The sequence below is a fragment of the Nicotiana sylvestris genome, chromosome 8, assembly GCF_000393655.2.
Source record: "Nicotiana sylvestris chromosome 8, ASM39365v2, whole genome shotgun sequence".
Taxonomy (NCBI): domain Eukaryota; kingdom Viridiplantae; phylum Streptophyta; class Magnoliopsida; order Solanales; family Solanaceae; genus Nicotiana; species Nicotiana sylvestris.
The window spans coordinates 146,923,742-146,995,830 of record NC_091064.1 but is presented as its reverse complement, the minus strand read 5'-3'; the positions used below and the strand labels follow the sequence as shown (position 1 = coordinate 146,995,830).

Here is a 72,089-nt window from a genome sequence, read left to right as displayed (position 1 = left end):
GGTTAGACCAGGCACTTACCAGCACATAGAGTTGGTTGTGCTGATACTACACTCTGCACTGTGTGTAGATCCCGGAGCAACTTTTGGACAGTAGTTGGAGGGCTTCCTTAAGTCCACTCGGAGACCCAAGGTAGACCTGTAGGCGTCCGTAGGCCCTGGCATCTCCCTCTATCTCTATTTCCTGTTTCATTTCCTTTGCTCAGAAACAGTGTATTGCATTTCTTCAGACCTTATATGTAGAAACTCTTAGACAGTCTGTGACACTGTTACACCAGGTTTTGGGGTATTTGAGGTTTTAAAAGTTGTAATAAATGTATCCTTCAGATATTTCATGGTTATCTTCTGCTTAATTATTTAAAGTTCTGCTATTTTTATGTTATTGCTCGTAATTGTTAAAAAGGAAGTAATTTGGTAAGGAATTAGATAGTTAAGGGTTGGCTTGACTAGCTCTCATTAGTAGGCTCTATCACGACTCCCGAGGGTGGGAAATCCAGGTCGTGATATATCAATATATAAATAAGGCACAGAAATACCATTCGTGCACACTCACTCTTCCTCACAAGCGCGACAATACCCTTTGTGTATTTCACTCTTCCTTACAAGCACGACAATACCCTTCATGTATTTCATTCTTCCTCACCAATAGGGATGGAAAATGGGGCGGGGCAGGGCGGGGCGGGTCAAAACACATTTTCTAAAAATAGTTAATGGGGCAGGGCAGGGATAGGGCAATAAGCAGTGTATTAGAGGACAAGTTGTATTAGAAGGAGATTTTTTATGGTACAGAAAAGGCCCTTGCACTTTTGAAGTGTTTGTAAATTTACCTCTCAAAACTATTTATTACTATCAATTAACCTTCTTCTATATTTTCTGAACTTGTGCCCCGCCCTGCCCCGCCCCATTTGCCATCCCTACTCACCAAGCATCACATACAACACAATACCAAACAAGGTGAATAGAAAATTCAACATCAACAATAGTATTTGAATACAACTCGTCATATGAGAATATTCCAACAATTAGAACCAACAACCAAATAGCATTTCAATGATCTCAACACCTAATATCTCAATGATCTCGACATAGAAAATAACATGAATGCGAGAAATTAAAGAATTATACAATCTATCTAAAGCATAAAAGACATAATACACAAATAACATGACATAAATAAAGGTATTTCTACCTGCATGCTTATTATACAGCCAACACATATACACCTGTTACCTTTCATATATGCCTCCCCCAACACATAGTTCACATAGCAAATAGACTCAATTAAACCCTATTTTCCTCAATTCAAGGTTAACCAAGATACTTACCTCTTTTCGGAACACAATCAACAATCCAACGCTGGTATTCCTTTTGAATAAGCCTCCAAACCGCTCATATCTAGTCAATTATCGTTCAAACAAGTCAAACAAGCTTTAAAAGCTACCAATGAATAAAAAAGGATCAATCTTTAACATAATTGAAAAAGTTAATAAAAATTCAACCTGAGCCCATGTGGTCGATATTCAAAATTAAGATTAAATTCTGAGTACTCATTCACCCTTTAGCCCGAATATGTGATTTGTTTCGAAATTCGACCTCGATCTAAGGCCTAAATCGCAATTTTATAAAATTCTCAAATTCTTCAAAAAGCCCCCAATTTCTACTTTAAAATTCTTACATTTGATGATGAAATTCATGAAAAAGTAATGGAAATTGAACAAAAAATAGGTTAAGATAACTAACCTATGAATTTGGGAAAGAAATTGCTCTCCAAATATTGCCTCTATGGAGTCTAGGTTTCAAAAATGGTGCAAAATGAGCTAAGTCTTGAAATTTTCAACTTTTACCCAACTATAAATATTGCAATTGCGAACTCTTGTTTCCAATTGCAGTGTAACATGGGCAGTCCGCAAATGCGAATAAAGCATCGCAATTGCGAAGCTTCCCTAAATCCTCAAAGTCGCAAATGTGATTGCCTAACAGCAAATGCGAAACCCCCCAGTCCAGATATGCGACACAACTTTGCAAATGTGAAGTTCCCAGCCCAGTCCATCTTCACAAATGTGAGTCATCCCTTACAAAAGCAATGCTCGCATTTGTGAGCAGAATCTCGCAAATGCGAGATCTGCAGACTATCAATATCGGCACTTCATCAGCTATGTTGAGACCATCTGAAACTCACCCCAGCCCCTCGAGCTCCGATTCGGACATCCACATAAGTTTAATAACATCATACGAACTTGTTTGCAAGCTCAAATCATTAAAATGATATCAAAATTCAAGATCGATCATTAAAATTCAAGATTTTCAAGTTTAAAACTTATTTTTTCCAACTTTTCATATAACACGTCGAAATAGCCTCTGGTCACTCGGGACCCCAACCAACCATGCGCACAAGTCAAGCATCAACCTACCAAAATCGTCAATACACTGATCCGAGGTCTTTACAAAAAACGTTAACCCTAGTCATTCTATCCGGACATTCCCTGCAGAGAATAAGAAATACTCCCTCCGTTCCAATTTATGTGAACCTGTTTGATTGGGCACGGCGTTTAAGAAAAAATGAAGACTTTTAGAATTTGTGGTCATAAACAAATCAAAAAGGGGCCCAAAATATTTGTGTGGTTATAAAAGCTTCTCATTAAGGGTAGAATTGTATGTTTAAGCTAAATTGTTACCAAATTTAGAAATGGGTCATTCTTTTTGGAGCGGACCAAAAAGAAAATAGATTCACATAAACTGGAACAGAGAGAGTACTCTTTTTGGTGCAGTAATTACGCTGCGCATCAACACAAACATATATATATATATATATATATATATATATATATATATATATATATATATATATATATATATATACTAGTCTTAGGATATGCGTGGTGCGCGTGAATCCTGTCTTAATGAGTATAAATTATTTAAAAGATAATTTTGAGTTATAAAATAAAAGTATAAGTTTCTAAAGATGATCATGAATATTGGTTATAACTAACTCAATAATTAAAAAAAACTATCTCACAAGTCCTCAATCATCAATAATTCAACTTAAGATTTGTTTCAAGTTTGTAATTTCATAATTTCGGTTTCGCAGCCAAGAACCTTGGAAATATAAATAATCTTGAAGGATACAACTTATAACATATAAGTGGACAACTAATAATCTACGAACTTTGAATAACACAAAATCAAAGTACAATAATAAATAAAAAAAGATATTAAAAATAAATAAATAATTCAAGCTAATAAGAGAATCTACAATTGAAAGCCGGCAGATAAACCGGCTCATATTTAGCTAAATATATCATGTATTAATAATTAAGAAATCTCATAAATTATCTTGTTATTTTGTGCATTTAAAACTTTTGAAAGTATAAAGTAAAATATTTGAATAAAATTATTGGTAGTCTTGTATATTTTTATAAAGTAAAACTATCTACGTTATTGTCCAAGAAGTCGTATTTCTTCTTTCTTAAATCTTTTTATTCTTCTTTTATCTATTATTTTTAATTATTTATATCTAATTTACGTGCAAGACCTATACGAAGTGATATTTTAATAATCTCTAAATATTATAACTTTCTACATGGTTCGAATAAGAAAATAAATTAATAAGAAAATTTTTAATTAATTTTATGCTCTTAAATATTAAAATAATAATTAAATAACTATTAAATCATCAAAAGTAAGTTGTAGAAAATTTTCAACAAACGTAACCCATAAGCACGTTTTCTTATTTAATTAACATGTTATGGTGAAAGGTAAAAATTAAGATTTTCTTACTTAGTTCAATAAGGAAATATTTAATAACCAAAATTTTAGGTGATTTAAATGTCCTAAATATTAGGAAAGTAACTTAAATTACAATTGTGTCCCATGTGAAATTTATTTTTAGATGCTAAAAAAGGCGAACGACATTTCGCTAAGGGCCTTCGTGCTTTTAATATAGTATAGATATAGTCCGGAACCGAAATGTTGTCTTTTTGAACTCAAAATACTTTTTTAGGTGGAAAAAACATTTAGTTACCAAAATATGTAAAACGCGATTTTGAACCACGTTTTACCTTAACGTTCCAAAAACCCAGTTTGAAACCACGTTTTACCTTAAGGGTGTGTTTGGTATGAAGGAAAATATTTTTCGGAAAATGTTTTCCAATTTTCCATGTTTGGTTGGCTTAAATGTTTTGGAAAAATATTTTCCTTATGAACTCATTTTTCTCCAATTGGAGGAAAATGTTTTCCTTATAAAGAGAAGGGAAAATATTTTCCAAAACTCCTTCTCAATCTTCCCCACCCTCACCAACCCACCCCACCCCCTCTCCAAAAAAGGTAATGTTTTTTTCAAATTTCAGTTTTTCCGTTACCATCCACCCTACTACCCCTCCATCCTCCTCCCCCCCTCCACCCTGCAAAATACATTTATTTTTTTTACCTTAATTTTTTTTTTCAATTTCAAATATCTATTTTTTCGTTTTTCTGCACCACCCACCCCCTCCCCCACCTGCACAAAAATAAATTTACTTTTCTTTTTGTAATTTAAATTTTTATTTTTTTTCGTTTTACTGCCCCCCCCCAACCCCGCTCTCTTCCCTGCCCCCTGCCCCTTCCCGAAAAAAAATTTAAAATATATTTTTCAGTTTTAGTTTTATTATTTATCGGTTTAAAGGATCAAAATTTTACAAGTTCCAAAATTATGAGTTCGAATGTTTATGTGTTTGGAAGTTTACGAGTTCGAAATTCCGCGGTTTTGAAAGTTTAATGGTTCGAAAGTTTATGAAATTTGTGGGTCTGGAAGGTTGTTGGTTTAAAAGTTTATGGCTTCATGTTTATTATATCTAAATTATTTATGAATACTCTTAAGAAGTCATTTTCATAAATTTGCATACCAAACACCGAAAAAATGAATAAAATTACTACATATTTTCCAAAAAAATATTTTCTACGAAAAATATTTCTCGTTGTACCAAACACACCCTAAGTCTCCTTTTCACTGGAAATCAACTACAGCAAAGAGGAATTGGCAGTAAGAAAGGACGAGTAGCATAGCGAATGATCTAAACTTGTAACGCTTAGTTGAATGCCACGTTATCCCTATTTTGGACTATTTAACTTAACTCCCATCTCCTATTTTCCATTTTCTTTTTGTAAAATCTTTTACCCTTGTTTTGTCGTTTTGTGTAGTATTTCCCAAATTATTTTCATGTATTTATAATTTTGGGGAATTTTAGAGGATCTACTCCGAAACGTTTCATAACAAAGGACGGACGAAATTTGGAACGTTAAGTAAATTTAGATTGTAATTTATTAGGTTTTTAAAATAAAAAATTTTATATTTAAAAGCTCTATAAACATACTATAAAACATAAATTTTATGGTAAAAAATATTTTAAGATAATTGTCAAAGAGAAGTTATTCAATTCCTCAAATAATAATAGTGTCAGTTACCCTTAAACCGGATAACAAATAAATTTGTGCGTGGTTTAAAGGATATGAGGTTTAATTTAACACAAAAAATTAAAGAACAATAAATAATTAAATCGAAATGAGAATAAATGATCAAACCAATATGTCGAAGTAATTAACACAGGGCTTAATTGTGTTAAATTAAATTGAATTGTGATGACCCAAAAAGTCATCTTTTGTTTTAGAATCCGTTTTTGTGTTCCGAGGCCTTGAAACCCTCTTTTTATCTCTTCTCGATTTGCGTGCGCAGTTCGGGCGCGATACCGGAAAACTTTTGTGTGAAAATTTTAAGAAATAATAATTTTTGGCTTAAAAAGATGAATTTGGTTGATTTTGGTCAACATTTTGGGTAAACGGACCCCGACCCGTGTTTCGACGGTCCCAGGAGGTCCGTAGTAAAATATGGGACTTGGGCGTACGCCCGGAATCGAATTTCGAGGTCCCTAGCCTGAGAAATGAATTTTCGAAGAAAATTATTTGCTAGAAAATATAAGAATTTTAGAAACGGAAATAGTGTGTGACCTCGTTGGTATTGAGCCCGTATTTTTGGTTTCAGAGTCCGGTACAGGTTTGATATAATATTTAAGTCGTGTCTATGAAAATTGGTAAAAAACAGAGGTGATTTGATGTAATTTGGATCCTTGGTTGAAAAGTTAGAAATTTTGAACTACCTTGAGAATTTTATGAGTTTTAGTGTTAAATTCGTTATTTAAGATGTTATTTTGGCGATTTGATCGAACGAGTAAGTCCGTATGATGTTTTTAGACTTGTGTGCATGTTTGGTTTGGAGCCCCGAGGGCTCGGGTGAATTTTGGATAGGTCACGGGGTGTTTTGGACTTACGAAAAATGTTGCTGGTATGCTTCAACTGTTGCAGGCCTCTGATCTCGTAATTGTGAGATCAGGCTTCGCAATTGCGATCTTCACAGGCTTGGCAATTGCGAGCCTTACATCGCAAATGCGATCCAAAGGCTGGGCCAGCATGTTAGCATTTGCGAACATTCCTTCGTATTTGCAAAGTCAATAGGGAGCGTCAACATTCGCAATTGCGGCAAATTGTTCGCAATTGCGACGGTAGCAGACATGCAGCAGGTTCGCATTTGCGAAGCATGTCTCGCGATTGCGAAGCTCCTGTCGGAAATGCGACATCTGCAACTGATCAAAACATCACTTAGGATTTTGAACTCATTCCTTAAATTTTCAAACCCTAAACCTCCCTAGGCAATTTTTCAAAGACCCAAACTTCTCCAAATCATATGTAAGTGATTTCTAACTCAACTTTTTCAATCTATTTCATCTTTTTGCAAGATTTCATCACAAAATTTAGGGATTTTCATGGGGAATTGGGTATTTTTGGGTGAAATTTGGGGAATTAAACCTCAAATTAAGGTCGGATTCCAAAACCAATTGCATATCCAAGTCCAGGGGTGAATGGATAATCGGGTTTTGGTTTGAACTTCAAATTTTGACCAAGCGGGTTCGGGATCGATTTTTGACTTTTTGGGGAAAATGTTGGGAAATCTTTGATTATGTATTGGAATTGGTTTCTGTAGCATTTATTGGTGTTATTAGGTTAATTATGGCTAGTATAAGTGAATTGGTGGTGGAATCGAGAGGTAAAGCGGTGATTGAGCTTTGAAATACCTGTTGGCTTGAGGTAAGTTTTTGGTCTAACCTTGACTTGAGGGATTAGGGATCCCAGACTTGCTTGCTATGTGAAATTCCATGTGTGTGGTGTATAGGTGTGGTGATGGGTACCTATGCGCCACCAAATTATCATTTTAACTTGTTTCCTTTCCTGTTTCCCTATATATTGCTCTCTTGTCTTAATTATTACTTGTAATAATTGTTTCCCTACCTTAATTCCTACTTGCTCATAAATGTTTCTATGTCTAATTGCTTCATATTAACTGTTGATCTCTTTATTGAATTATTTAATTATTTCATGGTTTTGTTCTATTACACTGTTGGCTTATATTGGCTTGTTGGTGCCTTATGGTACATCTTGGTTGGTCTCGCTAAGTAGTTTACACTGGTGAAGTTTCATAATCGTAGTGATATGTCATTGTGTGGATTGCGGTATAAGTATATTGGAGGATTTGAATTAACCTGTGAAACACTTGTCTTTATTCATTTGTGATTGGTGCTGATATATATATTGGGATCGGGTTGCACGCCACGACAGAAGGAATAAGGGTGAAATGTGATTGTCTGGTGGGATCGGGTTGCACGCCGCAACAAGGAGTAATAAGGGTAGACATGTGGGATCGGGTTACGCACCGCAACATGAGGAATAAGGGTAATATGTGTTGAGGAGTAATAAGGGTAGCCAGGTGGGATCGGGTTGCACGCGCGCAACAAGGAGGAATACAAGTGGATATTGATACCATTGTTGTTTATATGATGGGATCGGGATGCGCACCGCATCAGTTGTTGTTATGTGTTCATATTTGTTGCGGTCCATTATTGTGATGTTGAAACACTCTTAAGGATTGGTTATAGTTGAATACTAGTAGAACAGTTGGGTTTCAGATTTATTTAATGCCAGTTATTGCTTTATTACATTCTGTATTTCATTTCTGTTTAGTATAAACTGTTGCATGTTGTATGCCCCGCCGTAGCATCGTCACTACTTCGTCGAGGTAAGGCTTGGCACTTACTAGTACATAGGGTCGGTTGTACTGATATTGCACTCCGCACTTCTTGTGCAGATTTCGGAGCTAGTGGCTGATCGAGAGGTTGGTTGCTGTTGGTGCATTCCGGAGACCAAAGGTAATCCTGCAGACGTCCGCAGGCCATGGCACTATTTCATTTATGTTTTATCTACCTTCGAGACAGATGTAAACTTTTGTTCATACTATTATTTGTAGTACTCGTAGACTGGTCGTGAGTTGTGACACCAGTTTTGGGTGAATTTTATTTCGGCTTTCGTTATTAGCTTAAAGATAATCTTTTAAGCCGTGTTCTTCCGCATTTATTTTCGGTGATTTACTTTTGTAAAATTTGAATTATTTAAAGATAAAGGAAAAAGTGAAATATTTTGTAATGTTGGCTTGCCTAGCGAGTTCTATGTTAGGCGCCATCACGGTCCCGACGGTGGAAAATTTCGGTCGTGACAAGTTGGTATCAGAGCTCTAGGTTGCTTAGGTCTCACAATTCACGTACAAACTTGGTAGAGTCTGAGGGATCGGTACGGAGACGTCTGTGCTTATACCCTAGAGGATACAGAGTTAGGAACAGTTTCACTACTATTCATCTCTATTATGCGGTTTGATCTCTCAATGCTAATTGAACTCTCTACTCTGTTCTTTTGCAGATGGTGAGAACACGTACCACTTCATCAGCTGATCAGCAGCCCGAGCCCCTAATGGCAACTCCTGCGAGGGGTAGAGGACGAGGCCGAGGCCGTGCTAGAGGCCGAGGTAGGGGCAGGGCTCAACCTAGAGCTCGAGCAGCAACACCAGCGGAGGAGCCTCAGGTAGAGTTTGATGAGGAGGTTTTGGCCCAGACCATTCCAGCAGGGCCATCTTAGGTTCCAGAGGGGTTTATAGCCACCCCGGTACTTCAGAATGCTTTGGTCAGTCTAGTGGGCCTTATGGAGAGTGTTACTCAGGCTAGCATACTTTCTGTAGCACCAGCCGTCTCTCGGTCTGGGGGAGGAGAACAGACTCCCGCTACTCACACTTCGGAGTAGATGGCTCCCCAGTTTCAGACTCCAGCAGCTCAGCCAGTTGGGGTAGTTCTGTCGGGTGTCGTAGCACAAACCAGTGATAGATCAGTTATGTCTTCGGAGGCCTTGTGGAGGTTGGACAGGTTAACCAAGCTTTTCATTACTACCTATGGCGGTACACCTTCAGAGGATCCCCAGGACTATTTGGATAGTTTCCATGAGGTTTTACGGAACATGGGGATAGTGGAGATCAATGGGGTTGACTTTGCTGATTTTCGCTTATCAGGTTCCGCCAAGAAATGGTGGAGGGATTTTTGTTAGGCTAAACTAGCTGGGTCGCCTGCTTTGACTTGGGATCAGTTTTCTCAGCTATTTCTAGAGAAGTTTCTCCATATCACTCAGAGAGAGGACCATCGGAGGTAGTTTGAGCACCTTCAGTAGGATTCTATGATTGTCACTCAGTACGAGACCAGATTTATTGACTTCTCCTGTCATGCTCTTCTTACACTTCCCACCGAGAGAGAGAGAGGGTGAGAAGGTTTATTGAGGGACTCGCTCAGCCTATCAGATTGCAGATGGCTAAGGACAGAGGGAGCGAGATTTATTTCTAGGATACGGCCAATGTGGCCCGGCGAGTTCAGGCAGTTCTATCTTAGGGGAGTGGTAAGGGGTATGACAAAAGGCCTCGTCATTCTAGTAGGTTTAGTGGTGCCTCGTCTGGAGGCAGGGATTCTTTTGGTAGGGGCCATCATCCCAGGCCGCTTCATTCAGCACTTCAGGCATCTCATAGAGCTTTAAGGGGTCGTGGTCCTTATGTACCTCCTTCAGGACAGCCAGCTCATAATGCACCGCCAGCTCCTATTAGAGCACCTTTTCTTCAGAGCTATTATCGTGGTCAGCCGACCCACCTGGGTCAGTCTCAGTTTCCTCAACTGTAGTATTCAGATGGATGTTTTGAGTATGGTCATATCCGGAGGTCTTGTCCGAGATTAGTGGGTGTTCAGTCGCAACAGCAGAGTTCTCGTGCCATAATTCTGGAATCGCCTACCCAGCCAGCTAGAGGTAGGGATCAGGGAGCTAGAGGTTGGGGTCAGTCCGCTAGAGGTGGAGGCCAGCCAGCAGGAGGTTGTCCTAGAGATATAGTTTAGAGTGGTGGGGCCTAGCCCCGATGTTATGCTTTCCCAGCCAAGCCTGAGGCTGAGTCCTTTGATGTTGTTATCACATGTACTATTTTGGTTTGTAGTAGAGATGCTTCTTATTTTGCTTTGTATTGGGTTATGCCTCGTGATTCTTTGAGTGCTCTTGTATATGTGTCCACGCCGGTGGGTGATTCTATTGTAGTAGATTGTGTATAGAGTTCGTGTGTGGTTGTTATGGGGGGCCTTGAGACTAGTGTAGACCTCCTACTTCTTGATATGGTGGATTTCGATGTCATTTTGGGGATGTATTGGTTGTCCCCTTATCATTCTATATTGGACTGTCATGCTAAGACTGTGACCTTAGCATTTTCGGGTTTGCCCCGATTGGAGTGGAGAGGGACTCCTAGGCATTCTACTGTAAGGTTATCTCTTATATGAAGGCTCGGCGTATGGTCGAGAAGGGTGTTTGGCTTATTTGGCTTATGTTCGTGATTTTGGTACTGAGGTTCCTTCTATGGATTCTATGCTAGTTGTTCGGGAGTTTCCAGAGGTGCTTCTTGCAGACCTGCCGGGGATGCCACCCGACAGGGATATTGACATTTGCATTGATTTGGCTCCGGGCACTCAGCCCATTTCTATTCCGCTATACTATATGGCCCCGCCTGAGTTGAAAGCGTTGAAGGAGCAATTGCAAGATCTACTTGATAAGGGCTTTATTAGACCCAGTATCTCGCCTTGGGGTGCGTCGATGGTGTTTGTTAAGAAGAAGGATGGATCGATGAGGATATGCATAGATTATCGGTAGTTGAACAAAGTCACCATCAAGAACAAGTATCAATTGCTGAGGATTGATGATTTAATTGATCAACTTTAGGGTGCCAAAGTGTTTTCGAAGATTGATTTGAGATATGGCTGCCATCAGTTGAGGATTAGGGCATCTGATGTCCCTAATACAGCTTTTCGCACTCGGTACGGGCAATATGAGCTTCTAGTGATATTATTTGGGTTGACAAATGTCCCAGTAGCATTCATGGATTTGATGAACCGAGTGTTCAAGCCCTATCTGGATTACTTTGTGATTGTTTTCATTGATGATATCTTGATCTACTCCCGCAGCCGAGAGAAGCATGAGTAGCACCTTCGAGTCATTCTTCAGACTCTAAGAGACAATCAGTTGTATGCTAAGTTTTCGAAATGTGAGTTTTGGTTGAGTTCAGTTGCATTCTTGGGTCATGTTACAGTGACAGAGGGTATTCAGGTGGATCCTAAGAAGATTGAGGTAGTCGAGGATTGGCCTAGCCCATATTAGCTACGGAGATCCAGAATTTCTTGGGTTTGGCGGGTTATTACCGTTGCTTCATAGAGGGCTTTGCATCTATAGCAGCCCCGATGACCAGGACCCAAAAGGGTTCCCAGTTCAGGTGGTCGGACGAGTGTGAGGCGAGCTTTCAGAAGCTCGAGACAGCTTTGACTACGGCGCCGATGTTGGTGTTGCCCATAGGTTCAGGGCCATATACAATTTACTGTTACGCATCTCGCATAGGACTTGGTGCAGTGTTGATGCAGAATGGCAAAGTTATTAGATATGCTTCGCGGAAGTTGAAGATTCACGAGAAGAATTATCCAGTTCATGATTTGGAGCTAGCAGCCATTGTTCACGGGATGAAGATTTGGAGGCATTATCTATATGGAGTTTCGTGTGAGGTATTTGATCGGGTCCAACCCTACACCACTACAGAGTGGCAAGAGTGGTCGATGCAGCTTTTACCCGAGAAGGTCAGGATCGAATCCACAGGGAGCTAATACAATGTTTAGAGTTGGATTCCTATCTAATCTAGCAGTGTGGTGCTCTTGATTACACTTCCAATCATTCTTGTTTGTTTGTTTGTTACTTCTAATTTTTATAATACTGATGCACAAAATTAAGCTAAGTAGATATATTTATAAGGTTTTTTATATGGGTAAAGAGGCACTAAGGAAGTGACTTACAACCTAGGTGAGTATATAACGGGATCTAGAATTTGGGGCAATAATGTTATAGTTGGGATCGTGATATAGCCAATACACGAAGTTACTCACTCTACACCTCTTGGTAGTAAGAGTTACTTTGCCCTAATTGGCTTTCTCAATCCCAATTGGGTGTTCAGTTTGTGAAAGTAATGTTGGCTCAAGTCGGGTATTACTATCTCTAGGTTTAATCCTTTAATTGGGGCTATCAATCTCATGAAAACACCCCAATTCCTTGTTGGCCTGAAATTCCTAGACTTAGTCTCTCTTTCTCAAGAAGAACCTAAGTCAAAAAGGCACAAATTAGTGTTTGCAACCACTAATTCAATATAGAAAGCATAAATCAGGCTAAATAACAATCACCCATAAACATCTAAGCCCTAAAAGAAAAGACCCATTAAATACACACACTAGGGCTGACAGCAAAAAATGTTTTTTCCTAGGAAAAGTTTCATAACATACTCATTGTAAGATTCACTTTCATGATATATCTAGGTTTTAAAACTATATTAAATATTCCAAAAGTATTATACATTATATACCTCTGAATCTTCCCACATATTCTTAAATATACCACAATATTCTAATTTAGAATACAGTCCAAATTGAACTTACCACAATATTCTAATATAAAAGTAGAATATCTAAACCAAACATAACACATTATTCTAAAAGAAATATACTATTCAAATCAAACATATCATAATATCCAAATTTAAAATTGTATTCAAACTAAACATACCATGATATTTTAATTTGAAATAATATTCAAACTAAACATAGACCATCTGGTACTTTAAATCTTCTACAAATCTCGCATTCACTCTCGTAATAGTTAGACACACTCTCTTAGGCGACCCAAATTTAAATTGCAACACATATATTTCCCTGGTAATAGAGATCTTCCAATAAATGACACAAAGGATTACGCAAACATCAGAACAATCCGCATTGGATAACTCACCTGCTTCGCCCCAACTAACATCTCTTTATACCTTTCCACCGTCATAGATATTACGTGAAATCCACTTCACTCCCCCAATTACAAAACATGAAAAGATTCTCCACACACCCATAACTGGGGGCTATACCTCAATTCAAGATGGAAATCAAGCACCTAATAGTTCTTCTATCCTCCAGCAGACCCTTCTCGTCAATTCCCAATCAAATGAATACATCTCGCTGTCATATCATGCACATCACAAAGCTACCCAGTCATCACTCCCACTAATAGGGACACTACTAGACATACAAATCCACAAGTATGTACTCACATAATCAACGCCTCAATGCTCAAGCTGTAGGCAAAAACCCAGCCTCAAGACCTCCAGACTAGCCCAACATCCACACACAGAGATCATGTATCACCCCTCGATCAGGGGATCACAAGCCATCGATGCATATGAGGCTACCATGGCCACGGTAAATCAACCGTGGACCGAGGTCTTCAGCTTTAGCTCAGACTCCGGGATCTCTAAATCTCTTCTCCGCGGACCGCGGTAAAAGGACCGCTGTCGCGGTAGGGGTACCGCGATCGCATAAAATCACCGCGGACCGCAGTAACTTACAATGCCTCAAATTGTATCTCTCTGAACCTTGCCATCGGGGACCGCAATAAAAGGACCGCAGTCGCGGTGGATCTTCTGCGGCTGCGGTGGATTTTCTGCTGTAGTGCTGCTTTGACTTAGCTTTCAACTTGTGTATCTTTCACTCCTTTTTGAGTTGGTTATGACATCCTTGTCTCCTTTTGACCAAACACTACAAACAAGCACAACAAGTTAGCTTTTGGGAATATTTATGCATATTTTAGTCCAAAACTCAAGCAAAAAGGAGCATAAAATAGACTAGAATCCCTAGTTATCAACTCTCCCAAACTTAAGCTTTTGCTTGTCCTCAATCAAATAAAGTAATTCCCACATCCTCAAGATAAAAGAAAGGAAAATTTCAACTTTCCTAAAGTAACTTCATCAAGAATCAATTGGGACCAACAATTATGTGAGTCACCACTAATGTAAGCTCACCCAACTCAAGATCATATAGGGCTTTTGTGGGAATGTAATGAAGGCTTTTGGTTCAAGGTAGGATATATTGGTCTAAGAAGGTTTCATCTTCCCTTAAGCACTTCATTTGCTTCATTTTGGACCACATTTTTCTTGACTCTTTGAGTCATTTACTTCTTCTTTAGGGGATAGAGAGACACACTGTCACTCTTTCTTCTTCATTTCAATTATGTTTCTCCTTTCCATGCTTTTCATCTTTTGCTTTTATTAAATCCCTTCATTTCCTCTACATATTTTTTTCTTTTTGCCTTTCCTTTTCTTCATTTTGTACCTTTTATCACTTTTGCACTCCTTGTCCCCCACCCCCCAAACTTATGTTTTTGCCTTGTGCTAAGGAAAGATAGGGTGCCAAGAAAGGGTCATTTCAGAACGGATAAAAGCTTGTCCCATGGTTATTGAAAGAATAAGGGTTATAGCTCAATGGGGTTGACTAGAGATATTATCATTGGTAGGCTATGGATGTTTTCAAGTCTCAGTTAGGATCACGGAGAGCCTATAATCACTTCTCAAGTCGAGCTTCACTTAGGATTTCGCCTAGACAAACATTCAGGGCAAGTTCTAGACTCATTGGTACAGGACTTGGACTTGTAAATCAATACCTCACCACACAAGCTATAGGATTGCTAAAGAAATAGAGTCGGGGGCCCACAACAACCTTAGCTAAGATTTGAGCAACACAAATGGTTTCAAGAAACTGTTCGATGATTGTTTAGCCAACACAAGAGTCTCATGGTCACAACTATCACCATCCTATACATAACAATTTATTCTTAACCATAAGGTCAAAGGTAAATGTGTTAGGCCCAAGTGAAGCTTTGCCTGAGGCACCATTGCTTCTAACTACTATTTACATAAAAACAAAAAGAAAAACAGACTCAAACCCTTAAGAAGGTTGTCATGTCATCCATCATCGGGAAGAGCCACCCGGTTAATACAAACTCCACCTTTGGAAAGAACCGTGGCATTAAGAAAGACAAAGGCTTATTGATCATTGAAACTTGAAAAATAAAAAGCTACGAACCGAAAAACAAGCTATTAAATGAAATAAGAAGCTATACTATTAAGGAAATTGCACAAGAATCTATGAAGTAAAGTGCGGAAAGTAAACTGAATATGTACAAATGGGGGTTTAAATGAATATACATAAGAAGGAATGAATATATACATGAGAGTAACTTTATATACATACCAAGATAGAACAATAACGAAAAGTAAAATAAAAGGTAAAGTTATATACATACCAAAAGTAAAAAATAATCATAAAGAAAGAAATTGGTGTCATAATTACAATCACATTACCAAATCGAAGTAGGGACACCCCCTCAAATGAAAGCTAGCATTGTCCTAAATGCTAACTAACCAAAAATAAGCTCAAAAAGAAAGATAGAGAGTGAAGAAAACTCCCTATGGATCCTCCGTTTGCATGGGGTCCTGTGGTAGCATGGGATCTTGTGATTGGGTGGGTCCTTTAGTAGCACGGGATCCTGTGGCTGGGCACTTGGATTATCTGTCCCAGGGGTCTATGGCTGGCCAGAAGCAGCACCCTCTGTCTCCTCCAACTCAATCTCAACATCATCAACTATGGGGATCATCCTTCTCCTCTTTGGAGCTCTCTCAATCTCCTGCTCTGGAACCTGATCTGTCTAAGCTGCTGGAGGCTGATCATGCAATAGTAGCTCCAAAGGCAAATGGTCAGATGCCTTCATCTTCTCCACTTCTCCCCTCAATTCCTTAACTAACTTCTTCGAGGATCGCGTTTTCTTCAGCTTCTTTATGCTCTTGCTCAGCTCCTTAAGTGTTTTCCCTTGTTCAGAAAGAGCATCCATTATCAAATTTTGGTTATCAAGGAGCTTCTTTTGGTTGTCAAGAAACTCCTTGAGAGTCTCCTCTATCGAAGGTGGCACTTGTGGTTGTGGGGGCACTAACTGAGCGGCCACTGAACTAGAGAGTACAACCAGCTTAAAAGTTGCTAAAAAGTGATCGGGTCCAACCCTACACCACTACAGAGTGGCAAGAGCGGTCGATGCAGCTTTTACCCGAGAAGGTCGGGATCGAATCCACGGGGATCTAATACAATGTTTGGAGTTGGATTCCTATCTAATCTAGCAGTGTGTAATGCTCTTGATTACACTTCCAATCATTCTTGTTTGTTTGTTACTTCTAATTTTTATACTACTCAAAATCAAGGTAAGTAGATATTTTTGTAAGGTTATCTAGATAGGTAAAGAGGCAATAGGAAAGTGACTTACAACCTAGCTGAGTATCCAACGAGATCTAGAACTTAGGGCAATAAAGTTATAGTTGGGATCGTGATATAACCAATGCACGAAGCTACCCACTCTACACCTCTCGGTAGTAAGAGTGACTTTGCCCTAATTAGCTTTCTCAAGACCAATTGGGTGTTCAATTTGTGCAAGCAATGTTGGCGTAAGTCGGGTATTACTATCTGTAGGTTTAACCCTTTAATTGGGGCTATCAATCTCTTGAAAATACCCCAATTCCTTGTTGGCCTGAAATTCCTAGACTTAGTCTCTCTTTCTCAAGAAGAGCCTAAGTCAAAATGGCACAAATTAGTATTTGCAACTACTAATTCAACATAAAAAACATAAATCAGGCCAAATAACAGTCACCCATAAACATCTAAGCCCTAAAATAAAATACCCATTAAATACCCATACTAGGGTTGAGCCACAACCCTAGCTAATGAGTTTAGCTACTCATAATTGAAGAAGAAATCATAGATTGAGATGAAGAATAATCCATAAACTGTAATTACAAGATAAGAGACTAAGATTAATTGTTAAACTAGCTACAAAAGTACTCAAAATAGGTAAAGGTCGTCGTTCACATGCTCACTATTGTAAGATGACCTAAAAATCTGAAAAAGTAGTATTTATACACAGCTAAATTTTCCAGACAAAAATGCCCCTGACGAAGGTATCGCTGACAACAAAAAATGGACCGCTACAGCGGTGAGGCTACCGTGGACGCGGTAAATCAACCGCGGACCACAGTCTTCAGCTTTAGCTCAAACTCCAGGCTCTCTGAATCTCTTCTCCGCGGACTGCGGTAAAAGGACCGCTATCGCGGTTGGGGTACCGTGGTCACATAAAATCACCGTGGGACACGGTAAATTGCAATGCCTCAAATTGTATCTCTCTGAACCTTGCCACCATGGACTGCGATAAAAGGACCGCTATCGCAATGGGTCTTCTGCGGCCACGGTGGATTTTCTGTTGTAGCGCTGCTTTGACTTGGCTTTGAACTTGTGCAGGTTTCACACCTTTTTGAGCTGGTTATGACATCTTTGTCTCCTTTTGACAAAACACTACAAATAAGCACAACAAGTTAGCTTTTGGGAATACTTATACACATTTTAGTCCAAAACTCAAGCAAAAAGAAACATAAAATAGACTAGAATCCCTAGTTATCAGTGTCCACGAATCATAAGAGTATACAATATTTGTTCAAGCAGAAAGATCTCAATTTGAGGCAGAGAAAGTGGTTGGAGTTATTGAAAGACTATAATATCACCATCTTGTATCATCCCGGAAAGGCCAATGTGGTGGCCGGTGCTTTGAGTAGAAAGTCAGCCAGTATGGGCAGCCTTGCGTATATTCCAGTCGGTGAGAGACCACTTGCTATGGATGTTCAGGCTTTAGCTAATCAGTTCGTGAGATTGGATGTATCTGAGCCCAGTCATGTTTTAGCTTGAACAGTCGCTCGGCCTTCATTATTTGAGGGTATCAGAGATGAACAGTATGATGATCGTCATTTGCTTGTCCTTAGGGACACAATGCGGGCACGGTGGTGCCAAGCAGGTTATAGCTGGAGATGATGGAGTTTTAAGGATCAGGGTCGTGCTTGTGTGCCTAATGTGGATGAAAATCGTGAGTTGATTCTAGAGGAGGCCCATAGCTCCTAGTATTCAATTCATCCGGGAACCGCTAAGATGTATTAGGATTTACGACAGCATTATTGGTGGAGGAGGATGAAGAAGGATATTGTTGCATATGTAGCTCGGTGTTTGAATTGTCAACAGGTAAAATACGAGCATCAAAGACCTGGTGGTTTACTTCAGCAGATTGAGATTCCTGAGTGGAAGTGGGAGCGTATCACTATGGACTTCGTTGTTGGCATCCCACGGACTCAGAGGGAGTTCGTTGCAGTATGGCTTATTGTTGATAGGCTGACTAAGTCAGCGCATTTCATTCCTTTATCATTTTCCTATTCCTCGCAGAGGTTAGCTGAGATCTATATCTGGGAGATTGTTCGCCTTCATAGTGTACCCGTGTCTATCATTTCGGACCAAGGTACACAGTTTACCTTGCTTTTTTGGAGGACAGTATAGCATGAGTTGGGTACGCAGTCCGTACTATTCAGATTTTGGAGGTTATGCTTCGCGCATATGTTATTGACTTTGGAGGTTCTTGAGATCAGTTCTTGCCATTAACGGAGTTTGCCTACAACAACAGTTACAAGTCGAGCATCAAGATGACTCCTTATGAGGCATTATATGGTAGACGGTATTGATCGCCAGTCGGGTGGTTTGAGCCAGGGGAGGCTCGGTTGTTGGGCACAGATTTAGTACAAGATGCCTTGGACAAGGTTACGATCATTCAGGATAAGCTTCGTACAGCTCAACCAGGCAAAAAAGTTATGCCGATCGTAAGGTTCGTGATGTGCCATTCATGGTCGGAGAGCGAGTGTTGCTTCGAGTGTCGCCTATGAAGGGCGAGATGAGATTTGGGAAGAAGGGCAAGCTAAGCCCTAGGTTCATCGGACCTTTTGAGATCCTTGATCGTGTGGGAGAGGTGTCTTACAGACTTGCATTGCCGCCTGGTTTATCAGCCGTGCATCTAGTGTTTCATGTGTCCATGCTTCAAAAGTATCATGGCAATCCATCTCACGTGTTAGACTTCAGCACTGTCCAGTTGGACAGAGATTTGACCTGTGAGGAGGAGTCGGTAGCTATTCTAGACCAGCAGGTTCATTAGTTGAGATCGAAGAGTTATCTGTCGGTTCGTGTGTAGTAGAGAGTTCAACGTGTTGAGGCAGCTACCTGGGAGTCCGAGTCCAATATACAGAGCCCATATCCCCATCTTTTCATCGACTCAGGTACTTTTCTATGTCCGTTCGAGGACGAACGGTTGTTTTAAAGGTGAAGAATGTGATGACCCCAAAGGTCATCTTTTGTTTTAGAATCCGATTCCGTGTTCCGAGGCCTTAAAACCTCCTTTTATCTCTCCACAATTTGCGTGCACAGCCCAGGAGCGATACCGAAAACATTTTGGGTCAAAATTTTCAGAAATAATGATTTTTCGCTTAAAAGATGATTTTAGTTGACTTCGATCCTCATTGTGGGTAAACGGACCCGTACCTGTGTTCTGATGGTCTTGGGAGGTCCGTAGTAAAATATGAGACTTGAACGTATGCCCGAAATAGAACTATGATGTCCCTAGCCCGAGAAATAAATTTTCGAAGAAAATTATTTGCTGGAAAATATAAGTATTTTAGAAATGGAAATAGTGCATGACTTCGTTGGTATCGGGCTCGTATTTTTTTTTCCGGAGCTAGGTTAAGGTTTGATATAATATTTAAGTTGTGTCTGTGAAATTTGGTAAAAATGCGGAGGTGATTTGATGTAATTCGGATCCTTGGTTGAAAAGTTAAAATTTTTGAACTGCCTTGAGAATTTCATGAGTTTTAGTATTAAATTCGTTGTTTAAGATATTATTTTGGCGATTTGATTGCACGAGTAAGTCCGTATAATATTTTTAGACTTGTATTCATGTTTGGTTTGGAGCCCGAGGGCTCGGGTGAGTTTTGAATAGGCCACGGGGTGTTTTGGACTTAGGAAAAATATTGCTGGTATGCTTCAGCTGTTGCAAGCCTATGATCTCGCAATTGCGAGATCAGGCTTCGCAATGGCGAGCTTCACATGCATAGCAATTGCGAGCCTTACATCGCAAATGCGATCCAAAGGCTTGGCCAGCATGTTCGCATTCGCGAACATTCCTTCGCATTTGCAAAGTCAATAGGGAGGGTCAACATTCACAATTGCGACAAATTGTTCGCAATTGCGATAGTAGCAGACATGCAGCAGGTTCGCATTTGCGAAGCCTGTCTCGCATTTGTGATTGCGAAGCTCCTGTCACAAATGCGACATCTGCAACTGATCAAGACATCACTCAGACGGGATTTTGAACTCATTTCAAATTTTCAAACCCTAAACCTCCCTAGGCGATTTTCCAAACACCCAAACTTCTCCAAATCATAGGTAAGTGATTTTTAACTCAACTCTTTCAATTTATTTCATCTTTTTGCAAGATTTTATCAATAAATCTAGGGATTTTCATGGGATATTGGGTGTTTTTGGGTGAAATTTAGGAATTTCGAAATTTGGGGAATTAGACCTCAAATTGAGGTCGGATTCCAAAACCAATTGCATATCCGGGCTCGGAGGTGAATGGGTAATCAGGTTTTGGTACGAACTTCGGGTTTCGACCAAGCGGGACCGGGGTCGATTTTTGACTTTTTGGGAAAAATATTGGGAAATATTTGATTATGAATTGGAATTGGTTTCCTTAGCGTTTATTGATGTTATTAGGTTAATTATGGCTAGATACTAGTGAATTTGTGGTGGAATCGAGAGGTAAAGCGGTGATTGAGCTTTGAAATACCCATTTGCTTGAGGTAAGTGTTTGGTCTAACCTTGACTCGAGGGATTAGGGATCCCCGACTTGCTTGCTATGTGAAATTTCATGTGTGTGGTGTATAGGTGTGGTGACGAGTACCTATGCACCACCAAATTAACATTTTAACTTGTTCCCTTCCCTGTTTCACTATATATTGCTCTCCTGTCTTAATTGTTACTTGCTCATAATTGTTTCCCTATCTTAAATTGCTACTTGCTCTTAAATGTTTCCATGTCTAATTATTTCATACTGACTGTTGATCTCTTTATTGAAGTATTTAATTGTTTCATGGTTTCGTTTTATTACACTGTTGGCTTATATTGGCTTGTTGGTGCCTTATGGTACACCTTAGTTAGTCTCGATGAGTAGTTTACACTAGTGAACTTTCATAATCATAGTGATATTTCATTGTGTGCATTGCGGTATAAGTATATTGGAGGATTTGAATTAACTTGTGAAACACTTGTCTTTATTCATTTGTGATTGGTGCTGATATATATATATTGGGATCGGGTTGCACGCCGCGACAGGAGAAATAAGGGTGAAATGTGATTGTCTGCTGGGATCGGGTTGCACGCCGCAAGAAAGAGTAATAAGGGTGGACAAGTGGGATCGGGTTACGCGCCGCAACAGGAGGAATAAGGGTGATATGTGGTGAGGAGTAATAAGGGTGGACATGTGGGATCGGGTTGCACGCGCGGAAGAAGGAGGAATACGGGTGGATATTGATACCGTTTTTGTTTATATGATGGGATCGGGATGCGCGCTGTATCAGTTGTTGTTATGTGTTCATATCTATTGAGGTCCATTATTGTGATGTTGAAACACCCTTAAGGATTGGTTATAGCTGAATACTAGTAGAACAGTTGGGTTCAGAATTTATTTAATGCCAGTTATTGCTTTATTACATTTTGTATTTCCTTTCTGTTTAGTATAAACTGTTGCATGTTGTATATGTTGTATACCCCGCCGTAGCCTCGTCACTACTTCGTCGAGGTTAGGATCAGCACTTACCAGTACATAAGGCCGGTTGTACCGATACTGCGATCTGCACTTCTTGTGCAGATTTCGGAGCTAGTGGCTGATCGAGAGGTTGGTTGCTGTTACTGCGTTCCAGATACCCAAGGCAGCCCTGCAGGCATCCGCAGGCCCTAGTGTCTCCTTCTATCCAATTTCTGTTTTATCTATCTTCGAGACAGATGTAAACTTTTTGTTCAGATTATTATTTGTAGTACTCGTAGACTGTTTGTGAGTTGTGACATCTGTTCTAGGTGGATTTTATTTCGGCTTTCTTTATTAGCTTAAAGATAATCTTTTAAATTGTGTTCTTCCGCATTTATTTCCGCTGATTTACTTTTATAAAATTTGAAATATTTAAAGATAAAGGAAAAAGTGAAATATTCTGTAACGTTGGCTTGAATAGCGAGTTCAATATTAGGCGTCATCACGGTCCCGACGGTGGAAAATTCGGATCGTGACAAAAATGAGAATAAACGGTCAAACCAATATGTCGAAATAATTAATCATTTTTCTTGCAATATTATAGAAAACCAATACTCCAGCTTGACACCTCCGGTATTAGAGAAAATAAATATAGTAAATTAGTATTCAGCTCAGTGTATGTTGATGCATAAGGCAATTAAAACAATGGCTTTATTAGGCCCCAAAATTGTGGGGGTCCCAATTGTTTTCACCAGTACTAGTAGTGGTGTATGAATTAATATTTTTTATCAATAAATTAAAATAAGTATTTTGAAGTAAAAAAGTACAACTTTTTAACAAAATGAAAATAGAAAACTTCAAAATAGATTTGATCAAGTTGAGATAATGAATATATTTTTGGTTTTCTATTAGAGGCACAAAATTAATATCACTCGGCGATGCGAATCTGAAAAAATATTGTCTTAATCACAAAAGTTCCTTAAAACATAATAATTACTTCAAATATTGATGTTTAAATTTTTTTTTCTCAATTAAAAAAATATTAAAGAAAATTAATACAAGTAGAAGATAATACTCTAGCTGATATTTTCAATCAGGTAAAAAGACTTAGATTTTTTTGTATGTGTGTTTATTAGAAGAAGAAGTCTTTTATATTATTAATAATTTTGCATTTACAAAAGTTACAGAAATACTTTCAAATAAAAATATGCCTTTAAAAAAATTAAGGCATTTTATCAGATTTGACTTTAGGTCACAAATATTTTTGAGCCGCCCTGACCTTCAGCTTGAGGAAGATGATGAAAACCTACACACACGTGCTTCTTGATAAACAAGTCCTGGCTTGCAAAAATACCCTTTTGATGGACTACAATGCCTATCTTCTGAACAAATACACATCCCTTCTAAGGCACAGCCATCCCACTTTACAGTTCGCTTCCCAAACAATATCTCATCAGACCATTCACTAGAAAACATATTCTTAGGATCCAATTGATTCTTGGCTGCAATAAACTTGTTAAATTTTGGATACTTCTTCTGCACATCAAGAAATGCTACTTTCCTATTTTTAGCCCAATGTGGCTTAGCTCCATACTTAACAAATGCCATTTGCTCAATTTCCTCCCAAATATCTTGGTTTAATCGCGGGGTTAAGTCATCATTAGCGCGGTAATAGTTAAAATCCAAGACAACTGAATCCTCCCCTTGTCCTAAATATGCATCCGAGGCCTTGATAAAACGAAAAAGAAATCCGTTATAAATGTCAACACCACACATGTTTTCTGGCTTGACCAAATCGCGTAATTTTTTCACATCACGTATGAAATCTCCGAATTTTGAAGCTGGAAATTTGGCTGTGGATTCATAGAAGAAGAGACCATAGATTCTTGGATCCCAAGCACATGTGTTAGTGATGTCTATAGGGGATGAGTATAAACAAGAACCTGAAGTTTGCATTTTCCCTTGAGGACCCACTACTGGATAACCAGTGAAGATTAACTTGTTGTTTTTTAATCCATTTCCTATCAATTTCCTGTAGGAAACGAAAGAACTTGCCATTGTGCATTTGCCACCCACGTTTCTCGTGTTTTCAAAGCCTTTTTCTGCAAAACAAAATAGTATAATTGTGAAGTACATGTTGGGATTTTAAGTATATTTTATGCTTAAAAGAGGGTGAATGGAAAATGAAGGGAAAATGAAATATTTGAGTTTCATTTAAGATTCGCTCCTTGATGAAAGAACATTGTCCCATATTGGAAGAGGAAGAGATTTTTAATGGGTATATAAGCAATTGCTCTTCTTCTAGCTCTTAAAGAGTTGAGAAGAAGACATGCCTCGCGTCGTCGTCGTCGTTGCTTGGCTCGGCTTCGGATTTGGTCAAATGATTGATTGATTAATTTTTTGGACCAAATTTATTTGTTAATAGTAAAATATTAACAGAAATATTTATTTTAATAACAGAATATTAATATTAAAACAAATATTAATATTAAATCATCCAATCTGTTTTTCAGTTGTGTAACTGAAAATTAAACTACCCTCTTCAATTTTCCCTCTTTATTTTCCCTCTTTATTGTTGAGTAAATAGCCATTTATGTAATGACATTTATGTTGTGGCTGTTTTGCATAAACAGCCATTCTAAAGAGTTGCACCTCTTCAGAATTCAGCCCAACTTTGGCTATAAATACAAGGCTATTCTGCTCAGAATTTCCATACGAGTTTTCTGTGTTCTTCTCCTTTCTTCTGCATATTTTAACTTCAAAGAAAGCAACAGTAAGTATGATTTGCTACCGAACTTTGTGTTCGCTGAAACACTGAGGTTTGAAGTACCACTACACCAGTGTGTAATTCGTTCTATCCTGGGAGGAAATAATTCATAACCCTGGGTACTAGGAGGGGATTAAATTCCTTAAGGAAACACTTAAATTCAGTGGGATCGAATTGGTTTTTATTATTTCGTTTACATTTCTGTTTATGTTCATTTATATTTTTCAGAATTATTTTACAAATACAGATTACTAACAAGCTTAAGGAATTTAATATATTTTCTGTATTTGTACTTACTATTTCTAGAGAGTAAAACCTTTGTGGTTTTGTACTCTATTGGAGATCAAAATCTACATGATTTTAACGTTTGTGTCATTCTTTTACAGAAATGACTAATGATAATGTGAACCAAGCTGTTCCAATGGTGACTGCCAATACCTCAGCGAGTCGAACAACACCGGCAGCATTGGCACCGACGGAGAAACCCAAAAACTTTTTCGGGATTGATTTCAAGCGCTGGCAGCAAAAGATGTTCTTCTACTTGACTACTCTAAGTCTCCAGAAGTTCATCAAAGAAGATGTTCCTGTGTTGTCCGATGAAACTCCAGAAATTGAACGCTTTCTCGTGATTGAGGCGTGAAAGCATTCAGATTTTTTGTGCAAGAATTATATTCTAAGCGGGCTGGAGGATGCTTTGTATAACATCTACAGTGGCGTGGAAACATCAAAAGAACTGTGGATTGCGCTTGAAAAGAATGCAAAATCAAAGATGCCGAGTTGAAGAAGTTCGTTGGTGCAAAGTTTTTGGACTACAAAATGGTAGATAGCAAGTCTATTATTACCCAAATCTAGGAATTGCAAGTGATTATTCACGATCTCCTTGCTGAAGGTATAAATCAAATTAATACTGATGTTGAAAGTAGTAATCTTAGTATTTTTACAAACAGAAATTTTATTGACGGTCTTGTCATCAATGAAGCATTCTAAGTAGCAACGATGATTGAGAAGTTGTCTCATTTGTGGAAGGACTTCAAAAACTACTTGAAACACAAACGCAAGGAGATGTCCCTTGAAGATCTTATTGTTCGGTTGAGAATCGAAGAGGACAACAAAACTGCTGAAAAAAGAGGCCGCAGAAACTCAACAATAATGGGAGCAAATACTGTTGAAGAGAACAAAAAGAGGAAGAAGGCTTCTAGACCGAAATACAACCCAAGCAAGAAGCGGTTCAGTGGAAATTGCTATAACTGTGGAAAAGCCGGACATAAATCTTCGGAGTGTCATGCTATGAAGAAAGACAAGAAGAAGGGTCAAGCAAACATGGTTGAAAAGCATGATGATGTTGATGACTTGTGTGCCATGCTTTCCGAGTGAAACTTGGTGGGCAATCCTAAAGAGTGGTGGATTGATTCTGGAGCCACTCGCCATGTTTGTGCTGTTAGAGAAACTTTTTCTACTAATGCTCCTGTTGGACCCGATGAGACGATTTCTATGGGAAATGCTGCAAAGGCCAAGATTGAAGGATGTGGGAAGATATTTCTCAAAATGACTTCCGGCAAAGTAGTGACTTTGAACAACGTCCTTCATGTTCCAAAGATTAGGAAGAATTTAGTCTCTACTGGACTTCTTGTTAAGAATGATTTTAAATGTGAATTTGTATCCGATAAGGTTGTAATAAGTAAGAACGAGATGTTTGTATGAAAAGGTTACCTCACTGAGGGCCTTTTCAAGCTGAATGTAATGGTTGTTGAAAATAATAATAAAATTTCAGGTCCGTCTTACTTACTTGAGTCAAATGAATTATGGCATATACATTTGGGTCGTGTTAATTATAAAACCTTGCAAAAAATGATTAATTTGGAAATATTGCCTAATTTGAATGTGACAAATCAAAATGTCAAGTATGTGTGGAATCTAAGTATGTTAAACATCCTTATAAGTCAGTTTAAAGGAATTCAAATCCTTTAGACTTAATTCACATAGATATTTGTGACATGAAGTCAATACCATCTCACGGTGGAAAGAAGTATTTCATAACTTTTATTGATGATAGTACTCGATATTACTATGTTTACTTACTTAATAGTAAAGATGAAGCAATAGACGCATTCAAGCAATACAAAAATGAAGTTGAAACGCAACTTAACAAGAAAATCAAAATGATAAGAAATAATAGGGGTGGTGAATATGAATCTCCTTTTGAACAGTTTAGAATATAGAATTATTCATCAAACAACGGCCCCTTACATGCCCCAGTCAAATGGGATTGCGGAAAGAAAGAATCGTTCACTAAAGGAGATGATGAACGGATTATTGATAAGTTCTGATTTGCCACAGAACTTGTGGGGGAAAGCCGTTCTTACGGCTAGCCGAATACTAAATCGAGTACCCCATAGCAAAACACAATCCATTCCATATGAAAAATGGAAAGGAAGGAAGCCCAACTTGAATTATTTTAAAGTGTGGGGGTGTTTGGCAAAAGTGCAAGTTCCTAAACCCAAAAGGGTAAAAATAGGACCGAAAATCGTTGATTGTGTTTTCATAGGATATGCGACTAATAGTAAAGCATATCGATTTTTAGTTCATAAATCAGAAAATCCCGACATTCATAATAATACGGTTATTGAATCAGATAATGCTTAGTTCTTTAAAAATATATATCCGTATAAAAAGGAATGTGAGTCAATTGGTGAAGGATCTAAACGACCTCGGGAAGAAACAAAAGAAAGTAAACTTAACCAAGAGGATCCAAGACGTAGTAAACGTCAAAAAACGTCTACTTCATTTGGACCGGATTTTGTGACTTTCTTATTGAAAAATGAGCCTCAAACATTTAAAGAAGCTATGTCTTCTTTGGAATCATTGTTTTGGAAAGAGGCAGTCAATAGTGAAATAGAATCCATACTGAGCAACTATACATGGAAATTGGTTGATCTTCCTCCTGGAAATAAACCGTTGGGTTCTAAATGGATCTTTAAGAAGAAAATGAAAGATGACGACACTATTGACAAATATAAGGCAAGACTTGTGGTCAAAGGGTATAGATAACGAGAAGGTCTTGACTATTTTGATACATACTCTCCAATTACAAGAATTACGTCCATACGAACGTTAGTAGCGTTAACTGCAATTTATGGTTTTGAAATTCATCAAATGGATGTTAAGACAGCCTTCTTAAATGGAGAGTTGGAGGAAGAAATCTACTTGGAATAACTGTTGATACCCAATTTTTCCTCAAACTATTTTTTAAATTTGCATATATACCTTCAAAATAACTATTTATAATAATTGGTATTTTTCCATAATTTTCCATATTATTATCAATTTATTTTCTAATTTTTTCAGTACTTTATATCCGATAATTATTCATAAATTACATTACAAGTGATTTCAAAAGTATTTCTTAGCTTAATATATCATTTTTATCCTATTAGGATTTAATTATTTCACCAATTAGCCAATTTGGCATTGTTTGGCTATAATTACAATAATTTTGCAATTATAGCCTAATTGTAAACTTTATGCTATTTTAATTCAATAATCGATCATTTTTATATTTTTAATATTAGTTAATTATCTTAATTTTACCTATTTAGCTTTAATTTCATTTTATCTAATTATTAGCTATTTTTAATAATTATTTATCTAATTTTGATGGGTATTTAACAATTAGCATTTTTATTTCAATTATAACCTAAGTTAAACCAGCCCCAAAACCCTAGTTAAAACAACCCAATATAACCCAGGCCCAAACCCCTACTTAACCCGACCCAATCTTGTTGAATCCTGGCCGTTAATCATTTTTGATCAACGGTCCAGATTCACTCTTACCATAATTAACCTAATAGTCTACCCCCCAAACCCTCATTCTCTCATTTACTGTCCTCCATTAAATCTCTCAACTCTCTCATCCCTCTCTCTAAAACGCTCCACTTACTGGGCCCATTTCCTCCCTTCTCTGGTCGTCTCCCTACCGGAATCCATGGTGGTCTCGCCACCTACCAGCCTTACGGCTCCCTCTTGAACATGTGTCATCATTTTAAGGCCTTCAAGTGAACCAGAGGCTGTTCACTCACCTCCAATGGATTCTCATGCCAGTTCCCGACCAACCATGGCTGTTTAAGTAAGATATATGACTTTTCCGGCTAAAACCGGTAACATTTTAAGGTTTTCTCATCTTCTCTAGGTTCTCTGAAACCCTAAATCTTTAGATTTTTCGATTTATTTTAGATTTGTCTTAGATCTGTGTATATTATGAGCTTTTGTTGTTTTCCTCGAAGGTTTTTCCGATTTTTTCTAAAGTAACCCTTCGTCTTCAAGACTAGGGTTTCTTAACCCCTTTTCAAAATGCTTTTTCTTCTGATTTTCAGTACTATTCTATGATTTCTACCATGTTTAAGTAGCTTATTTAAGTTTTCCCTTTTATCTGATTCATCATGTTGAAAAACCTATTTATTTTTGTTTTAATCTGTGTTTCTGAAGCTGTCTTTGCTTATCTAATTTGTATGTGTACCTGTTTCTCATGCATATTTGCTAGGTTCTATGATTTTCTACCTCCTCGTATTCGTAAGGGTTTCTGATTTTGCTTCTCCCGCCTATATTATCTCTACTTTGTTTGATTAACGTAGTTTTTGGTGATTTCTTCTAATCAGTATTATCTTTTAATTAAATCCCTGATCTCCTGTGAGTTATACCTTTTACTGATTTCCTGTGATTGATATCTCTGTTGATTTCCGACCTATAAATCGCTCTCTTGCCTTAGTACATGATTGACTATGCTGTTAATTGATTCTTATGTTGTTTCCTTAATTAGAACCTTATGAATTTAGCCACAATCGTTTACCCTATACCTGCTCTGTTTGAAGTATGTCCTTATTGGTCGTACACTGATTTCTTTCCTTATTTTGTTATCTAACTCCTTAATTAAGGGGAAGTACTTATACTAATTAGTACATAGTTCCATAATTATTGTTGAATTATGAATCTTGCCTTATTTTTCTATTTTACAAAACTATAAATACTCTACTCTCTCTTTAGCATAAACACGAACAAAAAAATCAGTTCAACTCTCTCTCACACAACTAAAACTCTCTATTCTCTCTTCTGTGCTACTTGTTATTATCATAAGCTAGCCGGCTGCAAGCCAAGGCTAGCTACTGCACCTCTCCTATTTCTGCTTTGTGTTTGCTTTCTTCACTTCACTGGTATGTTCTAATTCATATTTTAGTCCTCAAATCAACATGTTTCTATTACTGTTACAATTCTTTGTATTTCTGATATGCTTTTATTTAATATCTTTGTTGTTCAACATGTAATTAGGATCCTGAATTCCCTCTACATGTTAAGTTATGCTTTCTTCTAAATGACCAACATGTTTCTGTATACTTAGTACATGTTTCTTATATGAACCCCCATGATTGGTACATGGTCTTAGTTGTTTGATGTTAATCTAATCCAATACCCTACTGTCCCCCCTGATACTCTGAACCTGTAGGAGATTCTGATTGTGTGCTTGTATATGATCCTGCATGCTACATGTTTGTCCTCACATGCTCCATATTTGTCCCCAATTCCTCATTTCCCTGTTTGTGTTTGAACTATGTATGTTGATTTGGTTTTGAGTTGCTGATTGACCTGTTTCTTTTCTTCTTCAAACTGGTTTTCACTAAGTCAAACTCTTCTATTGTTTTCCAAAACTTATTTCAAATTAATCATTGTCAAAACTATTTTCTTACTTAAATCTTTTCAATACTATGACAAGCGCTCTCACTCTACTCTTAGACCACTAAGTTCTGCCCCTTTTGTGTGAGCATTGCCTTGGAATCCTTGAGCTCCCTCTGAACTTGGACACATGAAAGTTGGCCTTTCCACACTGCACTTACTCTGTCTTGGCTATGAAATCTGGTTGTGGGCACTGCCCAGGATCCCTTGAGGCCCTTAGGAAGCTCTGACACACCCAGATATGAGGAAAAGCTATGAAACAATCTTGGCACTTGAGGTGATTTATTACATAACTCAAAGAGGAAGTCCTAATCAGGTTTTGAGGATCTGGGCCTGTCTTCAGGCTCTCTATAGTGTAACTTTTTACTTTTTGTTTTTATTTTCTACTTATGCTAATTCTTTTCAGTATTGGTCTGTAATAATCTGTAGTGAACAAGATTGGGGCTGGCTAGTGAAAAGGGAGGGTAGTTAGTTATGCTATCAACATCAATGGGTAGAAACCATATCTTAGGTTTACATTTCCTATATGTGCATTAGAATCCATGTGTAAGATCAACCCATTCAAAGCATGTCATACATTATATACCATGTTCTTAGGTTTAATGTTTCAGCATCTCATTTGGCATCACTTTACCACTTAGAAATCCTGCTTTAGGCTAAATAACAACATCAACATAAAACTGTTGCTTCTGCACGTCTTGAAGTCGTGTTGTAACTCTTTGGGAATTTAGAAATCATACTTTAGGAATTTTGCAATCATTTTGTATTTTTTTCATATGTGCACGTTAAATACCATATTTTAGGATCTTGTTCACAGTCGCTTAGTCACACCTAGTTAAACCATTGATGCATGAAAAAGGGCATAAAACAATCTCACGTTTGATTATCCTGTTTAAGTGAAACTAGTCATAATCCTGCATGTCTTTGCAACATTTAGAACAACATGCTTTAGGTAAAATAACTGTTTTATAATTCTGGTAACTGCTACATATTATTTTTACACCTAGGTAAGACTTAGGTAATATAGCTTAAATAAAACCAAAACCGTCTTTGTGATTATTGTTTGACTGTCAGCATGTTAAAATTAGTAGGCAATTTTTATTAGGACTTCTTCCCTGAGTCATGTTATAAATTTGACTCTACTGTTATCACTTAGATACCATGCTTAGGATCTGAATTTTGACCTTAATTGTCTATAAGTCATGCTGTTTATGTGTACTGTGTGTGGAGGCATATATTAGTCTTTCACTGGTCTTTCATGCTCCTCTTAATTGAAGTCCTACTTGTTTATTATATGTTGCCTTAGTATTTTGCCTTTAAACTTGAGGGTCTGCCTAGAACCCCCTTCTTATAGGATATGAGTCCTAAATTCCTCCGGGACTGATAGGAAGGGATGGGTAACAACATGCAATAGGGGTTGAGACCAACCCTCACTTTAATTACCTTAACGGGGTGGGAAAGAGTAGATATGGATATGATGACCGATGTATTAATACCACGTGTAGCCCCTCTTTGAGGAGTGTCATATCGGGTATTGCATTGATGTGATCTATATTATAAACAAACATTGGACACCCCTTTACATTACCAAATATGCTTAGATTGTAATTCTTTTCAAAATCTTGCTTTTCATTAACTGTTTTTTCAAACACTTGTGTATTTAAGCTTAAATCCCCTACTATTTGAGTCATACTTGTTTATTTGCTAATTGCACAAATTCACAAAAACTGTTTGGCCGGGAACCACACTAGTGGATCCTGAGCGGTGCCTAACACCTTCCCCTTAGGATAATTTCAAGCCTTTACCCTGTCTCTGGTTACCAAACGTAGTTATAAATGAACACTATAGGTGCCCTAACGTACCTTAAATCGTTAGGTGGTAACTCTTCAAAAATGCAAACCCCCTTTACCAAAAGGAAAGAGTTGTCCTAACCAAAATGTCATAAACCCGATTTTCATGAGAAAAAAGGGGGTGCAACAGCATGGCGACTCTGCTGGGGATATTCAGGCTTTTACCATTTCATACCATTTTGTGAATTTGTACCCGCTTATGTGCAATTATTTGTTTGATTCCTTTAAGCGTTTAATTTCTTCTTCAAAAGCGAAATTGACATATTTTTCTTGTTTCTTTCCTTTATAACCATTTTAAATTATAAAACTGTTGTATTTATCACTTTCTTAACGTGCAAATACATGTCAAAATGCTTTTAATTATTACATATTAATGCTCAACATCATACTCCACTCGTGCCAAACAAATACTTTAGCAATGCTTGATGAGTGATTGTGCCCTTCCTATATCATTACCCCATAAATTCGGAAAGGCTTATTTGCGGTAAAACTAGTCGATCAGCGGTGCAGTCTATTGTGCCCTTCCTATATCATTACCCCATAAATTTGGATCAGTTATGTTGTCTACATAATGATCCTTTAAGATAGCCTTGTCCAAAAGTCCACTGGGTTTCCCTAAACCCAAACAAACATCATCACATTCTGTGCATTTATTTGGAGAACTAAATGCTTCATACTAAATTGTTGATGTTAAATAGTTGAGTCTGGTAGGGGTAAGGGCCTAACCTTGTTTGCCTTGCATAAATATGAGGCACGAAGTCCCCAGATTTAGCATGGTTACCAATATCCACCCAAGATTGCTAAGTTGGTGGGAAGATTTACACTCTAGTGACAAAACCCTCGTCAGAAAATATCTAGGTAATCTACCATCCCTCTTGGAGATTCATCCTAACAGCATAATAATAGAAGCTACTACCTTATTTTGGGATTATGAAAGGGCCGTGTTCTGCTTTGGGGACATTAAAATAGCACATTTGCTAAAGGAGATAGGAGGACTGGCCGGTCTAGTGTGGGAAACTCCGGGTTTGCTAATGCCTGAGAACCGCACATGCAAGGGTTTCCTAAAAATGATGGGTTTGAAGAAGAATGAAGAATTGGTATGCCTAAAGGAATCGTACATCCCTTTTGACTATCTGTATGAAAGGTACGGTCATAGCAAATCATACCGTACCTACCATGACGAGTTTGCCATCATGTCCTTGGGATATATCCATCGTAGGGTATTCTTCTTCATGTTTTACTTCCTGGGTCTAATCGTGTTTTCAATGAAGAAAGGGAGAATCCATACTAGGCTGACTATAGTAACCAAAACCCTAATGGAGGGAATTGGTGGGCTGACATTCAGCATTGTACCCAAGATCATTGCAGACATATACTGAGCCTTAGAGAAGTGTCAACGAGGAGCGAGACACTTCGAAGGCTGCAATCTACTACTTCAGCTTTGGCTCATGGAACATCTCCAAAAGGGCAAATACCGACAAGAAATTCAACGAAGGACCTGGGATAATCACATCGCTTTCCACCATCCAAAGTGAATGAATTACATTCATGACATGTTCGCTCAGCCTGAGAATGCCAAAGAATGGGTTGAGCTCTTTGATAATCTGACTGAAGAACATGTTCAATGGATGTTCAAGTGGTTTCCGACAGAGGAGTTCATCGCCTGATCTAGAGATGCACATTTCCTGATACTGAATGGTCTAAGAGGAACATACCCTTATTTCCCTCTTCGAGTTATGAGGCAAGCAGGTAGGAAGCAAGTCATATCCAGGGTCGACAAGATGAGCCATCTTCGAGCTGACTCCCAAAATGATGATAGTCCCCATAAGTGCCAAGCGCAGGATATGTGGCACTGCAAGATCGTAATGGAGAAAGACAACATCAAGCCAGACAGATATCATGCTGGTTATACCCCTTTCTATTTTGGCTGGTTGGAAGAAAATTGGGATTGTCTGGGCCAGCCAGAGTTCGTTTGAGGTCACAGAATTATAGATGAAAAGGCTGAGGCGCAAGTCAAGTACAACTAGCTGCGCAAAAGGATCCGTGAATGTGAGAGCGAACACTGCGAGATACAAGAGTCCAACAAGAAGCTAACTGAGGAATGGAAAAACATGGCTATCAGTGCCAACAAAAGTCTATGATACTTGGAGCGAGGCATAGTAGAACTAGAAGGAAAATTTCTCAAAAGGGTTGAAGACTGTAAAAAGTTTGAAAGGACCGAAGGTGGACATCTAGCCAGAGCATACCTGTTGCTGGGACTTCAAGAATTGGGGAAGCTATTCGACGGTGCCAGGGATGTCGAATCTGGGGAAGGCCCTTCTAGGACCAAATAGATAGGAATTTACTTTTTCACTTTATGAATGTAATAAGGCCAATGGCCATTAATGACTTTTATTTCTTGCTTATTTAGTGTCGTTTTGGGATTCACCTATCTTTATCAATAAAATGAGGCATTTAGCATTAAAAGTTCTCTAAATCTCTTTGTTACTAGGCCTACCTCGGGCACAAAGAGGTTCCCAAATTAGGACACGCTTTACATTCCCGCACTATGTGTTTAAATATTGTAATACTTTTTATAATCCTCACTGACTTGATTACCTTTTGTTTTATTTTTGTTTTTATTATTCGCCTCCCCAAAGGTTAGTTCGTGCACTCTGGCATCATCATCTTATTTCAAAAGATCCAAGGGCCCTCCATCCATTCCTCATCTTAGTCCCTCTAAAGGCAAGAACAAAGGCAATAATAAAATGGAAGATTTAAACAACATCCGGAATAAGAACACAGCTGAACGGGTAGAGGCCATTGATGGCTAGGGTATTATGGTTCCTAACGAGAATATGTCACAACTTCAACAGAAACTGTTGAAATTTCAGGAAGAGCTCGATCAGGTTCGAAATCTGGAAAACCTGTCATTTTCCCTCAACACCTCAGATGTCAACTTCCCCAACGCTCAAAAACCTACACCTCCTCAAAATGTCCCAAAACAGCAGAATCATCCCGCGCCTCACCATCACGTTGCTCCACCAAAGAACCAATGTAACACCTGCCATACCCCAAACAACACTCCACTACTCATCCTAGAACCTCAGAACTCCACAAATGACCATTTCCACACCCATACACCAGGCCACCATAACAATCGTGTCTACGTGGAGACCATGCCACACCTCACCCAACCTATCTCATGCACACCTAAGTCTGATAAAAAGGATCTATTTATCAGGAACTTGGCTGAGGAACTTAAGAATCTGACCAGCCAGATTCAGGGGGTTGAGGGAAGCAAAGGAATCGAGGGGCTGAACTATGAGGACCTTTGCATACAGCCTGATGTTGAACTGCCTGAGGGGTACAAACCTCCTAAGTTCGAAATGTTTGATGGTATGGGTGATCCAAGGGTTCATCTGAGGACATATTACGACAAGCTAGTTGGAGTAGGGAACGATGAAATGATCCGCATGAAGCTATTCATGAGAAGTTTGAATGGAGATGCATTATCTTGGTACATCAGCCAAGATCCCAAGAAGTGGTCAAACTAGGTGGGCATGGCATCTGACTTTATAGACAAATTCAGGTTTAATACAGAGAATGCACCAGTTCTATATCCAGAATTTGAAGAAGAAGCCCACGAAGATGTTTAGCGAGTATGCTACTCGCTGGAGGTCCGAAGCTGCTAAGGTCAGACCCGCCTTAGAAGAGGAGCAAATGAACAAGTTCTTTGTCCGGGCCCAGAACCAGCAGTACTATGAACGGCTAATGATGATTGAGAACTACAAGTTCTCCGACATTATCAAATTGGGTGAAAAAATTGAAGAAGGTATTAAAAGTGGTATGGTTACAAATTTCGAGGCCTTGCAAGCTACGAATAAGGCTTTATAGTCCGGTGGTATGTCTAAGAAAAGGGACGTAGGGGCTGTGATGGTTGCACAAAGGACCAAGTCTCCCCTTAAATACCAAGCTTACCCAACACCTCCACTCACATACCAGCCAATCCCAAATTACCAAGAACCCTCAAACCAAGTTCCGCCACCAACTTATCAATCATCTCCACCTCCTACATATCAACCTACTTCACCCAGATACTCCCAACCCGCTTATGTCTACCAAACTTATAATGCTCAACCATCCCACTATCAATCACCCCCTGCACGCCAAAATTTTCCTAGACCCCAACCTAATTTTGATTGCAGACCTCTAATACAATATACAGCAATCGCTGAACCCATCGACGAGCTGTATGAGAAGCTCAAAGCTGCTGGTTATGTCACCCCCATCCCTGCTGCAACCTTTGAGAATCCTTCTTAGTGGGTTAACCCAAAAAAGTTCTGTGCATACCACTCCGACATGAAAGGGCACACCATCGATGAATGTCGCTCCTTGAAAGACAAGATATAGTCTTTGATTGATAACAAGATCATTGTTGCAAAAGAACCCGCTCCAAAAATCTGCAACAACCCTCTGTCAGACCATAAGGGTGGAGGTATCCACATAATTGAAGTAGAAGATGACTGGGATCCCGAAGGATCAATCGATTTGATCGTAGAAGGTGATGACCCAAAGAAACCGACAATTACTCTCAATACAATCATAGTCCAGATCCAACCGTCTGAGGACGCTGAGGTGAATATGTCTATACCTCTTGAGTTTGAAGCAGCGCTATCCGCAAAGACACCAACACCAATTGAGGTTGAATTCGTGTCTCCAGCAAATGGACCCGCACCATTTGAGGTTACAGTCTTGCCACCCAAGGCACATATTCCATTTGGAGTGAGGATAGCCACGCCGATCCCAGTGGTGATGTCAACCATGCCACCGTTCTATACAAATGCTGTACTCTGGGACATACAGCCGAGGCGAGAAGGAAGGGCAAGGTCAGGATTGAAGAAACTGTCGCATCATAGGGTATGACAAGAACTGGTAGAGTCTATACCCCTGAATATCTGGCTGAATCAAGCAAGCAGGACTCCAATCAGCCGCCCCTTTTTGAGACATGTCCGGACGACCTTTGGAGAAAAATACAGTCCAAGGAATATTCGGTCATCGACCATTTAAACAAGACGCCAACACAAATATCCATTCTCTCTTTGCTGCAAAATTCTGAGACGCACAAGAATGCTTTGTTAAAGGTGTTAAATGAAGCATACGTACCGAGTAATATCACTAGCAGGGAAATGGCTAATATGGTAGGACAAGTGCTGGAAAGCCATAAGATCACCTTTTATGAGGACGAGCTGCCACCTGAAGGGCTGGGGCACAACAATGTACTTCACATCACCGTGCAATGCAAAGATTATTTCATCACCAGAATCCTAATCGATGAAGGTTCCAGTCTTAATATTTGTCCGCTGGTAACACTCAAGAAGTTGGGTAAAGGGCTTCATGAGATAAAGGATGGAGTAATCAATATGAAAGCCTTCGATGGTTCTTAGAGGTCCACTATTGGTGAGATTAGTATATGCCTGCAGATGGGACCAACCTGGTTCGAGGTCGATTTCTAGGTAATAGATGTACCATCGTCTTACAACTTGCTGCTGGGATGGCCATGGATTCATGATATTGGGGCCGTAGCTTCAACGCTGCATCAGGCAGTAAAGTTCGAATGGAATCACCAGGAAGTGATCATTCACGGCGATGATAGCAACCCTATATACAGTCGCCAGACCATTCCGACAATCGAGGGAAGAAGGAATCTAGGTGGAGAAACTTACCACCACATTGAGCGGGTCAATGCTATCAACAAAGACAAATGGTGGGATAGCAAAATCGAGAGTATACTGAGTTGGAGTGGGTATGAACCTGGCAAAGGGCTTGGCAGAACCTCCAAGGAATCTCTAAACCTATGAAACTCAAAAAACATGGCACTACCTTTGGTTTGGGATATGAATACACCTGGGAAGAATTCAATAGCTAGTCGCAACCATGGCACAGTCCTTACTACCCACTAGAGCAGCCAATACCGCATCTGGAGCAGACCTTCCAACAGGCCGACATTATTTATGGGTCAGATGAAGAAGAAGCACTTGCAATAGTGAAGAAGTTGTTTCTAGAGGACAATGATATGGACTATTGCGTTATTTTGAGGAGGAAGGGGATGAAGGCCCTTCCATACAGGCTGTGAGCAGAGGGGCACATCTCAAGAATTGGACCATCAGGACAACCAAAGCCCGACGAGCCTCGGGGTAGCGAGGCTAAAACAAGTATTATTCACTGTTTTATTTACTAAATGACTTTCTTTTCGCATTTTTCAATTCCCGCAATAAGATCTTCAGTGTTCAAAATAGTTATTCAATTTATCAAAAGCATTTTTTGATTTTTCTTATGAATTAATATTTATTGCTATCTTTTTCTCTTCTTGCTTTACCAATACATCATTACTATTACTTGTCTTGATGAACCAATGACTGTGACATGCAATGAGACAACGCAAAAAACGGACATGGATTCAGAGGAAGATGACATACCTGACGAGATTGTCAGAGAAGTTGAGAACTTTGAGAACAGACCTAAGTCCAACCTAGACGAGACCAAAATTGTCAACTTGGGAGATGCAGAAAATGTCAAGGAAACGCGAATCAACATTCACCTATCACCATTAGAGAAGAAAGAATACACAAAATTTCTAAAGGAGTATGAGGACATATTCGCCTGGTCGTATGATGACATGACTGGTATAAGTACGTCTATTCTGGCTCACAAACTGCCAACTGATCCAATGTGTCCACTGGTAAAGCAAAAGCTCAGAAAGTTCAAGCCTGATATGAGTTTGAAAATCAAGGAAGAAGTCACCAAGCAGATCAACGCTAAGGTTCTCAGGGTAGTAGAATATCTGACATGGTTAGCCAACATTGTGCTAGTGCCAAAGAAGGATGGGAAGGTCAGAGTCGGTGTCAACTACCGGGATCTCAACTGGACCAGTCCGAAAGACGACTTCCCTTTGCCAAATATACATATCCTGATTGACAATTGTGCCAAGCATGAGCTACAGTCATTTGTAGATTGCTTCGCTGGTTATCATCAGATCTGGATGGATGAGGAAGATGCTGAGAAAATGGCTTTCATTACGCCGCGGGGAGTGTACTGTTACAAGATGATGCCATTTGGCCTGAAGAATGCAGGGGCCACTTACATGAGGGCCATGACTACCATCTTCCATGGTATGATACACAAGAAGATAGAGGTATATGTGGATGATGTTATTATCAAATCCAAGAATGTCACTGACCACATAGAAGATCTGAGGAAGTTCTTTAATAGACTACGGAGATACAACCTGAAACTAAACCCCGCAAAGTGCGCATTTGGGGTTTCTGCTAGGAAATTATTTGGGTTTATTGTGAGCCGCCGAGGAATAGAACTGGATCCATCGAAAGTCAAACCATTTAGGAACTACCACCGCCAAAGAACAAGAAGGATGTGATGAGTTTCTTGAGAAGGCTTAACTTCATCAGCCGATTCATAGCATAGTCTACAGTTATCTGTGAGCCAATCTTTAAGATATTAAAGAAGGATGCCGCTACCAAATGGACCGATGACTGCCAAAAGGCCTTCAACAAAATCAAGGACTACCTGTCAACACCACCAGTATTAGTCCTGCCCGAGCTAGGTAGACCCTTATTACTCTACCTTGCAGTGTTGGATGGAGCTTTCAGCTATGTTCTGGGGCAGCACGATGAAACGGGGAGGAAGGAGCAAGCCATTTATTATATCAATAAGAAGTTCAGCCCATACGAGGCCCAGTATTCTCTATTATAACGCACCTGCTGTGCTTTGACTTGGGTAGCTCAGAAGCTGAGACATTACTTCTGCACCTATACTACATATCTCATATCAAGAATGGACCCCTTGAAGTACATCTTTCAGAAGCCCATGCCCACCGGCAAGTTAGCCAAGTGGCAAATCCTGTTGAGTGAGTTCAACATTGTTTACGTAACTTAGAAAGCGGTCAAGGGACAGGCACTGGTAGACCACCTTGTTGAAAACCCCATGGATGGAGGATACAAACCCTTGAAAACATATTTTCCTGATGAAGAGATATCATTCATAGGAGAAGACATTGCAGAATCCTATGATGGTTGGAGAATGTTCTTCGATGGAGCAACAAATTTCAAAGGAGTTGGCATAGGAGCAGTCCTAATATTAGAAACCGGTCAACATTATTCGGTGTCTGCCAAACTCAGGTTCCCATGAACCAACAATATGGCCGAGTATGAAGCCTGCATCTTAGGACTCAAAATGTCCATTGACATGAACGTTCAAGAGCTGCTAGTGATTGAAGATTCAAACTTACTTATACATCAGGTACAAGGAGAATGGACAACCAAGAACTCCAAGATACTTCTATACTTGCATCACGTACAAGAATTGAGAAAGAGGTTTACGAAGACGGAATTCCAGCATGTTCCCAGAATCCAGAATGAGTTCGCCGATGCATTAGCTACCCTATCATCTATGATACAGCATCCCGACAAGAATTTCATTGATCCTATCCCGGTGAAAATCCATAATCAGCCAGCTTACTATGCCCACGTTGAAGAGGAAGCAGACGGAAAGCCTTGGTTTCATGATATCAAGGAATATTTGGCAAATGGAGAGTACCTGGAGCTTGCGAATCCTACTCAGAAATGCACACTTCAGAGATTGTCCAACAACTTCTTTCACAACGGAGGAATACTATATAGGAGGACTCCCTATTTAGGATTATTAAGATGTGTCTACGCAAAGGAAGCATCCGGCTACTAGAGGAAATTCATGTTGGGACCTGCGATTCATATATGAACGGTTTTGTCTTAGCAAAGAAGATACTCTGGGCTGGTTACTTTTGAATGACTATGGAAACAGACTGCATCCAGTATGTTTGGAAATGCCACCGCTGTCAAATACATGCAGAAATGATAAAGGTACCTCTAAGCAAGCTTAACACGACAAGCTCACTGTGGCCGTTCGCCGCCTGGGGAATGGACGTTATTGGACCAATCGAGCCTGCTGCTTCCAACGGACACAAGTTTATCCTAGTAGCCATCAACTATTTCACCAAATGGGTCGAAGCAGTATCTTACAAAGTAGTGACTAAGAAAGTCGTGGTAGACTTTGTCCGTGACCGCATTGTTTGTCGATTCGGAATTCCAGAGTCAATCATTACTGATAATGGCTCCAACCTCAACAACAACTTGATGAAAGCTATGTGCGAAACTTTCAAGATAAAACACAAGAAATCCACAGCCTATAGACCTTAGATGAATGGAGCTGTAGAAGCCGCCAACAAGAATATCAAGAAGATATTGAGGAAAATGATAAAGAATCACAGATAGTGGCACGAGAAGTTATCATTTGCTCTACTGGGGTATCGCACCACAAGCCACACATCAACCGGGGCAACCACCTATATGCTGGTTTATGGTACAGAGGCTGTCATTCCTGCTGAGGTAGAAAGTCCTTCCCTGAGATCATACAAGAAGCTGATCTTGACGATGCAAAGTGGGTAAAAAGTCGTTATGAGAAACTAGCCCTTATAGACGGAAAGAGAATGAATGCAGTTTGCCATGGTCAAATCTATCAAAACAGAATGTCCAGAGCCTTCAACAAAAGAGTCAAGCCAATAAAGTTCACACCGGGATAGCTGGTGTTAAAGAAAATTTTCCACATCAAGATGAAGCCAAAGCGAAGTTCTCTCCCAACTAGCAGGGTCCATACATGGTTCACCGAGTTTTGACAGGAGGAGCCATCATACTTGCAGAAATGGACGGAGAAGTCTGGCCAAAGCCAATCAATTCAGATGCAGTCAAGCATTACTATGTGTAATCTTTATGCTTTCCTTATATGATGTAAATTGAACTACGCCTGACCTGATTCCCGTTTAAGAGGGGATACGTAGGCAACCCTATGGGTTTGGTCACAATTCAATAATAATTTCATTCCCCCTCCCCCTTGCAATTGAAAACTGGGGCAGAATTTTGTGGAGGACCCTCAAAATTCCGAAGTAATTTCAGCCGATCGCCACACGAGCAACAGTCAGAAACGTCAACCCATAAAACTGGGGTAGAATTTTGAGGAGGACCCTAAAAATTCCATAGCAAGAGAGGTTGCAATGTCTTGAACTACGTCACAGTCGTCGGTTCATCTAAAAGCTATTTTTAATTTATGTCATACTTTTACAAAATCATGCATGATTATTATTGAAACTGATTTGTTTAGCAACGCTACCCAAATAATACAGACAGTATCACCGGATCAAAGCCGAATGAGTCAAGCAAAGCTAGTGGGGATACGAACTAACCTTCCCCCTTACAAAACTCATGATTTTTCTTTGGATGCAGGCACTAGGATTGCGAAATCGTTAAACATACTGTACGCCCATGGAACAAACATTGTGAAAGAATACAATTCTCAGAACCATTGTACTTGCCAACATTTGCTATCAGCACACACCAGTGATATTCCGTAAGTCACAATGCTCCCAGGAATCACAACGCCGCAATCTGCTATCAGCTAAGAAAACTCTACTGTCAGTTGTTATCTTATTTCTTGTTATCTTATTTCTTGCATAAGGCTACCATTCTACCTTCAGAGACTAAACGTTGTCTCCATCTGCATCTTCATTGCATAAGGCTACCATTCTGCCTTCCAAGACTAAACGTTGTCTCCATCTGCATCTTCATTGCATAAGGCTACCATTCTGCCTTCCGAGACTAAACGTTGTCTCCATCTGCATTTGCATTGCATAAGGCTACTATTTTGTCTTCCAATTTGCATAAGGCTACCATTCTGCCTTCCGAGGCTAAGCTCTACCTCCATCTGCATCTGTATTGCATAAGGCTACTATTCTTCCTTCTAATTTGCATAAAGCTGCCATTCTACCTTCCGAGGTTAAGCTCTACCTCCATCTGCATTCGCATTGCATAAGGCTACTATTCTGCCTTCTAATCTACATAAGGCTACCATTCTACCTTTCGAGGTTAAGCTCTACCTCCATCTGCATTGCATAAGGCTACTATTCTGTCTTCCGAGGTTAAGCTCTACCTCCATATGCATCTGCATTGCATAAGGCTACTATCCTGCCTTCCAATCTGCATAAGGCTACTATTCTGCCTTTTGAGGCTAAGCTCTGCCTCCAATTTTCTTCGAAACTAAGCGCTATCCCAAGCACTATTTATCTCGCTTCTCTTACGGGCTAAGCTCTGCCCTTCAATTCACATGACTAAGCTCTGTCTTGTCCGCATCATACTACTGCATCCTTCATAGGCTGAAATATTGCCAACTCATCCAAAGGCGTCATTGTTCGGAGGCACCATCTTCATAGCCCGATAACACTATGTCATGCCCTGAGGATCTCTTTCAATCTTTTGCATATCATTATTCAAAGGCGTCATGGTTCAGAGGCACCATCCTCACAGCCCGAGAACATCATTTAATGGCCTGCGAATCCTGCATCAAACAAGCCATGGCCCAGGACATCATGGTCTGAGGACGCCATTCCAAACCGTCCAAAGACAACATTCATGGTCCGACGGGAATTTGCATCATGTTTAAATTTATGCACAGTATACGTTTGTATTACTTCTATTTGCCGGTAAAACGACGAGCAACCTAACCATTAGGAGCGATCTCGCTCCAGTTCCCTCAAGCCATATCAAACCTAACCATTCTCGTAAACCTTTCACTCACCCAACCCTAGATGTTGCGTCCGTTCTTGAAATGGCTTCATCGGTATACTCCGCCGATGGATCCTGAACTACATACGGCCTGATTCCTTTGAAACCAGGGATATGTAGGCAGCTCAGAAGCCAGGATGCGGCCTAATCTCTCGAACTATTTTGCTCAGTCAAAATTGGTCATCATATCTTTACCCAACAACTCTTTTTCCTTTCCGGGTAAAGAGGGGCAGCTATTAATACCCAATATTTCCATCATATACCTTCAAAATCACTTTTTATAATAAATGGTATTTTTCCATAATTTTCCATATTGTTATCAATTTATTTTTTAATTTATTCAGTACTTTATATTCGATAATTGTTCATAAATTACATTACAAGTGATTTCAAAAGTATGTCTTAGCTCAATATATCATTTTATTTATTCTATTAGAATTTAATTATTTCACAAATTAGCCAATTTGGCATTGTTTGGCTATAATTACACCAAATTTTGCAATTATAGCCTAATTGTACACTTTATGCTATTTTAATTCAATAATCGGTCATTTTCTATTTTTAATATTAGTTAATGACCTTAATTTCACCTATTTAGCTTTAATTTCATTTTATCTAATTATTAGCTATTTTTATTAATTATTTATCTACTTTTGATGGGTATTTAACAATTAGCCATTTTTATTTCAATTATAACCTAAGTTAAACCAGCCTCAAAACCACAATTAAAATAGCCTAATATAACCCAGGCCCAAACCCCTACCTAACCCGACCCAATCTTGTTGAATCCTGGCCGTTGATTATTTTTGATCAACGATCCAGATTCACTCTTACCATAATTAACCTAATAGTCTAACCCCCAAACCCTCATTCTCTCATTTACTCTCTGCAGTTACATCTCTCAACTCTGTCATCCCTCTCTGTAAAACGCTCCACCTACTGGGCCCATTTCCTCCATTCTCCGGTCGTCTCCTTACCGGAATCCATGGTGGTATCGCCACCTACCAGCCTTATGGCGCCCTTTGAATGTGTGTCATCGTTTTGAGGCCTTCAAGTGAACTAGAGGCAGTTCACTCACCTCCCATGGTTTCTCATGCCAGTTCCTGGCCATCAATGGCTGTTTGAATAAGATCTATGACTTTTCCGGCTAAAACCAGTAACATTTTAAGGTTTTCTCATCTTCTCTAGGTTCTCTGAAACCCTAACAATAAGATTTTCCGATTTCTTTTAGATCTGTCTTAGATCTGTGTATATTATGAGCTTTTGTTGTTTTCCTCGAAGGTTTTTCGATTTTTTCTAAAGTAACCCTTCGTCTTCAAGACTAGGGTTTCTTAACTCCTTTTCAAAATGCTTTTTCTTCTGATTTTCAGTACTATTCTATGATTTCTACCATGTTTAAGCAGTTTATTTAAGTTTTCCCTTTTATCTGATTCATCATGTTGAAAGCCCTATTTATTTCTGGTTTAATCCGGGTTTCTGAAGCTGTCTTTGCTTATCTGATTTGTATGTGTACCTGTTTGTCATGCATATGTGCTAGGTTCTATGATTTTCTACCTCCTCGTGTTCATTAGGGTTTCTGATTTTGCTTCTCCCGCCTATATTATGTCTACTTTGTTTGATTAACGTAATTTCTGATGATTTCTTCTAATCAGTATTATCTTTTAATTAAATCCCTAATCTCCTGTGAGTTATACCTTTTACTGATTTCCTGTGATTGATATCTCTGTTGATTTCCGACCTATAAATCGCTCTCTTGCCTTAGTACATGATTGACTATGCTGTTAATTGATTCTTTGTTGTTTCCTTAATTAGAACCTTATGAATTTAGCCTCAATCGTTTAACCTATACCTGCTGTGTTTGAAGTATGTCCTTATTGGCCGTACACTGATTTCATTCCTTATTTTGTTATCTAACTCCTTAATTAAGGGGAAGTACTTATACTAATTAGTACATAGTTCCATAATTATTGTTGAATTATGATTCTTGCCTTATTTTTCTATTTTTTAAAATTATAAATACTCTACTCTCTCTTTAGCATAAACACGAACAAAAAAATCTGTTCAACTCTCTCTCACACAACTAAAACTCTCCATTCTCTCTTCTTTCCTATTTGCTATTATTTTAAGCTAGCCGGTTGCAAGCCAAGGCTAGCTACTGCACCTCTCCGATTTCTGCTTTGTGTTTTGCTTTCTTCACTTCACTGGTATGTTCTAATTCAGATTTCAGTCCTCAAATCAACATGTTTCTATTATTGTTACAATTCTTTGTATTTCTGATATGCTTTTATTTACTATCTTTGTTGTTCAACATGTAATTAGGATCTTGAATTCTCTCTACATGTTAAGTTATGTTTTTTTGTCAATGACCAACAGGTTTCTGTATACTTAGTACATGTTTCTTATGTGAACCCCCATGATTGGTACATGGTCTTAGTTGTTTGATGTTAATTTAATCCAATACCCTACTGCCCCCCCTGATCCTCTAAACGTGTAGGAGTTTCTGATTGTGTTCTTGTATATGTTCCTGCATGCTACATGTTTGCCCTCACATGCTCCATATTTGTCCCCAATTCCTCCTTTCCATGTTTGTGTTTGAACTATGTATGTTGATTTGGTTTTGAGTTGTTGATTGACCTGTTTCTTTTCTGCTTCAAACTGGTTTTACTAAGGCAAACTCTTCTATTGCTTTCCAAAACTTATTTCAAATTAATCATTATCAAAACTATTTTCTTACTTAAATCTTTACAACACTATGACAAGCACTCTCACTCTACTCTTAGACCACTAAGTTCTGTCCCTTTTGTGTGAGCCTAGCCTTGGGACCCTTGAGCTCCCTCTAAACTTGGACACATGAAATTTGGCCTTTCCACACTGCACTTACTCTGTCTTGGCTATGAAATCTGGTTGTGAGCACTGCCCGGGATCCCTTAAGGTCCTTAGGGAACTCTGACACACCCAGATATAAGGAAAAAATATGAAACAATCTTGGCACTTAAGGTTATTTATTACATAACTCAGAGAGGAAGTCCTAATCAGGTGTTGAGGATCTGGGCCTATCTTCAGGCTCTCTATAGTGTAGCTTTTTACTTTTTATTTTTCGTTTATACTTATGTTAATTCATTTCAGTATTGGTCTGTAATAATCTATTGTGAACAAGATTGGGATGGCTAGTGAAAAGGTAGGGTAGTTAGTTATGCTATCAACATCAATGGGTAGAATACATGTCTTAGGTTTACATTTCCTATATGTGCATTAGAATCCATGTGTAAGATCAACCCATTCGAAACATGTCATGCATTAGCTACCATATTCTTAGGTTTACTGTTTTAGCATCTCATTTGGCATCACTTTACCACTTAGAATTCCTGCTTTAGGCTAAATGACAGCATCACCATAAAACTGTTGCTTCTGCACATCTTGAAGTCGTGTTGTAACTCTTTAGGCATTTAGAAATCATGCTTTAGGAATTTTGTAATCATTCTGTATTTTTTCATATGTGCACGTTAGATACCCTATTTTAGGATCTTATTTACACTCGCTCAGTCATACCTAGTTAAACTATTAATGCATGAAAAAGGCATAAAACAGTCTCACGTTTGATTATCCTGTTTAAGTGAAACTGGTCATAATCCTGCATGTCTTTGCAACATTTAGAACATCATGCTTTAGGTAAAATAACTGTTTTATAATTCTGGTAACTGCTGCATATTATTTTTACGCCTAGGCAAGCCTTAGGTATATAGCTTAAATAAAATCAGAACCGTCTTTGTGATTATTATTTGACTGTCAGCATGTTAAAATCAGTAGTCAAGCTTGATTAGGACATCTTCCCTGAGTCATGTTATAAATCTAACTCTGTTGTTATCACTTAGATACCATGCTTAAGATCTGAATTTAGACCTTAATTGTGTATGAGTCATGCTGTTTATATGTACTGTGTGTGGAGGCATATATGAGCCTTTCACTGGTCTTTCATGCTCCCCTTAATTGAAGTCCTACTTGTTTATTATATGTCGCCTTAGTATTTTTCCTTTAAACTTGAGGGTCTGCCTAGAACCCCCTTCTTATAGGATAGGAGTCCTAAATTGCTCCAGGATTGATAGGAAGGGACGGGTAACAGCATGCAATAGGGGTCAAGACCAACCCTCGCTTTAATTACCTTCATGGGGTGGGAAAGGGTAGACATGGATATGATGACCGGTGCATTAATACCACGTGTAGCCCCTCTTTGAGGAGTGTCATACCGGGTATTGCATTGATGTGATCCATATTATAAACAAACCTAGGACACCCCTTTATATTCCCAAATATGTGTAGATTGTAATTCTTTTCAAAATCTTGCTTTTCATTAACTATTTTTTCAAACACTTGTGTATTTAAGCTTAAATCCCCTACTATTTGAGCCATACTTGTTTATTTGATAATTGCACAAATTCACAAAAATTGTTTGGCCGGGAACCACACTAGTGGATCCTGAGAGGTGCCTAACACCTTCCCATTGGGATAATTTCAAGCCCTTATCCTGTCTCTGGTTACCAAACGTAGTTATAAATGAACCCTATAGGTTCCCTAACGCACCTTAAATCGTTAGGTTGCGACTCTTCAAAAATGCAAACCCTCTTTCCCAAAAGGAAAGAGTTGTCCCAACCAAAATGTTATAAACCTGATTTTCGCAAGAAAAAAGGGGGCGCGACAACAACCTGAAGAGTTTGTGGTTCCAGGTAAGGAAAAGAAGGTCTGTAGACATGTTAAGTCCCTTTACGGACTAAAACACGCACCCAAACAATGACATGCGAAATTTGACCAAACAATGTTGTCAAATGGGTTTAAGATAAATGAATGTGATAAATGTTTGTATACTAAAAATGTTCCAAATCACATAGTCATTGTTTGCTTATATGTGGATGATATGCTCATAATGAGTAATGATATTGCCAACATAAATGCTACTAAGCGTATTCTAACTAGCAAGTTTGATATGAGAGACTTGGGAGTTGCTGATTTAATTCTGGGGATTAAGATCCATAAGACTCCTCAAGGTCTGGCATTGTCACAATCTCATTATATTAAGACAGTGCTTGAAAAGTTCAAGCACTAAGGGTTTAAAGTTGCAAAGACTCCAATTGATGTGACTCTTGCATTAGCAAAGAACAAAGGCCAAAGCATATTACAGTTGGATTATGCTCATGTGTTGGGATGCTTAATGTACATCATGAATTGTACACGACCAGATATATCTTGTGCTATAAGTAAATTGAGTCGATACACGAGCAATCCAGGTCAATCTCATTGGATGGCAATGAAACGAGTTTTGGGATATTTAGAACATACCCAGGGCTTTGCTTTGCACTACAGTAAATATCCTGCGGTGATAGAGGGACACTGTGATGCAAATTAGATCACCGATTCAACTTATTCTAAGTCCACAAGTGGATATGTATTCACTATTGGTGGAGGAGCGACATCTTAGAAGTCATCCGAACAAACTTATATTGCCCGCTCTACAATGAAGGCTGAGGTCATAGCCTTAGATAAAGCCGGTGAAGAAGCTGAATGGCTCCAGAATTTCTTGGAAGATATTCCATTTTGGCCCAAACCGTTGGCACCGATATGCATACATTGCGATAGTCAAGCGGTAATTGGAAGGGTTGTGAGCGTTATGTATAATGGTAAATCTCATCATATGCGACAAAGACATAAAACCGTTAGGCAATAACTCTCTAGAGGAATTATCACGATTGATTATGTAAACTCAAGTGATAATGTGTTGGATCCACTTACAAAAGGCCTAACTAGAGAGGTAGTTGAGAAATCATTAAGGAGAATGGGACTGTGGCCGAGAACAAGTCATAGTAGCGGTAACTCTACCTAAAAGACTGGAGATCCCAAGATCTAGGTTCAAGGAGATCAAACAAAGTCATTAATAATGGTTCAATATTGTCAACTAAACTTTTGGTCCATTCTTGTGATGAGACAATATTCAGTACCAAGGATAAAACATTAAGGCTTTTAATGATTTCTAAATTTGATACGGGGTATATCAAATAGTATATCTACGGGATGACACGTTTAGGAATCACCTATGTAAGTGTGAAGTGTTAGACGCTTCAAGGATAACTTTGTAATGCCAGTTCTCTACGCACTTATGAAACCATGAGGTGTTCATGGCTGAAACGAACACAACAATGAGAACCAAAGACGGTTAAGGGTTGATTGTGTGACTTATGGTTGTCTAGGTATACACCAAAGTTCGACGGTTCAAAGATATCAAATCTACCGATTGACCGAGTATATCCGACATAAGTTCACTACAGAAAGTTCAAAGGGAAACCTACTTATCCAGATGCAATTAATCTTTGCTTGCGAATCACACAGTTTTTCATACATATTTCTGTGATATAGCCATTCCCCATTCATGTAGGGATTGTTGGGATTTTAAGTATATTAATATTTAAAAGAGGGTGAATGGAAAATGGAGGGAAAATGAAATATTTGAGTTTCATTTGAGATTCCCTCCTTGATGAAGGAACATTGTCCCATATTGGAAGAGGAAAAGGTTTTTTATGGGTAAATAAGCAATTGTTCTTCTTCTAGCTCTTAAAGAGTTGCGAAGAAGGCGAGCCTCACACCGTCGTTATCGTCGCTCGCTCGGCTCGGCTTCGGCTTCGGCTTCGGCTTCGGCTTCGGATTTGAATTTGAATTTGGATTTGGATTTGGATTTGGTCAAATGATCGATTGATTGATTAATTTTTTGGACCAAATTTATTTGTTAATAGTAAAATATTAACAGAAATGTTATTAAATATTTATTTTAATAACAGAATATTAATATTAAAATAATATTAATATTAAATCCTCAATCCGTTTTTCAGTTGTGTAACTGAAAATTAAACTACCCTCTTCAATTTTCCCTCTTTATTGTTGAGTAAATAGCCATTTATGTAATAACATTTATGATGTGGCCATTTTGCATAAACAACCATTCTGAAGAGTTGCACCTCTTCAGATTTCAGCCCAACTTTGGCTATAAATACAAGGCTATTCTGCTCAGAATTTCCATACGAATTTTCTGAGTTCTTCTACATATTTTAACTTCAAAGAAAGCAACAGTAAGTGTGATTTGCTACCAAACTTTGTGTTCGCTGAAACACTGGGGTTTGAAGTACCACTACACCAGTGTGTAATTCTTTATATCCTAGGAGGAAATAATTCATAACCTTGAGTACTAGGAGGAGATTAAATTCCTTAAGAAAACACTTGAATTCAGTGGGCTCGAATTGGTTTTTATTATTTCGTTTACATTTCTGTTTATGTTCATTTATATTTTCCAGAATTGTTTTACAAATACAGATTACTAACAAGATACATTAACCTACGTACAAATAATTAAATGTTAACTCCACAAATTGTGTTTTAACAATATCACACTAATCATAGGGGTCACATAATCCCTTCACTGAGCTTTCATTACCAATAGCAAAACTATACGATAACTATGACAAAGGTTATCAAATTTTCCGGATTTCTCGATTGCATGTCGAATATATTAACTTACGTATATAAAATGAAAAGAAAAAAAAACTAACCTTGTAATTGATATCTTATTAAGTGATTTTTGCTTATTTCCTGTGTTAGACTCTTCAAGGATGGATATTTTAATCTTTCTATAAAAAAAATCCCATAATATTAATCATTAGATAGTATAATACCTGTGGCTCGAACAGACTTAGAGAGCAGAATAAGATTGGATTGAAATCCCAGAAAATCATTGACACCATCGCCTGATGTGTTTAAGGGGACTCTGTTATCATATCTGTACACAGCAGTATGTCTAGAAGGGTACCATTGAATGTCACCAAATTCATTCTTCCTTGTATGTTCCATAAACTCATCTTCTATATCACTATCATTCGTGAAATTGTATGTTATACTTCTTTTGAATGCTGGCTCCACTTGAAACGTCACCTATACAAAAATTGCAGGTACAATGTTAATATTATATTATACACTTAAAAAATTAGGTCAGGTTAGCTCTCCTTTGTATCGTTCCAATTTTGTGGGGTGTCCTAATATAGGGGCACTTTAACTTTTCTCACATCAGAAGCGGAACAGGGGTGCAAGGGGATTCAATTAAATCTCCTTAATTGGAAGATTATACTATCTAAATAGGGCAAAAGTAATTTTTTGCTTATATACAGGTTATTGAATCCTCTTGGGCATAAGGAGTTTTTTTTTGGTTTTGGAATCCCCTTATTTATTCATGGCTCCACCATTGTCTCGCATGTGTACTTTTGATGGTGTTACGTTTCCACACTATTTTAAGAATTAATTTGATATTGTCGGGCTAATTCAATATAAAGATACTCTTAACATAATATAATATTGTCTATTTTTATGTCAAACCCGAATGATTTTTTACCAAAGATTATCCCTATACTTTAAATGTAATTTTCTTTTCTTTTCAGCTACTATATTGAAACAACGGTCACAATCCACCCATGGCACCTATAAATGGTTCTTGATGGCATCAATTATAACCTGAGGGATCAATTTGTACAGATTGAATTCAAGTACTATTATAGAGAGGCCAAATGGGCCAGCGGATTCTCTATCTCCAAGTTGAGTCATACTTAGCAAATGCAAGGAACACAAATTTTATCTATGTTCCAGAATCTCCCTACTGAAATTGGAGGACAATTGAGACTGGTCAGTTCAGGTTTTCTCAAACCACCTGTTGATGAAGATGTACAATGTGAACCTTCTTACCTTTTTGTAGACTGACAGATCAATACTGTTCATTGAGGCTATTTATCTGGACCCCCAAGTTAAAGCATCAATGAAGAACATTATCATTTTTATATGCAACAAATTTAATAGATTCTCCTATTTTCATTTCTGGTGTACCACAATCTATTTCATATACGGGGAAGACGCCTTTATTTTGTTTACTTTTAGTACCTTATGTAACTAGGAGCAGGGGCGGATCTATGTAGACGTGATGGGGTGGTACGCCACCTGATCGCTCGGGTAGAATTTCATGTAAGCATTAGTATTTCACTAGTATTTCACGTAGAAAAAGTATATAAATAGTTAGTGGCACCCCTAGTCACAAAATGGCTATAGGTGCCATGGTCAAGGTAGCCCTTGCCAAGCCCAGTCCCAAGATTGATCCTCGTTTCACTCATATTAACCCAATTTTACTTTTCTAAGTTCCTTCTTTCCAGATTGTTTTCTTTTTCCTCTTTTTCCTAATTTCCTTTATCTTCATTTTTATATTTTCTCTATATACAATCCCATTTTTATTAGTTCTTTAGATTATAAAAGTATATTTGCCTGTGTTTTCTTGTTCTACATTCAAATTTTTTCTATGAATATGTTTTTAATTATTTTTCTTTTTTTATCTAGTTAATATTATTTGTTCCCTGAGTGGACCAAATATATTCAGTTTCGTTATTATGTGTTTATTTATGCACCAAAAGATCTTATAAAGCAAACCAAATTAACTCAAAATGGATCGAACTTAACCAAATCGAATTGAATTAATTTAAAATATAGCGAACCAGCCAAATGCATGTATATCCAAATTCAACTTCTTTGTCTATCGGTAAGTTTATATTAAATACAGTGACACCCGCACTATCAAATCCTGGATCCACCTCTGAGTAGGAAGAGGAGTAGTCCCCTACCATATAGCTGTATAGTAAGTAGTTTATTGATTGAATAGTCACACCATCTTTAGCAAGATAGTTGGCTCGTTTAACCGCAATTAGGATTAGAGGTTGGGTTTATGTCCCTATCCTTTGCATTTAATGATATAATAGGGTTTAATGTCAAACTCCTACCAGTACCACACAGCCTGGCCATGGATGGATAGATTTAATTATCTTAAATATGAAAAATCGATCATTGTGGGGACTTTATTTGCAGCACCGGCAGATATTATGCAGTACTAGTGCAGTAGTGCTTATCGCTTGAACAAGTTCGATTTGAAATGAAGTGACTTGTTAATTCCCAATTATGCGCTGGATGCCTCTTTTTTGTTTTTAATTTTCGTAAGATTCCAGTCTGTCTACCTAAAAGTAATAAGCAAATATGATAAATAATACTCTTTAATTGAGATAAATTCTTAAATATTGATATCCCTAGTATAACTTCTTTTTCTCTATATATATATATATTACTGACTTTACAGCTATAGAAAGAGACATTTTATAAGTCGAAAAAATGTAAATGAACTAATCACGCTCCCGAGGAAAAGAATAAGTTGATAAACCAATTAATTATACGTAATTTCAGATCAAAAGTAATTTCATTAAGTCTGTTAGGATATCAATTCTTAAAAATGTGAATTACGACAATCGAATGAAACCAACTTGGACATACGAATAAACTAGACAGGAAAATAACTTAAACCGTCCTAATTAATTTTATTGAATAAAAAGGAAACAAACATTAGGTGAATATATATATAAAGAATATGAAAGAAAACTGTTTGTTACCTTAGAAATGATGCCAAGCAATCCAAGAGAAACTTTAGCAGCATTGAACAGTGGATTTTGTGGTATCAATTTGATTATTTTGGCATAGCCATCAGCTTCATTTGCTGGTACAATAAGACTGAGACCAATAACATGATCATGAACTGCTCCTCCTTTGCCCCACCACGAACTGCCGTGAGCCCCCGTACTTATTACTCCGGCCACCGTCACTCCCTCCCAATATGGCGCGGCCACTAAACTCAACCCCGCCTTTTCGATTGTATCGATAAACTTCCGGAGTCCAACTCCGCCGTCAGCAGTGGCAGTACGTTTTTCCACGTCGACATTAATAGTTGAGTCGTATTTTTCAGTACTTATGAAGACAGCAGCATCTCCAGTACCGGGGCATGCGAGTTTAGGAATGGTGTGTGAAAATCTTGTGACAACTTTGACTTTAAGGTTGTTCTTGTTTGCATTTGCTAATTCTTGTCGAAGTTCTTCTTCTGTTGTGGGATAGACAATTTTTGGAGCGTGACATATTTTTCTGTCACCCCAAATACCGTAGGAATTAGAAAGTTGGCAATCTGTTTGATCGCATTTGATAGGGTTTGGTGGTGGCATAGCAGAAGAGATGGTTACAAGTGTGGCTAAAACCCATAGAAGGACTAGGTGGCGGCCTCGGCAGAGATCAGCCATTATCTTTCGAAATCTTGGGTTGTAATTATTAATGGAGGGATGTTTATAAAGATGAATGTTGCTTCAAAGGGAACTGAAGGGGGGGTTGATATATTGCCATTGAGTGGAGACAGAGGGGAGTATTTAGGCCTTTTACGTAAATTCCAAACAAAGACACATTTGAGCTAAATAAATAAATGAATTTAAGGTATAAGTATGGATTATTTAAGCAATTCGTGTGGTTTAACCAAAGATAATAGGTTAGTTGTTATTTTTATTAGGTCGCCAATTAATGCTTAGTGTACTATAATATTTACGACTAATATTATAAATATTTCAGTTACATTCTCCGGGTAATCAAATTAAAATGCAGAATAAATAAAGACTTGGCATTTAATTTGATTGCGGAGATGCTCAAATTTGACTTCTTTATCTAATATTTCCAGAGTTTTCATTCTTGAGTGTGTGCGCTTTTCTTGTTTGTGACTTATGCATAGCATAATGTACGTAGTTTTCTGACGAAGTTTTGGATTTGTTCGACATTCAATTTTTTGGCTATATAAGATATGAGTATCTATTGATGTGATATGGACTTCATCACTACAACAAGCCTAGTTTGATCCCAATATATGGGGTCTGGAGAGGGTAGTCTGTACGCAGACTTTACCCCTACGTAATGCAGGTAGAGGGGCTGTTTCCAATGATATGGACTTCATCACTAAAGAAATAAAATTTTCCTTTCTGCTTCCTTCACCAGAAAGGAGCAAAATATGAATACCTCGCCATTGATGCTATGCATAAGATATTTAATGGCCACTGGTTAGCTAAAATATTCATCTTGGGTTCGAGCTTCTATTTTAGGAACAATACGTCCATTTTCTGTTCAAAATTTGAAGCTACAGATGTCTTAGATCACAATATTTAATTTCTCCTTCTTTCAATTGCGTGAAAAGTATGGGTAAAGTTGTAGATTAAAAAATAAACAGGATTAATTGGTTCTCAACTCTGGTGGGCTCGTGTTCACATTTCTTGTAAAGTTAATCAGTTCCCATTAGAACTCCGCTTTTCCAGAAAAGCAAAATTGCTACCTTTTATTAAACTAACTGATTGAGTTCTCCCATCTTATATTTTATTTAATTTGCTCTTCTCTGATTGCAGAACAAATGTATTAAAATCCAGCCCCACCAAAAATATTGTTTGTTTTGCTAGGCCTGTACAACTTAAAAATACATTACTAGTGTGTAAAGCTTGCTTTTTCATATACCTAACATTTCTTTTATATTTTTCTAATGTGAAATTTGCCCTTATTCGCTAGCAATATGCGTGTTGGTTTATATTTAGTTAATAATGGCATGCCAATTGGAAGAGTTGGTGGAAAGAGTTGGTGTGGATGCTAGAAGGAAACTTCCTCCTTTGATGTCACCCATGACATCAAGAGGAGGTCTTTACCTCTATAAATAGATGCACTCCTTCATTTGTAGAAACCATCCCAAAAATAATACAATACATTGTAGTGTGTACAGAGCTAAGAGAGAAATTCTCTTAAGTGTAATTGGGAACTCTCCCCTTCCTTTGGTAATAATAAAAAGACAACTGTTCTCTGGTGGACGTAGGATTATTTTGATCCGAACCACATTAAATCTTGTGTTCTTTCTTTTACATTTCCGCTAACAATTGGTATCAGAGCAACAAGATTCTTTAATGATCCAAGGAGGAAGAACAAACAAAGATGAGTTCCATGAAGTTTGAAATTGATAGATTCAGTGGACGCAACAACTTCAATATCTGGAAGATCCAGATGATGGCATTACTGCGGAGGGAAGGTTCAATCCATGTTATTGACAGAAAGAATCCTAAGGATATATCAGCTCCCGACAAGGAGAAGATTGAAGGGGATGCATTGAGTGCAATCCAACTATCCCTTGCACCTAATGTACTTTGTGAAGTGAGTACGGGTACCGAAGAGGCGGCCAAACAGTTATGGGAAAAACTAGAAGGGCTATACCAAGACCGATCAGTGACAACAAGGATGTTGTTACAACGACGTCTTCACACATTTAAGATGGGGTCAGGTACTTCGTTACAAGATCATTTAGATTCGTTCAATAAACTTGTCACGGACTTACAGATTGCAGGAATTAAAAAGGAGGAGGAGACGCTTGCATGTGCTTTGCTATTTTCATTGACTTTAGGATATCGTGATATTGAGAATTCAATGATGTATAGCAAGGAGCCTATCAAGCTTGAGCAAGTGCAGCAGACACTTAACTCTAGTGATGTGCGGAGGCACATTGAAGGAGATAGAGATGACCAGGCAATTGGGCTCTTTGGCAGAGGCCGGACTAGCCAATAGGGAAAGAGCAAATCAAAACACAGATCAAAATCTCATGTGAATAAGAAGAATACAGAGTGTTGGGGTTGTGGCAAGAAGGGGCACTTTGAACGAGATTGCCCAATGTCAAAGTCCAAGGAAAAGGCGAGTGCATTTACAGTTGAACAGGTACATGATTTTGATAATGATTATGTACTAACAACATCGTGTAATAATAATACTAGTTATGGAAAAAAATGGGTGTTAGACTCTGCTTGTACTCTGCATATGACGTTCCAAAAAGACTGGTTTAGCAGCTATGAGAATAGTGGAGGAACCGTAGTAATGGGCAATAATGCAACTTGTGCAATAGTTGGCATTGGCTCAGTTCGGGTTTGCTGCCATGATGGAGTCGTGAGGACTGTTACACAAGTCAGTCATGTTCCTGATCTTAAGAAGAATTTGATCTCCCTGAGTACTCTGGATGAACAAGGCTACAGGTACATGAGCGAAACAGGAACTATAAAGGTGACTAAAGGTTCTTTAGTCATGCTGAAAGGCAAGCTGGAGAACGGCCTTTACACATTGGACGGAAGCACCATTGTTGGCTCTGCAAATGCATCTATAGTGCAGTTATCTAATGATGACAAGGCAAGACTATGGCACATGAGACTAGGTCATATGAGCGCACGTGCACTAGAGATGTTGAGCAATCGTAACCTTTTGGAAGGTGAGAAGATCAGCACGCTTGACTTTTGTGAACACTGCGTTCTAGGGAAGCAGAAGAAGGGCAGCTTCAGCACTGGCAAACAGAAGACAAGAGGAGTGCTAGACTACATCCATTCAGATTTATGGGGTCCCTCTAACCTTCCATCGAAGGGCAGAAATAGGTATCTTCTCACTTTTATTGATGATTTCTCACGAAAGGCTTGGGTGCATTTTTTGAAGGCAAAAAGTGATGCTTTTGAAGTATTTAAAGAGTGGAAGATTTTGGTTGAAAATCAAATGGAGCGGAAAATCAAGTATCTTCGCACAGACAATGGCTTGGAGTTTTGCAATGAAGAGTTTAATGAATTCTACAAGATTCATGGGATCTCAAGACATAGGACTGTTAGGCATACCCCACAGCAGAATGGAGTTGCTGTGAGAATGAACAGAACTCTTCTTGAAAAGGCTCGTTGTATGCTCCTACAAGCCAAAATGTCCAAAGTATTTTGGGTTGAAGCAGTTCACACTACTGCTCATATTGTCAATCGATCTCCAACATCGGCAATTGACTTTAAGACTCCGAATGAGGTATGGTCAGGTGAACCCTTTAACTATTCATACTTACGAGTATTTGGGTGTCCAGCTTATTATCACATTAATGAAGGAAAGCTTGAACCAAGGGCTAAGAAGGCCATATTCGTAGGGTATGTGGATGGAGTAAAAGGGTACAAACTTTGGTGTTTGTCTTTACTCAAATTTATAGTTAGTAGAGATGTCACCTTTGATGAATCCTCTATACTTGATCCCCGTAAAGTTTCCGTGGAGTTTTCAGGAAACAAGAACGACGAGCAGGTGGAGCTTCCGGTGGAGCTTGCCAAGGAAAAGGATCAAGAGACTCAGGTTAAAGATGAGTCAGAAGATGTAGACCTTGAAGAACTTGCTGTCAATGAACCATACACAATTGCAAAGGGGAGGGAGAAGAGGCAGACACGAGAACCGGAACGCCTTATAGATCAAGCAAACTTGATTGCATATGCGTTCATAGCTGCACAAGAAGAGATTAAGGATTTAGATCCCTCCTCGTATATTGAAGCAACTTCTTGCAAGGATGTTGTACAATGGCGGTTAGCCATGACTGAAGAGGTGGAGTCTCTTCACAAGAATCAGACATGGCTCTTAGTGAAAAGACAAAAGGGGAAGAGGATAGTTGGATGCAAGTGGGTCTACCGAAAGAAAGAGGGAATTCCTGAAGTGGAAGATGCTAGGTTCAAGGCGAGATTGGTTGCAAAAGGTTTCAGTCAGAAGGAGGGAATTGACTACAATGAGATTTTCTCTCCGGTCGTGAAGCATAGCTCAATTCGCGTGCTACTAGCATTGGTTGCACAATTTGACTTGGAGCTTCAACAGCTTGATGTCAAAACTGCTTTCTTACACGGTGATCTAGAAGAGACAATCTATATGGATCAACCTGAAGGTTTCCTAGCTGAGGGAAAAGAAGATCACGTATGCCAACTAAAGAAGTCTTTGTATGGTTTGAAGCAATCCCCTAGACAGTGGTACAAGAGGTTTGATGCATTCATGACTACACATGAATTCTCAAGGAGTGCATTTGATAGTTGTGTGTATCACAAGAAGATGTCTGGTAACTCAATGATTTATTTACTGTTGTATGTTGATGATATGCTTATTGCTGCTAACAACATTACAGAGATAAATGCTTTGAAGAAACTATTGAGTAAGGAATTTGACATGAAGGATTTAGGAGCTGCAAAGAAAATCCTTGGTATGGAGATTTCAAGAGAAGACGATGTTGTACATCTTTCTCAGAAGAGGTATATTGAAAGGGTTCTCGAGAGATTCAATATGCAAACGTGCAAGCCTGTAAGTACACCATTAGCTCCTCATTTTAAACTTTCAGAGTCACAAATGCCTCAGTCCGAGGATGAGGTGGAGCATATGTCAAAGATTCCTTATGCCAGTGCAGTTGGTAGTATTATGTATGCTATGGTATGCACACGTCCAGATATTGCTCAATCTGTAAGTGTGGTAAGTAGATACATGTCCAACCCAGGAAAGAGGCATTGGGAAGCTGTCAAGTGGATATTGAGATATCTCAAAGGAGCTTCTGGTGTTGGTCTTACCTTTCGAAAAAGTGGTACAGGTATTTCAATTCTCGGTTATGTGGATTCTGACTATGCAGGAGATCTTGACAGAAGAAGGTCCACAACTGGATACATCTTTACCCTCGTTGGCAGTGCCGTCAGTTGGAAGTCGACTTTGCAGTCGATTGTCGCTTTGTCTACGACAGAAGCAGAATACATGGCAGCAGCGGAGGCGGTAAAGGAAGCTATCTGGTTGAAAAGTTTAGTAGCGGAATTGAGTTTGGTTCAGCTGGAATCAACTCTTAGATGTGATAGTCAGAGTGCTATTCATCTAATGAAAAATCAGAGATTTCATGAGCGCACTAAACACATTGATGTCAGATTTCATTTTATTCGAGATGTTATTGATGAGGGAACTATCAAGGTCGTGAAGGTTATCACAGACGATAATGCTGCAGACATGTTGACCAAGATAGTCCCGCTCGCTAAGTTTGCACACTGCAAGGACTTGGCGGGGGTGTGCATCAACTGATGCAACTCCGAAGAGAACAGTTGCTAGGTGGAGGTGGTATGTTCAACAATGGTTTGATTCTTCTTGTTTCTTACAACGGGGTTGCCCAGTAAGCTTAGAAGTTTTGGCCAGAGTTGTTCACACGCTCGAAACGCAAACCAAGGTGGAGATTGAAAATGTTGGTTTATGTTTAGTCAACAATGGCATGCCAATTGGAAGAGTTGGTGGAAAGAGTTGGTGTGGATGCTAGGAGGAAGCTTCCTCCTTTGATGTCACCCATGACATCAAGAGGAGGTAGTTTGATGTCACCAATGACATCAAGAGGAGGTCTTTACCTCTATAAATAGATGCACTCCTTCATTTGTAGAAACCATCCCAAAAATAATACAATACATTGTAGTGAGTAGAGAGTTAAGAGAGAAATTCTCTTAAGTGTAATTGGGAACTCTCCCCTTCCTTTGTTAATAATAAAAAGGCAACTGTTCTCTGATGGACGTAGGATTATTTTGATCCAAACCACGTTAAATCTTGTGTTCTTTCTTTTACGTTTTCGCTAACAGAACCCAATACACATATTCTGTTATTGGATAGACATGTTATCACAACCCAAATCTAGGGCCATGGCCAACATCCAACGAGCCTAATGGCTATCGAATTAAGCCTTTTCGCAACAAATCAACTAAATATTAAGCATGCATCCCATATAAAGACTCAAAACTATCACATATCTGAATTAAAGCCTAGTGGGGAGTAGCCCTAATAAAATATATAACTATATATAAAACTATTGTCACGACCCGGATTATCCATCCTCGGGAGCCGTGATGGCGCCTACTAGTGAAAGCTAGACAAGCCAATTTATTCAGTTATTTAACCATTTTCAGTTATATCCCTTAACAATTCCAAAATAACATAACAAAATAGCGGAAATAATGATATCAAAAATAGTGGGGAAGACAAAATGCGATAATTTAAATTAATACAAATTGCGGAAGTCTAAGTACAACTCTACCCAGAATTTGGTGTCACAATATCACGGACCATCTATGAATACTACAAATAAAATTTGAATAGAAATACACGAATCTGTCTCTGAATATGTACAAATAGAAAGAAAATGATAGAAGGAGATGTCAAGGCCTGCAGACGCCTGCAGGACTACCTCGGGTCGCCTGAATGGATTGAAGACAGCACCCTCACTGCGGTCCAAAAGCTGCATCACCAGGATCTGCACACAGTGCAAAGTGTAGTATCAGCACAACCGACCCCATGTGCTGGTAAGTGCCTAGTCTAACCTCGGTGAAGTAGTGACGAGGCTAGGACCAGACTACCAAATAAACTTGTGCAGTTAAATCATATACAGCGGAAAATAAAGGAAAAAATGTATAGTTAAGGATAGGAGGGGGAACATGTTGCGGGGAACATCAAGTAATAACAGAAGAACAACATATAACTATAAGGAACATTAAATTTCAATTATGAACAGAATCAGCAATAACAGACAAGTGCACGACATCACCCTTCGTACTTTTACCTTACATAATCATGGCACGGAATGATCCTTCGTGCATTAACACTCATATCATGGCACGAAATTGTACATCGTGCGACACGGCATTACCCTTCGTGCTTTAACATCACAAAACCGGCATGCCATCTCCCTTCGTGCATCAACACTCTCTCACAAATATCATGCACGGCATCACCCTTCGTGCTTTAACACTCTTCCTTACTCAAACAACAATCACAAAGCAATAAGGGAAAGGGAATCAATAAAATCACAATAAAAATTCCGGCAAGGGAACAATAGTATAACAACCATATCCCGGCAAAGGAAACAATATCAAAAGCAATAACATCCGGACAAGAGAGATACCATCAAAAGTAACAACATCCCGGTAAGGGAGACAATATCATAAACTCTTCTCTTTTCCACATTTGCTTCACAACTCAATACACAACTTGAGCCAATCCTCTAAAATGTTCAATTGCCAATAATACTTGCACAAATCATTTTACAACTTGAGCCAACGCTCTTCAATGTTCAATTACCAATAATACTTCCAAAAGCCTTGTTCAACAAAAGAAATCATCATATAAAGCATGAACAATATGAATCGGAGTCACATTAATCATAATATAAGACTCACAGGCATAATTGACACCAACGTATAGATACTCGTCACCATACCTATACGTCGTACTCAACAATTAACACATAGCAAATAAGACACAACTCCTAATCCTTCAAGCTAAGATTAGACCAAACACTTACCTCAATGTCGCGAACACAATTCAAGCCTCAACTACCGCTTTACCTCTTGGTTCCACTTCCAATTTGCTTATATCTAGTCACAATTTACTTAATAATATTAGTAAATGCTAAATAAGTCATTTCTAATGCATTGAAATAGGTTTTCCAATGATTTTCCCAAAAAATAAAAAATCGACCCCAGGCCCGCTTGGTCCAAACCCGAACGGACCAACACCCGATTACCCATTCACCCCCGAGCCCGAATATATAATTGGTTTTGGAATCCGACATCAATTGAGGTCTAAATTCTCAAATTTCAATATTCTTAGGTTTTACCCAAAATTCCCAATTCCACCATGAAAACCCTAGATTCTAGGATGAAATTTTGTAAAAAGAAGTTAAGAAGTGAAAGAAATAAGTTAAAAATCACTTACTAGTGTTTTGAGGAAGAAAGAGTGTTTGAAAAATCGCCTCCAATGTTCTAGGGTTTTGAAAATTGAAAAATAGCTGAAGAGTCATGTTTATATACTCCTCTCAGACCCTCACCGCGGACCGCATAAAAAGGACTGCGGCCGCGGAGCTCCACCACGGACCGCGAACTATCGAGCACGGCCGCGAAGGCCCCACCGCGGTAGCGAAGGTTTCCACCGCGGACCGCGAGACCTGGCTTTAGAGACCTGCAACTTCTCTGAACCTACAACTTCTTCTAAGTGTAAAAACATCTCGAAACCTATCCGAAACCCACCCGAGCCCTCGGGGCTCCAAACCAACTATGCATACTAACTCAAAAATATCATATGGACTTACTCATGCGATCAAATCGCCAAATTAACACCTTTTAACAACGAATTTAACATTAAAATCAAAGAAAAATCTCATGAACTCTTAAGTTCCATTTTTAACAACCGAGGGTCCGATTCACATCATTTTAAGTCTGTTTTTACTAAATTTTACGGGTTCAACTAAAATACCATATAAGACCTGTACCGGGCTCTGGAACAAAAATAAAGGCTCGATACCATCAAATTTCAATACATTCAAATTTCCCAAAAAAAAACTCTTAAAATTTCAGTTAAAAAGTTTTCTTCAATAATTTGTTTCTCAGGATTAGGACCTCGGAATTTGATTCCGAGCATACGCCCAAGTCCCACATTTTTCTACGGACCCTTCGAGACCGTCAAATTACGGGTCTGGGTCCGTTTACCTAAAATATTAACCGAAGTCAACTTAAACTCATATTAAAAGCAAAAGTTATCATTTTTCACATATTTTCACATAATGGTTTTCCGGATACACTCCCGGACTGTGTACACAAGTTGAGGTGAGATAAAAGGGAGGTTTTAAGACCTTGGAATACAACATTTATTTCCAAAATAAGTGATTACCTTTTGGGTCATCACATTTTCCACCTCTAAAATAACTGTTCGTCCTCGAACGGACATAAGAAGGAAGTACCTGAGTTGGAGAAAAGATGGGGATCTCGGCTCCACATATCGGACTCGGACTCAGACTCCCAAGTTGCTACCTCAACAGGCTGACCTCTCTACTAAATACAAACAGAAGGAAAACTCTTTGATCTTAACTGATGATCCGTCTGGTCTAGAATAGCTACCAACTCCTCCTCATAGGACAAGTCCTTGTCCAACTAGACAGTACTAAAATCTAACACGTGGGATGGATTGCCGTGATACTTCCGAAGCATGGACACATGAAACACTGGGTGCACGACTGATAAGCTCGGCGGCAACACAAGTCTATAAGCCACCTCTCCTACTCGATCAAGAATCTCAAACGGGCCAATGAATCTAGGGCTAAGCTTTCCCCTCTTCCCAAATCTCATCACGCCTTTCATAGGAGACACGCAAAGCAACACCCGCTCACCGACCATGAATGCAACATCTCGAACCATACAGTTGGCATAACTCTTTTGCCTGGACTGAGCTGTACGAAGCCTACCCTGAATAATCCTGACCTTGTCCAAGGCATCCTGTACTAGATCTGTACCCAACAATCGAGCCTCTCCCGGCTCAAACCATCAAACCGGTGACCGACACTGCCTACCATATAAAGCCTCATTAGGAGCCATCTGGATACTCGACTGGTAGCTGTTGTTGTAGGCAAACTCCGCCAAAGGCAAGAACTGATCCCACGAGCCTCCAAAGTCAATGACACAAGCTCGGAGCTTATCCTCCAAAATCTGAATAGTACGCTTGGACTTCCCGTTCGTCTGAACTCGACCCGTATGCCTAAATCATGCTGAACTGCTCTCCAAAAATGTGAGGTAAACTGCATACCTCGGTCTGAAATGATAAACACGGACACACCATGAAGACGAACAATCTCCCATATATAGATCTCAGCTAACCTCTCAGAAGAATAGGAGACTGCCACATGAATGAAATGTGCTAACTTGGTCTATCAACAATAACCCACACTGCATAGAACTTCCTCTGAGTCTGTGGGAGTCCAACAACGAAGTCCATAGTGATACGCTCCCACTTCCACTCAGGAATCTCAATCTTGTAGAACAAACCACCAGGTCTCTGATGCTCGTACTTTACTTGCTAACAATTCAAACACCGAGCCACATATGCAACAATATCCCTCTTCATCCTCCTCCACCAATAATGCTGCCGCAAATCCTGATACATCTTAACAGCGCCCGGATGAATAGAGTACCTGGAACTATGAGCCTAATCTAAAATCAACTCTCGAAGCCCATCCATATTAGACACACAAACTCGACCCTGCAGTCTCAAAACTCCATCACCTCCTAACGTAACCTGTTTGGCACCACCATGATACACCGTGTCCCTAAGGACACACAAATGAGGATCATCATACTGCCGATCTCAGATACGCTCCAATAAAGAAGAACGAGCGGCTGTGCAAGCTAACACGAGACTGGGCTCAGAAACATCCAACCTCACGAACTGATTGGCCAAATCCTGAACATCCAAAGCAAGCGGTCTCTCACCGACTGGAATATATGCAAGACTGCCCATACTGGCTGACTTTCTACTCAAAGCATAGGCCATCACATTGGACTTTCCCGGATGATATAAGATGGTGATATCATAATCATTTAATATCTCCAACCACCTTCTCTGCCTCAAATTTAGCTCCTTCTGCTTGAACAAATACTGTAGACTCTTGTGATCCATGAACACCTCACATGACACGCCATATAGATAATGCCTCCAAATCTTCAATGCGTGAACAATGACTGTTAACTCCAAATCATGAACTGGATAATTCTTCTCATGAATCTTCAACTTCCGTGAAGCATAAGCAATGACCTTTCTATCCTGCATCAACAACACACCAAGTCCAATACGAGATGCATCACAATAACTGTATATGGCCCTGAACCTATGGGCAAAACCAACACCGACACCATAGTCAAAATTGTCTTGAGCTTCTGAAAGCTCGCCTCACACTCGTTCGACCACCTGAACTGGGCACCCTTCTGGGTCAACCTGGTCATCGGGCTGCAATAGATGAAAACCCCTCCACAAACCGATGGTAATAGCCTGCCAAACCCAAGAAACTCCGGATCTCTGTAGCTGATGCAGGTCTAGGCCAGTTCTTGACTACCTCTATCTTCTTCGGATCTACTTGAATACCCTCTACTGATACAACATTACCCAAGAACGCAACTGAACTCAACTAGAACTCACACTTCGAAAACTTAGCATACAACTGACTATCTCTCAAAGTCTGGAGAACAACTCTCAGATGCTGCTCATGCTCCTCCCGACTGCGAGAATAGATCAAAATATCATTAATGAAGACTAACACGAACGAATCCAAGTAAAGATTGAAAACTTGGTTCATTAAATCCACAAAAATTGCTAGGGCATTTGTCAACCCGAATGACATCACCAAGAACTCATAATGCCCGTACCTAGTGCGGAAAGCTGTCTTAGGGACATCGGATGCCCTAATCCTCAACTGATTGTAGCCAGATCTCAAGTCAATTTTCGAAAATACCTTGGCACCCTGAAGTTGATCAAACAAATCATCAATCCTCGGTAATGTATACTTGTTCTTTATTGTAACCTTGTTCAACTGCCGGTAATCTATACACATCCTCATCGATTCGTCCTTCTTCTTAACAAACAACACCAGCGCACCCTAAGACGATATACTAGGTCTAATGAAGCCTTTATCAAGCAAGTCTTGCAACTACTCCTTCAACTCTTTCAACTCAGGCGGGGCCATATGATACGGTGAGATAGAAATGGGCTGGGTGCCCAGAGCCAAATCAATGCAGAAGTCAATATCCCTGTCGGGTAGCATACCTAGCAGGTCTGAAGGAAATACCTCAGGAAACTCATAAACAATAGGTACATAATCCACAGAAGGAACCTCAGCACTAGAATCATGAACATATGCCAAATAGGCCAAACACCCCTTCTCGATCAATCGCTGAGCTTTCATATATGAGATAACACTACGAGTAGAATGACCAGGAGTCTCTCTCCACTCTAAACGAGGCAACCCTGGCAAAGCTAAGGTCACAGTGTTGGCATGACAGTCCAAGATAGCATGGTAAGTTGATAACCAGTCCATCCCCAATATGATATCAAAATCAACCATGTCCAACAGTAACAAATATACTCGAGTCTCAAGACCCCCAATCACAACTACACATGAATGATAGACATGATCTACCATAATAAAATCACCCACCGGTGTAGACACATATACATGAGCACTCAAAGAATCACTAGGCATGACCAGATATAATGCAAAATAAGATGACACATAGGAGTATGTAGATCCTGGATCAAATAGAACTGAAGCATCTCTACTACAAACCAGAAAAGTACCTATGATAACTACATCGAAAGCCTCAGCCTCAGGCCTAGATGGAAGAGCATAACATCGGAGCTAGACCCCACCACTATGAACTATATCTCTAGGACGACCACCTATTGGCTGGCCTCCACCTCTAGCGGCTTGACCTCCACCTCTAATACCTCTACCTCCACCTCTAGCACCTCTACCTCCACCTCTAGCTAGCTGGGCGGGCGGTGGAACACTCAGTGCCTGAACTATGGCACGGGAACCCTGATGCTGAGAGTTGCTTGATGCTCGAGGGAAAAATCTAGCAATATGCCCCATATCGCCACATGTATAACAAGCCCTCCACGACTGAGACTGCTAACCCTGACGGCCTGAGTAACCACTCTGAAAACTCTGGAGTAGAGGTGCACTGATAGGAGCTGGCGTTGCACTGTAGGGAAACTGATCAGAACAATGCATACGAGGACCACAACCACCCGGAGCACCATGAGAAGCCTGAAGTGCTGAATGAAACGACCTGGGAGGACGACCCCTACCAAAAGAATCCCTGCCTCCAGATGAGGCACCACTAAATCTGCCTGAATGACGAAGCCTCTTGTCAGACCCCTGACCACCCCCTATGATAGAACCATCTCAACTCTCTTAGCTACATTAGCCGCATCCTGAAAAGAAATCTTGCTCCCCATTTCCTTAGCCATCTGCAACCGAATAAGCTGAACGAGTCCCTCAATGAACCTCTTTATTCTCTCTCTGTCTCTCTCTCTCTCTCTCTCTCTCTCTCTCTCTCTTTCTTAGTGGGAAGTATAAGAAGAGCATAACAGGGTAAATCAATAAATTTGGTCTCGTACTAACTGACAGTCATGGAACCCTGCTGAAGACGCTCAAACTACCTCCGATAGTTCTCCCTCTGAGTGATGGGAAGAAATTTCTCCATGAATAGCTGAGAAAACAGATCCCAAGTCAAAACTAGTGACCTAACTAGTCTAGCCAAACAATAATCTCTCCACCAAGTCTTGGCGGATTCAGATAAGCGAAAAGCAGCAAAGTCGACCCCATTGGTCTCCACTATCCCTATGTGCCTGAGAACCTTATGACAAATAATCTTGGGGATCCTCAGAAGATGCACCACTAAAAGTGGTAGTGAAGAGCTTGGTGAACCTATCCAATCTCCACAAGGCATCAGCAGACATAACTGCTCCATCACCGGTCTGAGTTACAATACCCAGTTGAACTGCTCCAACTAGTTGAGCTACTGGAGTCTGAAACTGGGGAGCCATCTGCTCCGGAGTGCGAGTACCGAAAGTCTGTGCTCCTCCCCCGGCCTGAGAGATGGCTGGTGCTACCGGAAGTAAGTCTGCCTGGATGACACTCTCCATAAGGCCCACTAGACGGACTAGAGCATATTGGAGTACTAAGGTAGCAATGAACCCCCCTGGAACCTGAGCTGGGCCCACCGGAACTGCCTGGGCTGGAACCTTATCATCAAACTAAACTTGAGGCTCTGCCGCTGGTGCTGCTACCCTGGGCTGAGCTTTGCCCATGCCTCAGCCTCTAGCACGACCTCTACCTCGCCCTCTGCCCCTCGTGGGAGCTGCTACTGGGGGCTCAGGCTGCTGATCAGTGGATGAGGAAGTGCGTTTCTCGCCATCTGCGAAAGAACATAGTAGTTATTCAATTAGCATTGAGAAACCAAACCACACGACATGAAAGAATAGATGTGAAGTTTTTCCTATTTCTATAGCCTCTAGGGATAAATACAGACGTCTCCGTACCAATCCCTCAGACTCTACTAAGCTTGTCTGTGAATTGTGAGACCTAAGTAACCTAGGGCTCTTATACTAACTTGTCATGACCTGGATTTTCCACCCTCAGGAGCCGTGATGACGCCTACTTGTGAAAGGTAGGCAAGCCGATTTATTCAATTATTTAACCATTTTCAGTTACATCCCTTAGCAATTCCAAAAAAAACAAAACCAAATAGCGGAAGTAATGATAACAAAAAACAGTGCGAAAGACAAAATACGATAATTTAAATTAATACAAACTGCAGAAGTCTAAGTACAACTCTACCCAGAATTTGGTGTCACAATGTCACAGACCATCTATGAATACTACAAATGAAGTCTGAATAAAAATACATGAGTCTGTCTCTGAATAAGTATAAACAGAAAGGAAATGATAGAAGGAGACGCCAAGGCCTGCGGACGCCTGCAGGATTACCTCGGGTCGCCTGAATGAACAGAAGACAGCGCCCTCACTACGTTCCAAAAGCTGCAGCACTGGGATCTGCACACAGTGCAGAGTGTAGTATCAGCACAACTGACCCCATGTGCTGGTAAGTGCCTAGCCTAACCTCGGTGAAGTAGTGACGAGGCTAGGACCAAAGTACCAAATAATGTGTAGTTAAATCATATACAGCGAAAAAAAAGGTAGAAATGCACAGTTAAGGATAGGAGGGGAACATGTTGCTGGGAACATCAAGTAATAATAGAAGAACAACAGATAACTATAAGGAACATTAAAGTTCAATTATCAACAGAATCAGCAATAACAGACAAGTGGACGACATCACCATTCGTGCTTTTACTCTCGTCCTCACCATAAAATCAATAAAATTGGCATAACATCACCCTTCGTGCTTTTACCTCACATAATCATGGCACGAAATGATCCTTCATGCATTAACACTCATATAATGGCACATAATTGTACATCGTGCGGCACGACATCACCCTTCGTGCTTTAACCTCACAACAATCGGCACGGCATCACCCTTCGTGCATCGACACTCTCTTACAAATATCATGCACGGCGAGTTAATTCGTGCTTTAACACTCTTCCTTACCTAAACAACAATCACAAAGCAATAAGGGCAAGGGAATCAATAAAATCACAATAAAAATCCCGGCAAGGGAACAATAGTATATCAACCATATCCCGGCAAGGGAAACAATATCAAAAGCAATAACATCCCGGCAAGGGAGATACCATCAAAAGTAACAACATCCCGACAAGGGAGACAATATCATAAACCTCTTCTCTTTTCAATATTTACTTCACAACTCAATTCACAACTTGAGTCAATGCTCTAAAATGTTCAATTTGCCAATAATACTTCCACAAATCATTTTACAACTTGAGCCAACGCTCTTAAATGTTCAATTACCAATAATACTTTCACAAGCCTTGTTAAACAAGAGAAATCATCATATAAAGCATGAACAATACGAATCGGAGTCACATTCAATATAGTATAAGACTCACAGGCATGCTTGACACCAACGTATAGATACTCGTCACCATGCCTATACGTCGTACTCAACAATTAACATATAGAAAATAAGACACGATTCCTAATCCCTGAAGCTAAGGTTAGACTAAACACTTACCTCGATGCCGCAAACACAATTCAAGCCTCAACTACCGCTTTACCTCTTGGTTCCACTTCTAATTCGCTTATATCTAATCATAATTTACTTAATAATATTAGTAAATGCTAAACAAGTCATTTCTAATGCATGAAAATAGGTTTTCCAATGATTTCCCCAAAAAGTCAAAAATCGACCCCAGACCCACTTGGTCGAAAGCCGAAATTTGCACAACCACCCAATTATCCATTCACCCCGAGCCCAGATATATAATTGGTTTTGGAATCCGACCTCAATTTGAGGTCTAAATCCCCAAATTTCAATATTCTTAGGTTTTAGCCAAAATTCCTAATTCCATCATGAAAACCCTAGATTCTAGGATGAAATCATGTAAAATGAAGTTAAGAAGTGAAAGAAATAAGTTAAAAATCACTTACTAGTGTTTTGGGGAGGAAAGAGTGTTTGAAAAATCGCCTCCTATGTTCCAGGGTTTTGAAAATTGAAAAATAACTAAAGAGTCCCATTTATATACTCCTCTCAGACCCTCAGCACGGACCGGATAAAAAGGACTACAGCCGCGGAGCTCCACCTCGGACCTCAAAATATCGAGCGCGGTCGCGAAGACTTGACCCTGCTCACTGCGGACTATATAAATCCCACCGCGGTCGTGAAGACCCCACCGCGGTCGCGAAGGTTTCCACCCCGGACCGCGAGATCTGGCTTCAGAGACCTGCAACTTCTCTGAACGTGCAACTACTTCTAAGTGTAAAAACATCCTGAAACCTACCCGAAAGTCACCTGAGCCCTCGGGTCTCCAAACCAACTATGCATACTAACTAAAAAATATCATATGAACTTTCTCGTGTGATCAAATCATCAAATTAACACCTTTTAACAACGAATTTAGCATCAAAATCA

The 72,089-nt window shown here is 39.3% G+C and overlaps 1 protein-coding gene across 1 annotated transcript; it reads right to left on the bottom strand.

Annotated features, from left to right (window-relative positions):
- Positions 1–23,097: 23,097 nt before the first annotated feature.
- Positions 23,098–55,219, bottom strand: LOC104213025 (L-gulonolactone oxidase 3). Its single transcript, XM_009762424.2, has 3 exons — positions 54,452–55,219; positions 51,662–51,917; positions 23,098–24,071 (listed from the first exon to the last, which is right to left on the bottom strand). The coding sequence occupies exons 1-3, from the start codon at positions 55,124–55,126 to the stop codon at positions 23,251–23,253; spliced, it is 1,752 nt and encodes a 583-aa protein (XP_009760726.1). The 5' UTR covers positions 55,127–55,219; the 3' UTR covers positions 23,098–23,250.
- Between the last annotated feature and the right edge of the window lie 16,870 nt (positions 55,220–72,089).

What these genes read in the sequence shown, in the direction of transcription:
- LOC104213025 (XM_009762424.2), bottom strand. Translation starts at nt 55,126, where the DNA reads ATGGCTGATCTCTGCCGAGGCCGCCACCTAGTCCTTCTATGGGTTTTA. An exon ending in TGCTTGGCATCATTTCTAAG is followed by an intron (nt 51,918 to 54,451) that starts GTAACAAACAGT and finishes ATTTTTGTATAG; the next exon opens with GTGACGTTTCAAGTGGAGCC. An exon ending in TAAGTCTGTTCGAGCCACAG is followed by an intron (nt 24,072 to 51,661) that starts GTATTATACTAT and finishes TTTGTTTTGCAG; the next exon opens with AAAAAGGCTTTGAAAACACG.